This window comes from Triticum urartu, chromosome 2A (assembly GCF_056163025.1).
Source record: "Triticum urartu cultivar PI428250 chromosome 2A, HENAU_Tu73, whole genome shotgun sequence".
NCBI classification, from domain to species: domain Eukaryota; kingdom Viridiplantae; phylum Streptophyta; class Magnoliopsida; order Poales; family Poaceae; genus Triticum; species Triticum urartu.
Window position 1 is genome coordinate 725,820,875 of NC_141874.1, and position 71,793 is coordinate 725,892,667.

The 71,793-nt window shown below is 46.0% G+C and overlaps 4 protein-coding genes and 1 pseudogene across 4 annotated transcripts; 1 reads left to right on the top strand and 4 right to left on the bottom strand.

Moving 5' to 3' along the window:
• The first annotated feature begins 5,345 nt into the window (after positions 1 to 5,345).
• Positions 5,346 to 6,997, top strand: LOC147987216 (uncharacterized). Its single transcript, XM_087540274.1, has 6 exons — positions 5,346 to 5,414; positions 5,506 to 5,709; positions 5,802 to 5,975; positions 6,060 to 6,419; positions 6,504 to 6,713; positions 6,803 to 6,997. Exons 2-6 carry the CDS (start codon positions 5,587 to 5,589, stop codon positions 6,995 to 6,997), a joined length of 1,062 nt encoding a protein of 353 aa, XP_087396400.1. The 5' UTR covers positions 5,346 to 5,414; positions 5,506 to 5,586.
• Positions 6,998 to 14,275: 7,278 nt separating this feature from the next.
• Positions 14,276 to 15,397, bottom strand: LOC147987217 (uncharacterized). Its single transcript, XM_087540275.1, has one exon. The coding sequence runs from the start codon at positions 15,395 to 15,397 to the stop codon at positions 14,276 to 14,278; it is 1,122 nt and encodes a 373-aa protein (XP_087396401.1).
• Positions 15,398 to 19,415: 4,018 nt separating this feature from the next.
• LOC147987218 (uncharacterized) lies at positions 19,416 to 20,549 on the bottom strand (annotated as a pseudogene).
• Positions 20,550 to 23,407: 2,858 nt separating this feature from the next.
• On the bottom strand, positions 23,408 to 24,540 carry LOC147987219 (2-oxoglutarate-dependent dioxygenase 19-like). Its single transcript, XM_087540276.1, has one exon. The coding sequence runs from the start codon at positions 24,471 to 24,473 to the stop codon at positions 23,502 to 23,504; it is 972 nt and encodes a 323-aa protein (XP_087396402.1). The 5' UTR covers positions 24,474 to 24,540; the 3' UTR covers positions 23,408 to 23,501.
• A 2,014-nt stretch (positions 24,541 to 26,554) lies between these two features.
• LOC147987220 (uncharacterized) lies at positions 26,555 to 27,760 on the bottom strand. The gene is made up of 4 exons (XM_087540277.1): positions 27,623 to 27,760; positions 27,236 to 27,530; positions 26,939 to 27,153; positions 26,555 to 26,836 (listed from the first exon to the last, which is right to left on the bottom strand). The coding sequence occupies exons 1-4, from the start codon at positions 27,758 to 27,760 to the stop codon at positions 26,555 to 26,557; spliced, it is 930 nt and encodes a 309-aa protein (XP_087396403.1).
• Positions 27,761 to 71,793: the final 44,033 nt, after the last annotated feature.

Consider the following 71,793-nt stretch of genomic DNA (forward strand, 5'->3'; position numbering starts at 1 on the left):
TACTAACTTGGTGATGGTGACTAGAGAATTCTGTCAATCACTATCTTATCTGGAAGATTAACTCCCACTTGATTCAAGCGATTGTTGTACTCAGACAATCTGGGCACATGCTCACTAGTTGAGCGATTCTCCTCCATCTTTTAGCTATAGAACTTGTTGGAGACTTCATATCTCTCAACTCGGGTATTTTCTTGAAATATTAACTTCAATTCCTGGAACATCTCATATGGTCCATGACGTTCAAAACGTCTTTGAAGTCCCGATTCTAAGCCGTTAAGCATGGTGCACTAAACTATCAAGTAGTCATCATATTGAGCTAGCCAAACGTTCATAACGTCTGCATCTGCTCCTGCAATAGGTCTGTCACCTAGCGGTGCATCAAGGACATAATTCTTCTGTGCAGCAATGAGGATAAACCTCAGATCACGGATCCAATCCGCATCTTTGCTACTAACATCTTTCAACACAATTTTCTCTCGGAACATATCAAAAATAAACACAGGGAAGCAACAACGCGAGCTATTGATCTACAACATGATTTGCAAAATACTACCAGGACTAAGTTCATGATAAATTTAAGTTCAATTTAATCATATTACTTAAGAACTCCCACTTAGATAGACATCCCTCTAATCCTCTAAGTGATTACGTGATCCAAATCAACTAAACCATAACCGATCATCACGTGAGATGGAGTAGTTTTCAATGGTGAACATCGTTATGTTGATCATATCTACTATATGATTCACGCTCGACCTTTCGGTCTCCGTGTTCCGAGGCCATATCTGCATATGCTAGGCTCGTCAAGTATAACCCGAGTATTCTGCGTGTGCAAAACTGGCTTGCACCCGTTGTAGATGGACGTAGAGCTTATCACACCCGATCATCACGTGGTGTCTGGGCACGACGAACTTTGGCAACGGTGCATACTCAGGGAGAACACTTCTTGATAATTAGTGAGAGATCATCTTATAATGCTACCGTCAATCAAAGCAAGATAAGATGCATAAAAAAGATAAACATCACATGCATTCAAAATATGTGACATGATATGGCCATCATCATCTTGCTTCCTTGATCTCCATCTCCAAAGTACTGTCATGATCTATATCGTCACCGGCATGACACCATGATCTCCATCATCTTGATCTATATCAATGTGTCGTCACGTGGTCGTCTCGCCAACAATTGCTCTTGCAACTATTGCTATCGCATAGTGATAAAGTAAAGAAATTATTTGGCGCTTGCATCTTATGCAATAAAGAGACAACCATAAGGCTTTTGCCAGTTGCCGATAACTTTAACAAAACATGATCATCTCATACAACAACTTATATCTCATCACGTTTTTACCATATCACATCACAACATGCCCTGCAAAAACAAGTTAGACGTCCTCTACTTTGTTGTTGCAAGTTTTACGTGGCTGCTACGGGCTTAAGCAAGAACCAATCTCACCTACGTATCAAAACCACAACGATAGTTTGTCAAATAGACTCCGTTTTAACCTTCGCAAGGACCGGGCGTAGCCACACTCGGTTCAACTAAAGTTGGAGAAACTGTCACCCGCAAGCCACCTATGTGCAAAGCACGTCGGGAGAACCGGTCTCGCGTAAGCGTACGCGTAATGTCGGTCCGGGCCGCTTCATCCAACAATACCGCCGAACCAAAGTATGACATGCTGGTAGGCAGTATGACTTATATCGCCCACAACTCACTTGTGTTCTACTCGTGCATATAACATCAAACCATAAAACCTAGGCTCTGATACCACTGTTGGGGAACGTAGTAATTTCAAAAATTTCCTACGCACACGCAAGATCATGGTGATGCATAGCAACGAGAGGGGAGAGTGTTGTCTACGTACCCACGCAGACCGACTGCGGAAGCGTTGACGCAACGTAGAGGAAGTCGTCGTACGTCTTCCCGATCCGACCGATCAAGCACCGAAACTATGGCACCTCCGAGTTCGAGCACACGTTCAGCTCGATGACGATCCCCGGACTCTGATCCAGCAAAGTGTCGGGGAAGAGTTCCGTCAGCACGACGGCGTGGTGACGATCTTGATGTACTACTGCTGCAGGGCTTCGCCTAAGCACCGCTACAATATTATCGAGGACTATGGTGGCTGGGGGCGCCACACACGGCTAAGGAATAGATCACGTGGATCAACTTGTGTGTTTCTGGGGTGCCTCTGCCTCAGTATATAAAGGAGCCAAGGGGGAGGGGGCCGCCGGCCAGGAGGAGGGCACAGGAGGAGTCCTACTCCTACCGGGAGTAGGACTCCCCCCCAATCCTAGTTGGACAAGGAATCCCCGAGGGGGAAAGAGAGAGAGGGGGGCCGGCCACCTCTCCTAGTCCTAATAGGACTAGGGGAGGGGGGGAGGCGCGTAGCCCACCATGGGCAGCCCCTTTCACCTTTCCACTAAAGCCCAATAAGGCCCATATGGCTTCCGGGGGGTTCCGGTAACCTCCCGGTACTCCGGTAAAATCCCGATTTCACCCGGAACACTTCTGATATCCAAACATAGGCTTCCAATATATCAATCTTTACGTCTCGACCATTTCGAGACTCCTCGTCATGTCCGTGATCACATCCGGGACTCCGAACAACCTTCGGTACATCAAAATGCATAAACTCATAATATAACTGTCATCGTAACCTTAAGCGTGCGGACCCTACGGGTTCGAGAACAATGTAGACATGACCGAGACACGTCTCCAGTCAATAACCAATAGCGGGACCTGGATGCCCATATTGGCTCCTACATATTCTACGAAGATCTTTATCGGTCAGACCGCATAACAACATACGTTGTTCCCTTTGTCATCGGTATGTTACTTGCCCGAGATTCGATCGTCGGTATCCAATAACTAGTTCAATCTCGTTACTGGCAAGTCTCTTTACTCGTTCTGTAATATATCATCTCGCAACTAACTCATTAGTTGCAATGATTGCAAGGCTTATGTGATGTGCATTACCGAGAGGTCCCAGAGATACCTCTCCGACAATCGGAGTGACAAAACCTAATCCCGAAATACGCCAACCCAACATGTACCTTTGGAGACACTTGTAGTACTCCTTTATAATCACCCAGTTACGCTGTGACATTTGGTAGTACCCAAAGTGTTCCTCCGGTAAACGGGAGTTGCATAATCTCATAGTTATAGGAACATGTATAAGTCACGAAGAAAGCAATAGCAACATACTAAACGATCGGGTGCTAAGCTAATGGAATGGGTCATGTCAATCAGATCATTCAACTAATGATGTGACCTCGTTAATCAAATAACAACTTATTGTTCATGGTTAGGAAACATAACCATCTTTGATTAACGAGCTAGTCAAGTAGAGGCATAGTAGTGACACTTTGTTTGTCTATGTATTCACACATGTATTATGTTTCCGGTTAATACAATTCTAGAATGAATAATAAACATTTATCATGATTATAAGGAAATAAATAATAACTTTATTATTGCCTCTAGGGCATATTTCCTTCACCTCCCGACCCGCGCCGCCGTCCTGCCCGCCCCGCGCCTCCCCGCCGTCCTCCCCGCTCCCGTGCCGCCACGATGTCCTCCCCGCCCCGCGCCTCCCCGCCGTCCTCCCCGCCCCGTGCCACCCCGACGTCCTCCTCGCCCCGCGCCACCCCGTCCGCACCCGCCCCGACATCCTCCCCGCCCTGGGCCTCCCCGCCCCACGCCGCCCCGTCCGCACCCGCCCTGTGTTGCAGCCGTCCGCGCCCGCACCGGCCCGCAAGGGCTTGATTCCGGCCGCGGGTCCGGCGCCCCCTTCCCGGCCGGTTGGAGCAATCGGCCCTCCCTGTGCTGTAGCTCATCATCGCCCCCCAACCGCCGCCGCCCCTCTCCTCCGACCCGACCAGCCGACCCTCTACGTGAGTTTTTTCTTCTTATTTTTTAGTGTTTTGGTACTATTTTTAGGTGGATGAATGCATATATGATGGAATGCATGTCATATTTGTTAGATGTAGTTAGTTTGCAAAATATTGATCAATGGATGTTATTAGCAATATGAGTTTTTTTTAAGTTGAAGTGTGAATGTTTTTATGTGATGTGTGATTATATACTTTTTGCACGGTGGTATTTTCATCATGATGGTGTTGCTACAAATCAATGATGAAATATTTATTAACACTTAATGGTCTTGCTAAAGAATACTTATTTGAGAAAAATGGTGATGTTCATAACTTGTTCATATGGATTTTTCTTAGATGATGATGATTGTTAGATGAGGAGAGATAATGATGATTTTTTATGCTTCGATGATTTTGAGATGATGATGATGACCGATGATAGATGATGTTAGATGATGATGTGGATGATATATGATGATGTTTTTTTATGCTTCGATGATTTTTGAGATGATGATGATGATTGTGATGTTCTAAATTTTTTGTCGCGATGGATTTTGCAGGCTTTGTGGTGTCGCATTTCATTGGAGTGACCGTTGTACGACGCGTTGGTCCCCCTGAGCATCCCTCTGCTGTTCGACTACTTCCTCTATAGTTGAGGGTGAAACATGGGCAAGGGGAAGGCCGACGGCATGGGTTTCCTACGCAAGGTCGTCGGCCTGCCTAGTCGGAGTGGTCGAGCACGTAATCCTCCCCCTCGGCTACTTGACGATGACTCCTCACAGGGAGGTCGAGGGAGAGGTTCCCCTAGAGGAGGAGGGGGCGGGGGGAGAGCCTCTAGAGGGCGAGGTGGTGGGGGGAGAGCCACTATAGGGGGTCGCGGCCAGAAAGAGCGCACCCTCACCGACTTAGGGGTGTTGTCTTCGAGGCCCTCCTCTAGTGAGGTACCCTCCTCTAGTGAGGTACCCTCTGGCGAGGAGGACGACGACGAGGAGGAGGAGGAGGTTTGGGATGGGACCAAGGAGGAGGTGGAGGAGGAGGCAGGCGAGGAGGAGGAGGACGAGGAGGAGGTTGGGGAGGGGGAGGCAGGCGAGGAGGAGGGTGGTGGCGGGGATGATGGTGGTGACGGGAAGGGGGTTGACAACAAGGGGTGGCTGCATGGTAACGCAAAGCTACCAAAGCAGGTTCCTGCTACTGAGGAGGAGAAGTGGCTCATTGAGCCCACGGCGAAAGAGTAAGTGCCACTTTATAATAATTTCATTATTTTGCTTGTCACATGCTTATTCCGGTTGTTATTTATTTTGCTTGTCACATGCTAATAGTTCATTCTTTTGCAGCAACTGGATATATTCTAAAGGGGTCCGTATTCCCAACAGCCTCATCACCGTCTTGCTGAAGTTATACTGGCCGGGGTTGTACTGTCCGGATCCAGTCAGGCAGCCGGACCGTCAGGTTTTGGCCACGAGCTGGGACCACTGGGAAGCGGCCCTCCACGCGTACCATGAGACCCATGCCAAGGACGTGATCACTACTTTCTGGGTGAGTTTTCTTCAGAAGCACAAGTCCAATCTAGTTTCATGAATGATTTAACTCATGGCTTCTTCCATTCTTGTTTCATGCATGATTGTAGAAATTCTATCGAGTTCTTCCGGAGCACAGGGCCAGAGCGGACCAGATCATCCTGCGCCAATGCAAGAAGAAGGCCTGCCAGATGCAGTACGAGGTGCGCTATGTGGCCATCTCGACATACTACCACGACATTCTTGGTGTGAAGATGACCAAGGAAGAAGCGCGGAGGATGGGCATTACCTTGGAGAGGGACGAGTTCTTGGCGGTAAGTATAAAAGATTTTTCATTATGCTTTCATTACCTTGTGGTACATTTCACCGTTTCGTGTTGACATGCCATTATGCTTTTATTATGTAGGTGTGTCCAAATTGGTGTTATGGAAAAGACGAGTCCTGGGCGGCATTGGTGGATCTTTGGTGTGATGAGGCTGGAGCTTGGGCGGCTATGAGAATAAAAAACAAGGCTAACCAAGGGAAGGAGGGAGTACATGCTCAGGGAAACCGAAACCACTATCTCCACAAGGCAGTTAATGTATGGCTAACCCCATTAAACATTCTTCTTCTTCTATTTACCATCACTTTCTTATGTATAACTAACCTCTGTTTGGTGGTGCAGGAGGAGAAACTGAAGCGGCCGCTCTCACACATGCAGGCATGGGAGATCGCCCATACGCAGAAGGACCCCAAGCCTGGCGAGCCCAAGTACTACGGCAAGAAGACCGTGGGGAGGAAGAAGGCCTACTCCGCAGCGTATCTGAAGTTACATCCTGACACACCTGACCCCATTGCGGCGGATCTGGACGAGAGGGCGGTGGTGAGCATGGGGCCCAAGGAGCACGGTCGGGAGGCGGTTCTCGATCCTGTGATCACTCCGACTATCTCCTACACACAGCTCCGTCGGATCGACCCGAGCTTGAGCCAGCGCACGAGCCAACCAGTGACCAGTGCACAGTCCCTCTTTCAGGAGCAACAATCTGTAAGTATTTTCCCTCTTATCTTCATTGCTCACTTTATTTTCCGCATTTAGTAGTTTAATGAGTTCCATCATGTCATACCATAGGCCTACCTGGAGTACACACGCCAGGAGACCATGGCGTCGCATGAGAGGCTTTATGAACACCAAGTGCAGAGGGATCGCCTGATGCAGCAGGCTTTTCAAGAAATGGCGGCCGACAGGTGTCCTCAGTTGCAGCCAGCACAATGTCCTCCAGCACAACCAGTGCTGCTGACATTTGAGGAGTTTGTGGCACAGAACGTTGGCCCCTCGCCGGTTAGTTCATCCCCAATCTATTCACCCAAAGCATGTCATGCCTTTCAACATAGTCATATAACCCGTTAATATGTCTTTTTAACATCCAGGGAACAGGTGGATCTACCGTTGGCGGTGGTCTTCGCAGCACTCCCGAGACATGGAGCCCGACCACTCCGATCCACGGAGGCGGAGGCAGAGGTGGAGGCGGTCTTGGCGGTAGCGCTGCCGCTAGCAGTGACGACCTGGGCTTCGGCGGTCTTGGCGGTGACGACCTCCGCGGTGCTCGACGTCCTGGCGCTTAAGCCTTGTGTGTGGTGATGATCCTTGAGATGACTTGTGTGTGGTGATGATCCTTTAGATGACTTGTGTGCTTCTCTATATGCTTATGCTTATGTTTATGTTGATTGTGATGATGCTTATGCATATATTGTTGTGATGGTGCCGGATGATATCCTGTTGTGTTCTGTATGTATATTTCCATCATATATATCTGCTGATATGTGTTGTATATTTGAATTGAATTGATCTGAAAACAAACAGAAAAAAGAAAAAAAATCAAATGCAAACTATGCCGACGGCTAGGCCATCGGCATATGGCTAGCGTGAGCTCCAAGTAGCTGACACGTGGCGTCTATGCCGACGGCCTAGCCGTCGGCACCGTTTTTAAACTAAGCGGCCGTCGGCACAGTTTTTAAACAAAGCCGACGGCTAGGCCGTCGACATAGATGCCACGTGTTAGCTACTGGGAGCTCTGGAGCAGCGTCTGGTCGCCACGTGGCACACCTAAGTCGACAGCTAGGCCGTCGGTGTACCCCTATCTCACGAGCAGCGTCTGGTCGCCACGTGGCACACCTAAGCCAACAGCTAGGTCGTCGGCGTAGTTCGAAACTAAGCCGACGGCTAGGACGTCGACATCGGTGTGCCACGTGGCGACCAGGCATTGGGCAAACTTGACGGCGGCCGCCGTTAGGCGTGAACGCTGCCAACAGGCAGGGCCATCGGCATAGATGTACGGCCCCGTCAGGAAAGCTACTATGCTGATGGCTTTTCTATGCCGACGGCCTCCCGGGCTATGCCGACGTATATGTTGCCGACGGCCCTATGCCGACGGGGGCCGTCGGCATAGGTCTGTCCCGACGGGATTCAGTGCTATGCCGATGGCCCTGGCTGTCGCCATAGGGGGCGATTCTGGTAGTGAAAGAAGCTCTTGATGTGCTCAAACTGCCAAGAAGTGTGGCGGCTGTACTACCATGGCATGGTTGGAGGCCGCCGGATGTAATCATCATCAAGATCAACATCGATGGTGCCATCGATTTTGCAGGTAACTGTAGTGGCGCGTGATACGTCCATTTTGCATCATGCTTTTATATTGATATTCATTGCATTATGGGATGTTATTACACGTTATGTCACAATACTTATGGCTATTCTCTCTTATTTTAAAAGGTTTACATAAGGAGGGAGAATGCCGGCAGCTGGAATTCTAGACTGGAAAAGGAGCAAATATTAGAGACCTATTCTGCACAACTCCAAAAGTCCTAAAACTCCATGAAACATCTAGTTAAAAATAATAAAAAATCCTTGCCAAAGATGAAGACCAGGGGGCCCACACCCTGTCCACGAGGGTGGGGGGCGTGCCCCTACCTCATGGGCCCCCTGTTGGCTCTCCGATGCCCATCTTCTGCTATATGAGGTCTTTAAATGAGGAAAAAAATCATAAGCAACCTTTCGGGACGAAACTCCGCTGCCACGAGGCGGAACCAATCTAGGGCTCCGGCAGAGCTGTTCTGCCGGGGACACTTCCCTCCGGGAGGGGGAAATCATCACCATCGTCATCACCAACGCTCCTCTCATCGGGAGAGGGCAATCTCCATCAACATCTTCACCAGCACCATCTCATCTCAAAACCCTAGTTCATCTCTTGTATCCAATTCTTGTCTCCAAGTCTGGGATTGGTACTAGTAGGTTGCTAGTAGTGTTGATTACTCCTTGTAGTTGATGCTAGTTGGTTTATTTGGTGGAAGATCATATGTTCAGATCCTTTATGCATATTATTACCCCTCTGATTATGATCATGAATAGCTTTGTGAGTAGTTACGTTTGTTCCCCAGGACACGGGAGAAGTCTTGCTATTAGTAGTCATGTGAATTTGGTATTCGTTCGATATTTTGATGAGATGTATGTTGTCTAGGAGCGACGCTTTGTTTCTCCCCTTCGTCACGTGTAACACGTTTACTGTCTTGACTTCTGGTGGGAATTTCTTCTGTTCCCCAGTGCTTTGTTTGCGAGGCTCGTCCTCGTCTTCACTTGGTGTATCCAGCCCCTTGTGTTCAGCGTTGAGTTTGCCGGACTGCTTGAAGACCCAACATTCTCTATGGGTATGATTTGCAGGTTTATCGGGGGGTGCTGTGGATTTGACATATTTTGTCCAGAATCTTGTTTAGGCTGGACAGTTCGTCCCTGTTGCCTTTGGGGGGCGGCTTTTGCTGACTTGGCCGAGAGCTTCTGAATCCGGCGTTTACCGCCGTGCTCTTCGGGCTGTCTTCTTTATTCCGGCGCTTGTTTTTGCTGCGTCGTGGCTTCCCGTTTCCGTCCCTAACTTCGGATGTACTTGGGTTGCTAGTGCTACATTGGGCTAACCAGCTGTCCTCGCTCGCGCAAAAGCGGGTCATGAGGCTTGTTAATGCAGCCATTGTTCTCGGTTTTTCTTGGACGAGGTGTCTGGAGAGCCATTCGTCTTGAACGCTGTGTTTGAAAGCTGCTAAGGCTTCGGCGTCCGGACGGTCGACTATTTGGTTCTTTTTAGTAAGAAACCTGTTCCAAAGCTTTCGGGCTGACTCTCCGGGCTGTTGAGTTATATGACTTAAATCGTCTGCATCCGGTGGTCGGACATACGTCCCTTGAAAATTTGCCCGAAAAGCGTCCTCGAGCTCTTCCCAACTTCCAATGGTGTTTTCGGGGAGGCTTTTAAGCAAGTGCCGGGCTGGCCCTTTGAGCTTGAGGGGTAAGTATTTGATGGCATGGAGATCGTCTCCTCGAGCCATGTGGATATGGAGGATGTAGTCCTTAATCCAGACCCATGTGGATGTGGATATGGAGGATCTACTCCTTGATCGCTTCTGCTTTTTTAGACTCCACGCAGTGGCGACAAGCCTTTGATGGAGATTATATTGCTCCAGGTGTTTGTCCGGTGTGATATCATCCGGACTGTTATCTTCGCCGGAGACGGGTTGTTCGGTTTGATTCTCCGTGTTGCCGTGGTCGGACGGTGGTTTAATGCCGTGTTCATCGTCCGCTGGCTCACCCTGCTCTATCGCTGGGTCTATATGATCATTGTTTCTGCCGAGGCGGGATTTGGAGCGGCGCTTACGCCGCCGCCTTGACTGCTTCTCGAGGGAACGATCATTCGCTGCGTCCTTCTGTGCCTCGTCGTCGTTTTCTTTGGGTGTGTCCACCATGTATACATTATATGATGAAGTGGGCGTCCAGTGCCCTATGGGCAGTGGCTCATGTTCGTCTCCTACATCGTCGTCCATACCGTCGATGTCTTCGGAGTCGAAGTTGAGCATGTCGGTCAATTCGTCGACAGTGGCTACTAAGTGGGTGGTGGGTGGGCGGCGATTTTCTTCGTCATCCGCATCCCAATCCTGCCGGACATAGTTCGGCCAGGACTCTCTTGACAAGGAGAGAGAGCTTAATGAGTTCAGTATGTCGCCGAAGGGCGAGTACTGAAAGATATCCGCGGAGGTAAACTCCATGATCGGCGCCGAGATGGATTCGGTAAGCACGGGCATAGGCGGTTCGGAGTCCGTGGCCGGGGAAGGATCCGGCAGTTTGTCAACACGGCTCTCGTGAAGGGTAAGGTCGATACTCGGCTCGATCGCCGCTAAGAATGTGGCCTCCATGGCGGGGTCTATCCACCTGTCCATGGATGGCGCAATTGGCTCCGAATTGAGGGTCGGAGCGGTCGCCGATGCGGTCTTCCGAACATTTCCGATGGTAGAGCTAAATCATGCCCACCGTGACCGTGCGGCGCACTCGGCAAGGGCTCGAATCCGACGAAGATCAAGTCTCCGCGGATGTCGGCCGTGTAATTTAAACTTCCAAACCTGACCTGGTGGCCAGGGGCGTAACTCTCAATCTGCTCCAGATGGCCAAGCGAGTTGGCCCACATTGCGAAGCCGCCGAATACAAAGATCTGTCCGGGGAGAAAAGTCTCACCCTGGACTACATCGCTATCGATGATCGAAGGAGCCATCATACCTAACGATGACGACACAGAGGAACTCTCAATGAAAGCACCAATGTCGGTGTCAAAACCGGCGGATCTCGGGTAGGGGGTCCCAAACTGTGCGTCTAGGCGGATGGTAACAGGAGACAAGGGACACGATGTTTTTACCCAGGTTCAGGCCCTCTCGATGGAGGTAAAACCCTACTCCTGCTTGATTGATCTTGATGATATGAGTTTTACAAGAGTTGATCTACCACGAGATCGGAGAGGCTAAACCCTAGAAGCTAGCCTATGGTATGATTGTTGTTCTTGGTCCTACGGACTAAACCCTCCAGTTTATATAGACACAGGAGGGGGCTAGGGTTACACAGAGTCGGTTACAAGGAAGGAGATCTACATATCCGTATTGCCAAGCTTGCCTTCCACGCCAAGGAGAGTCCCATCCGGACACGGGACGAAATCTTCAATTTTGTATCTTCATAGTCCAACAGTCCGGCCAAATGATATAGTCCGGCTGTCCGGATACCCCCCAATCCATGACTCTCTCAGGTACGACTCTGGAATACTCGCCACAATTCACGTTCAATTGTGGCTCCGCTGTTACTTGAAATTGGAGAGCTAGTTAGTGACTTTACTTTATTTGATGTTCAACATGTAAATTGGTCAGCAAATATTCCAGCACACCTATGTGCAAAGCGTGCTTGTGCACTAAGTGTGACTGATAGTTGGCTGGATGATACTCCTAGCTTCCTAGTGACCAGCTTACTTGCTGATTGTCCTAGAAACGCGTTTGTTTGAATAAAGCTCTTTGAATTGTCTGCAAAAAAATAACGACCAGATCAAGGGAGAGAGAGAATGGCGTTTTGGCTCCCGAGAGTGCGCACAACCGCATGAATAGTAAATTCAAAAATATAGTAAATATTTTAAAAAATTCTGAATTTTTGTGCAGATGTTCGCGTTATTGTCGCAAGCATCCTTGAAAATTTTCAAGCGAAACAGAGCAACAATGTTTCGCCGGTGAAAAAACAAATTTAGGGTGACATTTTGAGGTAAAATTTGGTGTTTTCTTCCTTTCTTTTTTGCATAGGCCAAAATGTTTAATCTTTTTGCCTACAAATTTGTATATAGCATTTGGATGTGACAAAGAACAGATAAAATATTTGTTGGAATTCTTTAGACATTTCAAAAAATATTTTCGCGTGCAGGAGCGCACACACGTTGTGCGCTCCTAAGAGCACCAACGGATTTCCGAGAGAGCACATTCTTTACAAGATTATGTGCCTTGTAGTTCAACCCTCCAGCCTCCCAAGAGTAAATCTTATTGAATTGAAGAAACTTGCTCCAGGGTAGCCGGATCAGTGCAACTGCACGCGAGGGTAACAAATGCTGCTACATGTGTGTTCCGCTGTTGGTGGTCAATCTCTCTCTCTCTCTCTCTCTCTCTCTCTCTCTCTCTCTCTCTCTCTCTCTCTCTCTATCCTCTCTCTCTGTACATGAAGGACTTCATGACTCAGGAGAATGTTATTGTGCAACCGCTCCGTAACTCCGTTTATTGAATGAATGGAGATATTTTCTAAGCATATGGGAAACGGTATCCCATATAGTTGGGATGATTTGTATGGTCCTAGAATTGTCTGATGAGGCTGCATATCAAATTTCATCCAAAATGGAGTCCGGCTGCTTCCCAAACCTTTAATTATGCGAGGCGTAGTAGCCGGTCTAATTAATAAACATTTGCGAATAAAACTTGTTGTTGGGCCAGAACCACCTGGTGCACAACCTATAGCCCACTGCTTGCTCTCTCGTAATAGTGATTGGATAGCCCCAAGTATAAGGGTGAAGTAACCTAGCTATATAACTATGTCCCTTAGTCGAGAACCAGGGTTTATTGAAATGAGTTATTCGAACAAAGTCATGTGTACGCGTACACAAAACACAATTCAAACTTGCCCCTAACACTTCAAGAAGGTTGCCTACCTTCTTGTCCTGCTAGTTACAATATTAAATTGCACTATATTGTAGGAACTGATAGATAGATAAAAAATAAAGAATGAGTAAATCGCAATATCACCCCGCCCCCATGAACCCCTCCTATAGGATACAAAACCACCTATCATGAGCCGGCACCCCCCCCCCCCCCCCCCTCCACGCGGTCAATTCCAATATGTGGAATCCATAAAATGCTTTGAAATATCTATGAATCAAATGAATTACTTCATAATATCTATAACATTTAATAAATGTTTTGGCATGAACTTTGCTAAAAATAGAACATATTGCATGGCGGAAATTTGACGAAGCGAAAATGAACGTGTCAAAAAAAGTCTCTACTCATGTATATTCCTGAAAAGGCATAGATTTCAGGAAATTCATCACGAGCAACAAATTGTATAAAATTTTGTATACAATCCATAGAATTTACTTAAAAATATTTATGAAATTTAACGAATTAGATAAAATATCTGTAAAAGTTCAATAAAAATTGACATGACCTTTGCTAATTGGATGCATTGAGTGCAAAAAATTTAGTCAAAGGAAAATGAATCTACTTTTCGCCACAATGTTGGCACTCATGTATATTCCCAGACATTGCGTGAAATTCATCGTAAGCAACAAATTGCTGCCTCAGCTCGCGGGCCAAAAAATCATACACACAACATGTAGTACGAGGGCTCGATGGCCGGTTCGACATCAGATATCAAGCACCACACATATCATCTTAATACCATATCATGATCAAAATCAACTTTAATACATGACTATAATAAATGATAGTAACCTAATTTCACATTAAAACACAAAGAAAAAGGGAGGGACAATATATATCTACATGGAGCAAACCAGGGGTTGCCAGAGGAGAGTGCAGTGGTCGGCGGAGCAGGCATTGGGCGGCAAAATGAGAAGGGCGGCAAGTGTCGGGGGTAGTTGCGGGTTCGCGCTGGTGGTCCATAGAGGGCGGAGCTTGGGCCGGCTGGGGTCGGGGCATTCGCCCTCTAGGGGCAGCGGTGGACGGCCATAGCGCGGAGGCGACGAAGTACAACCGGAACCACATATGGTTGCGGCGGAGTATGGCCAGATCCACTACGAGCGGCGACGGAGCTTATGCGCGCGTATTCGGGGGTCGCGTTGTCGATTTAGTGTTTTTCACCCCCCAAGTCCCACACGAAATGAGCACAAGTTACATCCATGTTGCTGTGAACTACTGTAGTACCCAAAAACTAACATACCCGAAGTTGTAATTAACTACTAAATACAAATGGAATGGAAAGGGGACGACACAGAGTTCCAATCCTCTAGGAAATACTGTTTTATTTGCTTCCCTTTCACTTTCACTAGTGGAGTTATACCCTTACAAGACACGCTGGATGTCATCCCAGATGCAATTGTAGAATTTGGACCTATGGTTGACCATAACAAGTCCAGACTTCTTGTGACGCACTACCTCCACACCAGACATCACAACACCCATGTCAATCGTGTCGCCAGTGCATTCATCGAAACCAAACTCAAAGACTTTGGTGATGCAAAACCTCCCAGCTCCCAAGTAGACGAAGCTGCAATCTAGCATCGCCCAGTCCTCGGGCAGATCAAGGTGTGGCCAAGTGTACACCAAAGGTGGACCCCTTTCCGAGAGAAGACGGGAGGATATATCCATTGCACAAAAGTGGTGTTTATCGGTGTCAATGCCAAACAAGAGTTTGTCGAGCTCTGGTACATGCACGGCACGAGTATAGAATGGCAGTTTCCAGGGGCCGGCCTTAAACCACCTGTGACTGGCCGTGTTGAAGCAGTAGGTGGCGACGCTTTTTTGTCCAGAGGAGATGACAAGGATGGAGTCACCTTCAATGTCAAGCAGCGCACGGCAAACGACAGGGCACTCGTCAACATAGGCAGGTGGTGGCGGCAGCGGGTGCCAATGCCACCCTTTCAACCTCCCGCCATTGGAAGGGTCGCTGTACATGAGTGCCTCGAAGTTGCAGGGATTGCAGCTGATAGGGTACCTTCCCATGACGTAGAAGACATGGGCACGCTCGGGGTCGTCGGCTTCGGCATCAGTAGCGGAGAAGCCGATGGGCCTGCTCCCCTTGGGACTGTTGAGGCATGGAATCAGCTGGAGGGAGCCGGCGTCCATGTCGCATAGGACTGTGCGCCCCTCGGCGTCCACGCAGAGGATCTTGCTAGCGCCGCCGCTGCCTTGTTCGTGGAAGGGCAGGAAATCCATCCTTTCCTCGTCTGAGATGGATCGTTCGAGTCTGAGCCTGGGCGGAGGAATCCGCGAGATGGTCTCCATCCATGGTGGCACCACGCCTGATGGGCAGTCCGTGAGATTGACCTTGGATTTTGCTGCTGCCCGTGCTTCGGCCGTGGATGGGTAGAAGAGTTGTTCCTCGGGATTGATGCGACTCACCGTATACAAGCTCCCACCGCGATACCTCTGCATCACAACGTTCATCAACTGCCGCGCCTTCATCGCTCACCACTCCTTACCAACAAAGAGAGATCAGGAATTAGATGATGAATGATGCCCCAGAGACCAAACACTTCCACGAAAACAAATAAGATCGACAAGGGCAAGAGAAAGAAATAAGGAGAAATTAATACCTGCGGCAGAGATGTCCAAGTGTCTTCCCCACCAAGTCCACCGAATCGAAGGTGGCGGTCGCAGCGGGGACGACGGCGGCGGCGGCTGGGATCGGATGGAACAGAGATCAGGTGACACGCTGCAACTTGCCCCCCTTTATCTGACGTCCATTCAAGATCTAACAGAGGGGATCGGCCCAAAGGGAAGACAGCCCACACCGTAGTCAGTTTTCAGCAGAGACGTCTGCACCTGCAGTTTTAAGCACGGGCAACTATAGCTATGCACTATCATTAAAAATAAATAAAAGCTATGCACTAAGCACTCTTCATATTTAGATTCTCAAAAATAAATAAGAAAAAGAATAACTGAACCTATTATGCAGGAACATAGTATTAAAGAAGCAAAACTGAATAATTCAACATCACTTGTCATTAAAATTCAGAAACATTTAGCGTAGAAGCTCTTTAGCACTAAGCATAAAGATTCAGAATAGTGGGACAATTGTAGTTGCACTAACCATTTAAACGGCACTAACGATTACAAAGCACTGACAAATTATGCAATTTGATGGCCTTAAAATCGGAGAGCTTGCTACTGAGTTTATAACAGAACCGAGCGGTGCGACAGATAATTGGAAAGGAATCTGCTGCACGGATGACTCTCCTTCCTCTATCTCGACATTGCCGGCCCTCCACAGTGGTCTTGCCTTTAGTCTACTGCTGGAGCTAGTGTTGCTTCATGTGTTAGGCTGGAGCCTGGAGGCCTAGGATGTCTGTGTTGTATAAAACATGTCGGATGAGTTCTCATGTTTAATTAACTCTGTTTTCTGCGCGTGATGTTAAAATATAGAATGGTGATGTTGTTTTATATCCGTTTCAGTGTATATGCATAAGTTTGTTGTTTCTATGAATTTCAATAGGAGGGCTTGTTACCTAATTGAAGAAATTGATTGCGGTGCTCTGAGCATTCGAGGCAGTTAGTAATAAGAAACTACCTGCGATGTTCTGAGCAATAGAGGCGGTTAGAAAGGAGAAACCACCTACGGCGCTGCAAAGCCCGATTCCGTACTAGTGGCACGTGCAAGGACTAGGGGCAAGGAGAGGGTAGAACAGTGGGTGCAGGCAATATTTTGAGTAGAGCATCCAATTCCATTGTTTGAACAGAGGAGTAAATCTGAAGTTTCGCTCCAAATTTCTGCTGGGTAAGAAAGGTTGCCAACTAGATAGTAGATAGGGAACATAATCATGTGCTGTTTTGAGATTTTTTTCAAAGATTTTTTATAGGTCAAACTAGGAGCGAGTGTGTGATTGATGTTTGATCATTATTTTGAACATGGCCATGTAGTGAAACTCATGTGGGATGTTCAAAATGATGAAATATTTCTTGGGTAAATTACTGAGATTTGTGAAAAATAAATATTTAACCATTTCTACAAAACAAATTGTATTTCGAAATTATAATCTTGAAGGGGCTAGTGATCTTATATATAATAGACTCCGGAAATTATTTTTAATGAATAAATGTTTTGAAAAAATAAATATTTTTAGTCAAACCACATTCTTAGGTTTTTTGGAAAATAAAAAGGTTTATTTGCTTTTTGGCCAAAATAAATTGTAATAAAATTTTTGGCCTCTAACCACATGACATGATCCTGGGAGAGATTTTGGGCATAGGATTGCAAGAGTATAGTTGGAGAAATTGCATATCAACAAGTTTGTCCAATTCTTTTTGCAGTTCGTTACACAATTTACGTACGGCAGTTGCCTCCTCCCCTCAAAAAGACTAGGGTTTCTCTGCCTCATGTCGGCGGCGCTGCCGGTCCGCATCGTCTTCGGTGGCCTTAGGGCCATGGTGTGGCATAGTGGATCCCGGCCCTTGCCGGCGGGAGGGCTTCGTTTTTTATATGTTCCTTTGAGTTTTGTTAGGGTTTGTGTCCTGCTCAGGAAGACAAGACGGTGGCGGCTCCCTGAAGATGGAATCAGGTTCTCCCGCCTAGCCCCCGTCCCGGTGGTGCTTCTATCATCGTCAGTGAGTGTGTGGAGGTGTGTCTCCGGCGGATTTGTCCTTGGTAGATTTTCTTGGATCTGGTCGTAGTTCGTCTACATTTGCGTGTCTTTGGGTTGACCTTCTGATCTACGCTAGTCTTCAATAGCGGTGGTTTCTATTCTAGTGTGTTGGTCATATGGGGCCTTAGCACAACAACTTTCCGACTATCTACTACAAGAAGTGTTGCCCGCCTCCGGCGAGGGAGGGGTGATGACGGCGGCGTGGCTTCGGCTCGCTTCAATGCTTGTAGTCGTCACTAGGTAATCTACGGATATAGATGTAATTTTTATTATTTTTCTGGTATTCGTTGTACTGTCATGATTGAAGATGAGTACATCAGAAGTTTTCTCGTAATTTTTTTTTGCATATCAACAAAGGAAATGCTTATGAATGTGCCATCTTCAACCTCCATGCGAGGCCCTTATCCCCTTGCCCATTGCTGGTAAGGTTTGTGTCGAAGACAATGACCTCGTCGGTTACGTGTGATATGACTCAAATCATAGTTTCAAGTGGGCTACGCCTCATAGCAGTGGACCTCCCTAAATGCTATAGCTAAAACGCTTGGTCATGTGTTATGACCATAGTCCCTTAGCGCAGAACCTCTCTAAACGCTATAGGGCGCTATTTAAAACAATGTAATCATTTGCAATCCTCTTGTATGGTTTAGAGTTGTATCTACGATATGACTCAATTGCATTTCTCTTGTATAGTTTGAAGTCATATATGCAAACAAGGAAGGGCGATCTTGTAATTTTTTTGTTCTTCCTAGTTCCTCTATGCAGTGATGCATTAATTTTGATATGCATTTTCTGATTTGGGCCATTTTTATTTCTCATAGTACTATGTTACTAATTTGCATATGAAATTCTGTGGAATGATATTTTCATGTTGCTACTATAACATAACTTTTCCAAGAATTTCCGAACATTAGGTGCACCAGATGGTTGGGTGCACATGATACTTTTCCCCGGTGCGACCTACCGTGCCTACCAGTCCGGCGATGATGCGACCTACCCTGCCTACCGATTGCGACGACGCTTCCGATTGGGCCATTTTTTATTGTCAGCGTAAGTAGAAGGGATCATGTTGTCAGCGAAGGGTACATCCATGTTGATCTGGCTGCCGCAAAGTAGAAGGGATCATGTTTTCAGCGAACGCATTTTCTCCCCTAAACATTAGATCGAGTTGTTTGGTTCAGGTTTGTGGAGATTGAAAGGGGTTGAGTGGAATGAAATCTGCAAGTCAAAACCCCGCTAAATCCCCTCCCATCACTTGCAATCCTCTTGTATGGTTTAGAGTCCTATATGCGATATGACTTAATTGTGTTTCTCCTGTATGGTTTGGAGTCATATATGCAAAAAGGAAGGGCAATGTTGTATTTTTTTTCTTCCTAGGTCCTCTATGCAACGATGTATTAATTTTGATGTGAATTTTATGGTTTGAGCCATTTTTATTTCTCATACTACTTATATGTAACTAATTTGCATATGGAATTTGTGGAACGATATGTTCGTGTTTCTACTATAACATATATATTTTTCCAAGAATTTTCCAAATGGTTGGATGCACATGATATTTTTCCCCGATGCGACCTACCCTGCCTACCTATTCCGGCCGCGATTCTGATTGGGCTACTTTTGATTGAGCGTAAGTTACGTCCACATTGGTCTGGCTGCCGCAAAATAGAAGGGAGCATGCATGTTGTCAGCGAACGTATTTTCTCCCCTAAACATTAGGGTTGTTTAGTTCAGGTTTGTGGAGATTGAAAGGTGTTGAGTTGAATGAAATCCGCAAGTCCTCCCATGATCCCATCCCATTACCATGGGGAGAGGATTAACCGTACATGGCCTTAATTGGTGACTTAAAGAACACACTGGATGCCGGCATAGCTGATAAAGGACTTGTGCTTGATCATTTTGAGTTGAGATGATCCTCTGTGCCTCTGTGGACTACCTCCACACCGGTGAGCACAGCCGTTGTGTTGCTGGGATTACCCTGAGCGTCTTGCTCCCCGGTGTCAAATTTTTTGAAGATGCAAAACCTGCCGGCTCCAAGGTATAGCAGGCTACCCCTTTTCTGCACCCATCCATGAGGCGTGTCGAGGACCTGCCAGTCATGCAGCAACTTGGGAGCCCTGCCAAGGTTGGAGAGGTCCAGCGCGCACAAGCTGTTGGCGCTGTTGCCGGCCATGCCGAACCAGAGGTTGCAAAGCTCAGGGACATGCTCAGCCCGTCCATGGAACGGCAGGGTCCAGCGGCCAACCTTTTCCCAGGTGCAGCTAACCGTATCGAAGCAGTAGGTGCCGATGGAGCTTGGCCCAGCGGAGGATATGCAGATGGTCTCGCCATCACCAAGCAACATGTAGGACTGGATGGCTGTGCGGTTATAGGCTTGGTTGTTGACGTAGGGCGGCCGAGGGAGCCGGTGCCACTCCCAGCTATTCTTGCCGTAGATGAGGGCTTCGAAGATGAAAGCATTGCGAGCAGCGGGAAACCTGTCCATGACGTACAAGGCTTGATGGGAGGTGTCCGGACGAATGATAGACAAGGAGCGCTATCCCCCTTGGGTTCGTTAAGGCAGGGAACGGGCTGGATGGAACCGCGGACGGCGTTGCAGAGGACGGTGTTGCCCGCCGAGTCCATGGAGAGGATCTTGCCATCGCCGCCTCGTCCGTAGAAGGGCAAAAAATCGAGCCTTGGGCCGTCTAAGCGGTATGCTTCCAATCTGAGCCTGGGCGGAGGCATCCGCGAGATGTTCTCCGTCCATGGTGGCGCCACGGCTGATGATGGCAGCGTCGTATTCCCCTCCTTGGGTTGCGCTGCTGCTGCTGCCGCCTTTTTGCTTCCGCCGTGGACCGGTAGAAGAGTTGCTCCCCGGCCTTGATGCGGCTTACCGTGTACAAGCTGCCACTGCCAGACCTCTGCATCACCACGTTCAAGAACTGTCGCGCCTTCATTTTAATTCTCCCAACTCCTACAAAACAGAGAACACGAATTAGATTATCGTAGTATTTGATCTTCTCCTGGCGTTACAGAAGATACTTCCACAATACCTGCAACAGAACTTATTCCGTCGCACTAATTGAAGCTGGCGTTGTTGGATGAGCGGCGGCGGCGGCGTCGAGGAGATCGGGATGGGGAGTGCGATCTAGGTCTAGCCGTCATGCCCTTTCTTCTCTTCTTGTTTTTTATTTTTTTATCTTTTTGAGACACTTTTTTCCCCGCAAAAAAAAGAGAGAGACTTTTTTTATGGGATGATTGTTTTAAGGGGACTAGTAAATACGCACGTGCAACGCACGTTAATATTTAGGCAATATATTAATTGCATGTGGATATTAGGTATGAAATTATTTGTATGTTAATTATATGATTAGTGCAATATTTGGTATGATATTAATTGCATATTAAACACGTTGAACGCTCACCATTGGAGCAATCTAGGTCGTTGGATTGACTTAGTTTGAGGGTCGAGATCAATTGGATCTGCTCCTTTGGGTCTTTTTATATTGGTATAGATATAGATGATGAGATAATTTTTTTTGTAGGTGCATGAGGTGAATGGATAACCCACGCGTCGGCTGGGCCATATTACCATAGGCCCACAAAGTTTTGTCCCCGGTCTCTATCTACGAGTCGGGAGTCTTAGGTTTTTGTGACTTTTTTTTAACTTTTTTTCATCGTAAAGCACAGATGCGCCGGATGCTGAAAAGTAGAGTTGTGTTTTTGTTTCGGCATGAAGCACATATGTGTCTTTCATAGTTGTGCTTCCCGAAAAGAGGAAAACGCAATTGTACTTCCGTATGAAGCACATTTGTATTTCTCGCGAGGTAAAAAACATTGTTCCACTTCGCGGAAAGTGGAAAAGCAGTAGTACTTTTGTATGAAGGACATTTGTACTTCTTGAAAGAAAAGAAACATGGTTGCGCTTTCCAAAAGGTGAAAAAAAAACACAGTTCTACTTCTTGAAAACTCAAAAACATAGTTGTGCTTCCTGAAAAGTGAAAAGCTCAGCTATGCTCTGGTTTCCCTTTTTTCAGTTTTCCATTTGTTTTTTGATTTTTTTCTAGTTTTTTAATTTCATGTTTTTGACGGAAAAATTGTTCAAACCTGTTAATGATGAAAACAGTTTGTGATTTGGATGGATGGTTCAAGAAAGAAAATGTTTGAGAAAAATAAATCTACAGAAAAGACACAAAACTCGTAGGTTGTGACAACTGTCGCACATGCAGTGCGTCAGTTACCACCACGAGAGGAGTAAGAGCAACATTTGCAACGGGTACCCTCTAACTAGTGAGCTCGCATTTAGCGCATGTAGTGACACTTCCTTGGTTATTGGTACACTAGTGGTTGGGGCCTATCATTGCGGGCCGCTTCAGGGGAAGTTATTTGTCTGTTTTCCTATTTTAAAGAAAAAAACCTCATCTTCATCTCAAATTAAAATAAAAAAATTCTCGCCTCACGTGTGTTTCCCATGTTTCGTGCCATGAGGACCGGATATAGTCTTCACAGACGTTATCCATTGAGGATATATTATATGCCATCGGAATGGTAGTACCCGATGTTGTAGTTGTGCCCATTGATGGCGTAGTTGTACGCGGAAGACTCCCCATCACAAGTCTCTTTAACAAAGAACATCGCTTGAGTACATTGATATCATTGTTAGAACCAGGTGTGGCAAAGTAAGCATGCTAACTCCACAAATCCTTCGATGTCACTGCTTGAAGTATAATGGCAACCTCTTTGGTGTGACCTTTGTAGTGTGCACGCAAACCTTTCGGATAATTCTTCCATTGCCGGTGCATGCAATCAACTGAAGTGTATGTGTCCTTCACACTTGGTTCTCTCAGATACTCTAGTCCAAACACCTTCACCGTGGTGCGTGCAAATTGCAAGTGTTCAAGCATGTGGTCGCGGTCTTACTACAAGCAAGCATCCGAGAGCAACCGTGGAGGAGCTACTATGGCGGTTATGCGGACGGGGCAAAAAGGAGGAGAGAAAAAGGATGGATCAGGCAAGGTTGGGGATGTCTTCAAGAGATTTGGCACGGCCCGAGCCGTCAGTCCGACGTGGCCGACGTGTCCAAGCATCTATATATCCACCCTACATGTAGATTAGGTCTTGAAGGTGTCAGTCTGCCGGACATCTGGGTTGAATTTGCCCGGTCCAGTTAGATGGAAAATAAGTGACCGGTCATTCACCAGAAGATATATAGAGAGTACAAGCTAGGGGTCGGTTGTAGATACTCTAAAGCTTTGGATTACAATCCGATGGTTACCACATTCGACTGAAGGCAAAAATAACTTCAGGCTACTGTTCACTGTTGGTTTTGATCTGATGGCTTAACAGGCCAGTTAGATCTATTAGTCTAACAGAAAAAAAGAAAAAGATAATGTTAAAGAAAAAGGCCCCACGCACCAACGTATGTGGGCTTTTTATCCCAACTAAGACGCCCTGATCGGGGGCGCCCAAACCAACTGATGGTTTAGGTCCCCTATCGCCAGCGCTACATAAAAGGGGGTACGGGAGAGGGTTGGCAGCCTGCGCAATCATAATTTTCGTACGGTTTCACTCCCCTCCCGATATTCTCTCACCCCATCCGGTCGGGGGGAGCGCTGCAGCGACGGGAAGACCTACTCCAGCCGCCTCTGCTGTCCCCGGGCAGTGCCGGTGGCGTCCTGAGGGCATCAGGACGTTGAGGAGGACTGCTACCTTGACTACATCACCCCTGCATCACGCCTGCATCGAGCAGGCGATCATGTCCACTGCCATGACATGTAAAGATTTCCTAAACCTTCTCTGTTCATGCTTTTTAGGTGATCTAGATGTAATCAGTTCCTGCTAATGGTATCCCAGAGATGCATAATTAATCCAACATTCACACCACAGACGAGCTGAAATTTGAGAACATAATAAAAGGCGCAGTACAGAGTACCCATGGACCATGGAAGCTAGATCTCGTAATAGGTGATGTGGACGACGTCCTCGGGCCTGGACGGCGGGTGGGTCTTGTTCCTCATCCGCAGCTGCATGTACTCGTTGTATCGGAACCCCCTGTAGCGCGGCGGCTCGCCGACGTCGCCCGCGAACTCCGGCAGCGGCTCGACCCACTTGTCGCCGTGGAGGTTGAGGAAGAAGACGATGGAGTGGCGGTGCGCCTCCGGCCTCCTCACCACCCTGTGCGTGGCGCTCTTGAACTTCTTGTTGCTCAGCACCTGCAGAACGTCGCCCACATTGACGACGATGCTGCCCTCCACGGGCTCCGCGGGGACCCAGCGGCCGTCGACGCCGCGCACCTCCAGGCCCCCGACGTCGTCCTGTAGTACGAAGGTGATGCAGTTGGCGTCCTCGTGCGCGCTGCTGCCGTTGTTCTCGTCGGTTGTCGCCGGGAAGTAGCGCAGCGCCGTGAGGAAGTCGAAGCCACGGTCGGAGTTGTACTCGGCGAGGAAGCCCGGCGGCAGGCCCATGCACTCGTTCAGGATGTCCTGCATGAGCAGCCCTAGGTCGGTGAGCTTGGCGAAGCACTCCTCCAACGCACCCCTGAGTCCGGCCGGTTCGGCGGGGTACTTGTTGAGCAAGAGCTTGGGGTTGAAGAGGAGCAGGTACTCGTTCTTGTCGGCGGAGTGTGCCGGCTGCCGCGCGTACCCCACCGGGAGCGGAGCGTTGGAGGAGGCCTCGGCGGGCCGCACCTTGGCCTTCTCCTCGTCCGGGAGCGCGAAGAACGCTGCCGATAGCTCCAAAGCGCGTGCCATGAGCTCGCGCGGCACGCCGTGGTTCACCGCGCGGAAGAACCCGGTCGCTTGGCCCGCCTGGCGCACGGCCTCGATGGCCCGGGCGCGCGCGCTGTTGTCGTGGGCACCGTCCCCGGCGAAGAACGGCGCCAGGTCCACCACCGGGAGAGCGCCGCCGTTGCTGGCCGCCATGTGCCTGGTGCTCGATGGGTCCGTAGCTTCTTCGGCCAAGCCTAGTGGTGTGTCTTGCGTTCTTGAAGTAAAGCAGGGGATGGATGGTTACATGCAGTCGTTAGAATATAACGTCTGTACTTATAGCAGATGCTTATGTGTAGAATATCTCATGTAATTGATGTAAAACAGATATGATATGATTCGGTGGTTAATACCTTCCATGTATAGCAAGACTATGAATCAATGCATATCCACCAAAGCAATCTCTCTCATGTTATGTTCAACCCATGCACACAAACTATCTGGACTGTCAAGCAACCTCCATGCTTGCTTCGCAAGCAGCGCCTGGTTAAAGGCTCTTATGTCTCTGAATCCCATGCCACACCCATATCCTTGGGTAAGACTATTTTCTCCCAATGAGCCAAGCCATTTTCCGCTTGCCATTCTCCACTCCCCACCAATATTGCCTCATCATCCGGGTTAAATCATCACAAACAGAAGCCAACAAACGAAACACACTCATCACACATATGGGGATTGCTTGCGCCACAGTTTTAATCAAAATTTCTTTATTACCAGAGGATACATATTGTTCACTCCAATCGACAAGTCTCTTCCTCAATCTTTTCTGTAGGGTTTCAAATTGTCCTTTATGTGCTCTTCCCTCATGCACCGGAAGCCCCAGATATTTTGGTTCAAATACTTGTTGCATAACCTCCAAGGTACTCTTGACCTCATGCGCCACTTCATCAATGCATTTGTCCGAGAAAAGGATGGAACACTTATATGGGTTAATAAGTTTTTTTTTACGGTGGAAAAAGAGTTATATATTAATCAAGCAGCAGGTACATCTGCCTTACAAATGTTCAGTACATCTCCAGGTCCAGATTTAAGCCAAACGGCAGTACGTCTTTCTCTCCTGCCAAAGTTAGCCATGTAGTGGCTTACATTATTTTGCTCACGTCTAATGTGCTTGATTAAGAACTCCCTTCGAGATTCAAGACTAGTCTTGATTTCTTCTATCAGCATAGCATTCGCTGATCTGTCTAAACTCCTGTCTTGGACGAGTTGTGTGGCCTCCAGGCTGTCCATCTCGACTACAATTGGCAACGTTGTCCATTGGAGCGCAAGCTGGATCCCCTCCCTGCATGCTTCAAGTTCTGCTTCGAGCGGCAGACGTACAGGACCGCAGCTCTCTGCAAGAAGAGTATATGATCGCTCTTGCAGAATCCCATAAGACCATACCGGCACCTGCCGTCTCATTGTACATGCAGAATGAGCCGTCAATGCTCAATGCCGTCCATCCCGCCGGCGGCAGCGCCCACCGGAGTCCTGGCTCTTTGGGCTGAACCACAGTTGATGACGAGCCTCTAGAATGCTCCCCGCCAATCACCATTTTGCCTTTAACGTGATAAGTTGAGCAGTCGTTGATGAGTATGTGTTCAACAAGCCTTTAACAATGCTTGCCTGTTGGCCAGATGCTTCAAATAGCAACATACACTAGTAGAAAACCGGCCTTTTGTCCCGGTTCATAAGGGCCTTTAGTCCCGGTTCCCGAACCGGGACTAAAGGGTCGTTACTAATACCCTCACCCTTTAGTCTCGGTTCAAACCAGAACCGGGACAGATGGGGCTCCACGTGGCCGCTGCCGGCAGCCCAGGCAGGGGGGCCTTTGGTCCTGGTTGGTGGCACCAACCGGGACCAAAAGGCTTCCACGCGTCAGCAACTGGCTGGAGCTGAGGTTTTTCTTTTCTTTATTAAAAAGAGTGGCTGTTTTAGGGGTTTAGGGGGCTATTTTTAGGTTGTTATTAGCTAGCTAATAGAGAGAAGTGTCCTCTCTTATATCTTCATCCTTGGTTTACCAACACTACTGCTATGTTTATTTCACCCGCAGATATATAATAACTCATGCATGCTCGCATCATACATCATCATATATAATAACAAGTCCTACTAAAATCAAGCATCATCATACAACTTCTACTCGTTATTAATAATAAGTCATACGATCATCATCCTCATAGTCATCGAACCCAACAACCCTACATAATTGTTCTTAGCACACATGATCATCAGTATCAGGTAGGACCTAAACACACTTAAGGTAAAATAGCATAAAACAATATAGACCCTGACTCTCCATTATGAAGAATGGAGATCATCTTGTCTCCAATTCTTGCGCCTCGCTTCCTTTTGCTTCCAAGAAGCTCCTTACGACTGTCCATACATTTTTTCCATTCTTTGATTGTCATGTCTCCACTTCTTCTAGAAATCCGGTATGGACAGTTGAGATTCGTAGGATGACCTGGATATATGTTCAAAACACGAAGGCTGCCGCTATTCTGATACATCAAATGAGGCACACAATCCTCTGGGATTCTCTGTTGAAAAACATAGTAATAACTTCGTAGTTAGCAATGATGTACTAGTTTTAGAAGTATGCAAAAAGATGCACGGATGTCGTAATAGTAAAAAAATCTTACCAGGGTATCTCCATGGTAGTTACCGTAGTTCAACACGTGCACTAGTGGCACGTATTGACCATAATGTTGAGGAGTTCGATTGTAGATATTGTAATTCTCAAGATCATTACAAAATCCAACCAGATGAGTTTTCTTCTTGTAAGTTAACTCAGAGCCATCGGTGTAGTAAGTTCTATCTACCATCTTCTGCACATTCTTTGATACTTCAAAATAAGCTGTCAATGGAAATAAGCTGTCAACTATTTTGAAATGAACAATATAAATTAGTTAATAATTAACTATGTTTGAGAAACTCACATAGCGGTAGAACTGGAGGAGTATCAACAAGGACCCAAATGTCCATATTGTCTTGCTCGATTTCAGGATCACCAAGATCCATGGTGACAAGCATACCCTCATCAAAACCATACAATTTGCAAAATGCTTCCCAATTTTTGCAACCAAAATGGGTTACGCTCTCAGCATTATACAACTTTACTTCAAAATCCACATCATGATGGGTCCTTAGGTGAATTTTCTTCGTTTCAAAATTTTCATGGTCTTCAAAATCCATCCTCTCCAAGACATAGGGTCTTGCATGGCATGGGATAAACTATACTCGAATTGTAAAAAATGAAAATTACACATTGAAATAGTTGAAGTCATGCTTAATTATGAAAAAAAACACTTGTCGTCGTTGCGTACCATTTCAACTTCGAAGGTCTCCTCGAGCTTAATGCTGAAGCGCCGACCATCATCCAGGTGAGGCCTGTCGCACTGACCTCGATCGTCGTGGCACCAGTCGCACTCCCCTAGGAGACTTCCGTCGTCCGATGATGACATTTCCTATACGTTCATAATTCAAAGACTAAATTAGATCATTATTATTCAACTAATCATATGCATATGCCTTGCATAGTGCTCTCCAATTTGAGCATTCAATAAGAAAAATCAAATCGCAAAATAAAGTAGTATTCAAATTAGGATTCCTTCAATTATAAGAAAAACTACATCATCTCCATGTGTCCGTACATCGAATATTATCACTAATACACGTCGAATACTATATATCATACATATCGCCAGTACAGCTAGAACCGTAGCGCCCGACGGGTATCGGCGCGGGCGGTGGACACCCAAAGGGAAGGAACCATCACAGGATCATAGCTCCAGTGAGATCCCTGAAGAACCTGCCAGGTATTCTCGAACCTGCCCTCCAACGCAACCATGTAGCGACGGACGTGCTCGTCCTCCTCGCTGACACGGTGACGTACCACCTCCGCGGTGTCCGGAAGCCTCGGCACCGTCACTAGCCCACGCGACCGCCACCAAACAAGGATTGGGTCAACGACGGGCTGGCTCCTCACCAAGCTACGCCCCCCGGAAGGTAGCGCCTCCCAGTACCACCCCGGCGGAGCCCAGTCCCGGACATGGCCCATCTGGTCAAGCAGGTGTCGTCCTCCGCCGACTCGACGACGAGGATGCGGGATAGGCATCGTCCACGTCGATGCGGGAATAATTGCTTTAACTAAAAAAATAAACTAGTTCTATTAATTTTCTTGCTAAAAATAAACTACTTCTATATATAGTAAATAAACTAGTTTTCTTAAATCAACCAGTTCAACTACTACTAATATAAGCACTTAATTACTATAAATAAAATAAACTAGTACTAACTAAAAATAAACTACTTGTATATATAGTAAAATAAAGTAGTACTTATTAAATCAACTAATTCAACTACTAATTAAACTAGTTCAAAGCACTAACCTAGAATGTACTATCCTAAAATGCACTAACAGTAGAACTAATAACCTCAAATGCATTAAATCAACTAACATTAAATGTAACCTTAAATATACATAAATTGACAAAAAAAATTCTATGAACAAAAAAAACCATACATCAATTCATACATATCAATGGATCACATAAAAATATATGAAAAAAACATCCATATATACATAAACATACATCTGCATATATACATATACATACAACATCCATATATACAATGAATTACAAAAAAATATATGAAAAAACAGGCCGGGGCGGCGGCGGTGGCGGCAGCGCGCGGCAAAGCAGAGCAGGCCGGGGCGGTGGCGGCGGCGCGCGGCAAGCAGAGAAGGCAGGGGCGGCGGCGTGGGGGAAGGGAGGGGCCGGGGCTCATTGGGCGGCAACGACGAGGCGCGACAGAGGGCGGCGATCGACGACAAGGTCGGGCCAGAGGGCGGCCACGTCGGGGTGGCGCGGGGCGGCGGCGGCGTCGGGGCGGCGCGGGACGGCGTCAGAGGGGCGCGGGACAGCGCGCGGCGGCGACGGCGACGGCAAGGCGCAGAGGGGCAGCCTGGCGGCGTCGTCGGGGCGGGATCGAAGAACTGAACCAAAATTTTCACAAGTGCTGTATATATAGACTGAGTATTGGTCCTGGTTGGTGGCACCAACCGAGGCCAAAGGCCCCCTTTAGTCCCGGTTGGTGCCACCAACCGGGACCAAAGGCCACCGCTTCCCGCCCTTTGGGCAGGCGGCCTTTGGTCTCGGTTGGTGGCACCAACCGGGACTAAAGGGGGCCTTTGGTCTCGGTTGGTGCCACCAACCGGGACCAAAGGCCTTGTGCTGCTGCGGCGTCGAAAGTTTAGTCCCACCTCGCTTGTTGAGAGGGGTGCGCAGTGGTTTATAAGCCCCACTGCCGCACCCCTCTCGAGCTCCTCTCCATTGCAGGCTTACGGGCCTAATTGTCACTGTTATGCCTTTGGGCCTACTGGGCCTCCTGCGGGCCTGAATCCTTGCCCATGGATGGGTTTCTAGTCGTATTCAGGCCGTGGGGGCCCAGTAGGTGGCATTTTTTTTTTCTTTTTTTCTATTTATTTTTTCGTTTCTACTTAGAACTACATACTTATAGTTTTTTAGTGATTTCTTTTTTCTTTTCGGTCACAAAAATTATAAACTTTCTGTTAGTGCCATTAGCTTTAAAATTTGAATAGTTTAAATTTGAATTTTTTAAAATTTGTGTGAATCACTAGTTTATGAATCACTAGTTTACTAAATTTGTGTGAAAACACATTGTAGAATAGTTAAAATTGATTTTTGAGTCAATCTTTTTCCTGCTATTTAATAGTAGGTGGCACTTTTTTTGTTTTGTAGTGATTTCTTTTTTATTTTAGGTCACAAAATTTGTTTATGAATAGTTAAAATTTGAATTTTTTAAAATTTGTGTGAATCACTAGTTTATGAATCACTAGTTTACTAAATTTGTGTGAAAACACTTTGTAGAATAGTTAAAATTGATTTTTGAGTCAATCTTTTTCCTGCTATTTAATAGTAGGTGGCACTTTTTTTGTTTTGTAGTGATTTCTTTTTTATTTTAGGATTTATAAAATCAAAAACTCAAAAATACCTTGCTGCAATTTATTTATCTTTACCTTATTTTACATGTTTACTTATCTTTTATACCTATCTCTAACACATCTCAAATTATAAACTTTTTGTTAATGCCATTAGTTTTCAAATTTGAAAACACTTTGTGTATTATATTTACTATGTACAATCTTTCTCCACAGAGATACCAAAAATTATAAACTTTCTGTTAGTGCCATTAGTTTTCAAATTAGAATAGGTAAAATTTGAATTCTTTGAAATTTGTGTGAATCTCAAATTTGTGATTAACTTTACTAAAAAAATGAACATAGATGAGCCTATAGTGAAAATTCAACCTAAATTCATAATCAATTTCTATGAATTTTAGAGAAATTCATTATGAATTTAGGTCAAATTTCCTGTATAGGGGCATCTATTTTCATTTTGAGAGGAGCTCAACAAGGCAGAGAGGGACGGGCTTATAAACCAGTGTGGGCGCCCTTCGGTTGGCGAGGTGGGACTAAACTGTGAATCGCAACGAGGATCGACCATTTAGTCCAGGTTGGTGGCACGAATTGGGACTAAAGGGGAGCCTTTGGTCCCGGTTCAGGCCACCAACCGGGACCAATGGTGGTGGGCCAGGAGCCAGGCCCATTGGTCCCGGTTCGTCCCGCCAACCGGGACCAAAAGGTCCAGACGAACCGGGACCAATGGCCCACGTGGCCCGGGCGGCCCCCTGGGCTCACGAACCGGGACCAATGCCCCCATTGGTCCCGGTTCTGGTCTGAACCGGGAATAATGGGCTGCCCCGGCCTGGACCGTTGCCCCCTTTTCTACTAGTGATAGTATCATCCACAAATAACAGATGAGATATAACTGGTGCACCACGGCAAATTAACACCCTTTTTTTCCTTTCCGTGAAGTGTAGATATGCTCTGTGGAAGCAAATTTGTGGTTTCACAAGAGGCAAATCTGTACTTCTAGTCGTGCCATGCCGGCCCGGCCTTTTAAAGTCGCATGTCAGCTCAATCCTTCACGTCCGGCTCTTTTATAAAAGGGCGGACACAGGCCGTGCCGTGCCGGCCCATATGCCTTGCCCCGATTGAAATCCAGAAGTAAAGACGAGTCCGTCGCGCAGATTGTCTTCGGCATTGCAAGGCGGGTTCCTCCTCCAAATTCTTCAAGAAGATTTTAAACACCAAGGATAGTGTCCGGCTCTGCAAAAAAGCTTCCACATATTTCCATAGAGAGAATAATATTAACACAAATCTAATCTGCTGACGTATCCCGCAGCGTGACATCACACTACGGCCAAGTCTTTTACTCGAATCGTTTTTACTTTTCCGCCTCAGCACGTTTTGCAAGGCGGTTTCCTTGGCACGTCTTGTCGAAGCAGAGATCGTGTCCCCTTTATTTACGGGATTCTCATCAATACGGATGTGGGTAACCCAACCGTGCCTGTTTAGCACATTTTCTCGATTAAAGGCGAGTCCCAAACGGTTACGGGGAGGGCTCTTGGTATTCAACCTCTGATAAAGAGACCAAGGCCTTACTCCTTTTCTTCAATCTCAAACGAGTTCGCCCGTCGCCTCGAGTTCCAACACCCTAGGCTTCAGATTCCAGGCGCTTCGGACCTTCGACCATGTCCGGTTCCGACCTTCAAGGCCGATGGATGCCCTCCTCCTTCACGGAGGAGGACACGCTAAAGTTGAGGGAGGCTAAGTTCCTGACCGGCGAAATTTTGCATAGGTTTCCTGCTCAAGGGCAGGCCATTCCCAGTCCCCAGCCTGGTGAGAGCGTGGTGTTCATGTCTCACTTCCTTCGGGGGTTAGGCTTCCCAATGGATCCCTTCGTGAGGGGGCTGATGTTCTATTATGGGCTGGAATTTCATGACTTAGCTCCGGAGTCCATCCTCCATATTTCCTCATTCATCGTTGTGTGCGAAGTGTTCCTCCGTGTTACCCCTCACTTCGTATTATGGCTCAAGACTTTTGAAGTGGAGCCGAAGATGATCGAGGGACGGCACGTAGAGTGCGGAGGCGCTGTCATAAGTAAGAATGCTGATGCTCCATGGCCCGAGGGCTCTTTTCAAGAGGAGCTCGGCTTGTGGCAACGAGAGTGGTTCTATATCACCGCTCCCAGGGGCACCAAGTGGGTGGCGCCTCCTGCCTTTCGCTCGGGTCCTCCACCACGGCTAGCGTCATGGGTCAACAAAGGATTAGATTGCGGGTTATCCAAAGACGTGCCCTTGTTGCAGGGCCGCATTAGGGATCTCTTAGAAAGAGACCTCAACCTGGTCAAGGTGATGTAGGTTATGCTGATTCGCCGAATATTGCCTGGCAAACGTCGCTCCCTTCGCCTGTGGGAGTTTAATCCGGAGGGACCGCGAGCTCTCCAGCATTTCATGGGCGCAACGCCCGCGGAGATGTATAAAATGTTCTTCGGATCACAAGCAATGTGTCCGGATTTGACCGAGGACGCAGGTCTAAGCTGCAATCGCCCGGATACTCAAGTAAGTAACCTTGTGCCCGGACTCGCTATTCGTATAATTATCATAAACTTGCCCCTAAAAGAGCTGTCCTTTTAAACAAGAGTGGATAGCGAAAGCAAAGCTGATCAGGTGTCCGGCTCCCCTTCCTGAAACCAGGCCGGATCCTGTGCTTGTCAGGATGTTGAAGATAATGCCTTTGGAGGGAGGTGAGGGGGAGGACAAGGAAACTATGGCCTCCTCGAAGGAGGCTATTCCGAAGGGAGGAACCGACAATTCCTCTCCTAAGGGGAAGAAGAGGGCCGCCTCTGACGACCCGGATCTTCTTCCGGAGATGATGGAGAGCGGGACGCCTTCCCCTGCCGTACCGCCTAGCAAGGCGGGCGACCCTGAGGTGTCGTCGCGGAGGGTTTCTCCGAATCCGGCAGGGGCAAAAGATAGTTATGTGGCCCCCCAAGGTTCTCCGTGTCCGGCCTTCGAAAGCGGCCATAGGACAAGTCCGGCACCGTCTGGTGCTCGGCAGGAGGAGCTAAAGATTCTGCTGGGGCGAGCTTCTATCTCAGAGGAGCACCGTGCATTGATGGGCGCGGTGATTGAAAGGATTTCATCCGCGCAGAGCGGATTGCACGAGGCCGTCAGGAGTTTATTGACAGGTTTTGAGGTACGTAAAATAATGTACACTTTTACAGTTGCGCATAAGTAAGATGCGCCTGTGTAGATAGTAGCTCCTGAGACTCTGTGCGTTGTCAAAAATGACGGCGCGCAGAGGATCATAATCCCAGGACTAAAATGTCGCCTTTGTTATATAGGTGGCGAAGTGTTCGGAATCCAGCCGGACTGATGAATTTGCCGAGCTAAAGCGGCAACTTGACGTGGCAGATGCCGACATCGTGATTGTGAACAAGCGGCTTGATGAAGCACAAGGTATGTGAGTCCTCGGGCAGCACCTGATAAGAGGAGCTTTATGCCAGTATCTTACAATGTGTATGCTTGACGCAGATGGTGCAGCCGCCATGGAGAAACTCCGGGCGGAACTTGCCCGAGTCAAGGAACAAGCCAGAAAGAGTGATGCGGCTGCCGAGAAAGCCCTTAAAGAGCTGAGAGCCGAACAGGCTGCTCACTGCCGAAGCAAGAAGGAGATGGCCGAGATGGCCGTGAAGTTAAAGAGCGCTGCTGACCGTTGCAAGCTTCTTGAGAAAGAAGACCGGGAGAGATAGACGGACTTAGAAAAGGCCGTTGCTGATGCCAAGGACGCCCGCTCTGCGATGAGAGCTGCGAAGGAGGAGCTGCGTGAGGCCGGACAAATTGCTGCTGGAAAGCCCTTTATGCTGCGGAGGAAGTTTTGCCATCTGAAGTTTGCTCCATTGGACCGGATGTGGAGTGTGGAGGACACCTATCTGGATTTGGCCGCGAGTGCTGCTGATGGGACCGAACAGTTCCGAGATCAAAAAGATCACGAAGTGGAAAGGCTTTTCTGGTCGCAGTTCCACAATCCAGAGCGTCCACTGGCAGTGGACGATCATCTGGCTCAATGGGCCGAACTGAATAGGTTGTCCGGACTCGCCATGAAGTACATCATGGGTCATCTGTGGCCGGGGAGATCGGAGCCGAAGAGTTATTTCAGCTTGGTGCAGCAATTCCTTGACGCGGTGCCGCGTATCAGTGTGATGAAGAGGTGAGCATGCATAGAGGGCGCACGGATGGCTCTTGCCCGTGTCAAGACATACTGGGCAGAGATGGAGACCACCGTTGTTGCGTCCCGAGATTCGGACAAAAGCCGAGTGCCCTCCGAGCACTATTTTCAGGAAGTCCTTGAAGGCGCTCGTGTAATAGAGACGCAGTGCTCGAAGGATGCTACATTCTGATAGCATATGTAATTATAAAGAAATATTTTGATAAATTGTAGTAGCCTTTTATACTTGTGCCTTCAAGTATTTAGAACACCTCCTGTGCGGCCTTTTAAGATATATATATATATACAAAATCTGAAAGATGGCAGTCGTTGGCTTCAGCCCCATGCACATAGTGCGGGGGTGCTCGCAGAAGACGCATTTTCACACTTAATCCAACGTCTTGGTCCTACAAAGGAGGTGATAGCGCAGCGGGCTAGGCAACCGGACTATAATGCTTGAACACTTTCACTTAGCCATAGGAGCTTGACAATGGGACTATTTAGGTAGCCCCTGGTGGCGACTGCGCTCGCCCGAATTCGGGGCGCGTATGTGCCTGGCCCGGAAACGGCCCTTCGTTAATGCGGAGGAATCCTATAGATTCAGGATAGTCATCGAGTGGCTGACCAGTCTCACGCTACATCATGACAGTCAGTTTTCGGCTTTCTCTACTGAGGTGCTCGCCCGGCCTAACCGGGGCACAATCGCAGTAGTTCTCCTGGTGCTACCTTAGCCGATAGAGCGGAACGTAAGGTAGCCGAACACAGGAGCCGGGCAACCCAACATTTGACCAAAGACATGATTCGGAGCTGATGCATATAATGCCAAAACTCGCGACGCCGAACACTCCGTAAGGTATTCGGTCTTTATGAGTGCAGGCGAAACAACACCCTTTATTGAAAAGCCCCTATTGTCCAGGTACGCGCAGGAATTCTGACATGGCCACATGCCAAGACGCCAGCCTCCTCCTTGTTTATATCAGAGAAAACTAGGGGATATATAGCAACAAGAGATAGTAAAAAAGGTTTACGCAGGGTCTTAATCTAAAAAGAATCCTTAGAACGGGTCCCTACTGCACGTCTGCGCCTGTGTCTCCGTTGTGCCGTATCCTGGACGGGCGCAGCACGACGTTCATCTGAAAAAGAGAGGAACTGAGTTGAAAAAGGGTCGTGCCAAACAAAAGTTTAAAATAAACAAACTATAAAGTAAAATATGTAAAATTGAGCTTTATTGTCTCTTAGTTTACAGGTGCGGAGCCCCTAGAACAGGGGTGTGTGGCTGTTAAGCCTGCGTTAATGATAATTTTGTACCGAACTCATCTATCCGCGTTCGTGGTCTTTAATGACCTGTTCAGATGTTTTTGGCTGGTGAGGCCATTTTATTGTGGGGCTGTCAAAGCGGCCGCACAGTCCTCCGCTTGGGGGAGGCGCATTTCAATGTTTCCCCTTCAAAGAGATGATGCCTCGTGGACCGGGCATCTTAAGCGTAAGAGATGCGTAATGCGGTATTGCGTTAAAGCGAGCGAAAGCTTCACGTCCCAGTAGTGCTTGATAGCGACTTGAGAATGGGACGATGTGGAAAGTTAGCTTTTCACGGCGGAAGTTATCGGTAGAGCCGAATATGATTTTGAGCCGGAGAAAACCCATGCAATGGGTGTCCGGACCAGGCGCTACCCCTTGAAAGGAGGTTTTGCTGTGGCGAATTCTGGCTGGGTCTATCCCCATGTGACGATTGTGTCCTGGTATATCAGGTTTAGGCCACTGCCACCGTCCATAAGGACATTTGAAAACTGGAGTCCGCCAATTATTGGATCAAGTACTAAGGCAGTCCAGCCTGCGCTCCTGATACTTCTAGAATAATCCAGATGATCGAAGATGATTGGTTTTGATAACCAGTGGCGGGACCCCTTTGGGATAGGCCGTGTGGCGCGTACCTTTATGGGCGCTGCACGTTTTGTTATGTGAAGTAAGTTTACTGTTTTTACTTCTTGTGGGAAATTCTTTTGTTTCCTCGTGCTCTGCTTTTGGGGTTCGTCCTCGTCTTCGCTTGGTGTGTCGAGCCCATTGTGTTCGGCATTGAGTCTGCCGGATTGTTTGAAGACCCAACAATCTCTGTGGGTCGCATGCCGGTTTAAGCGTGGCGCCGCTTGCCGCTTTATGCTGGCCATGGGGTCATCTATCCGACCGTGTGGCTTTCTTATTTTTTGAATGCGAGGGCTCTAAGGCCTCTTCGTCGAATTCAGGCAGTAGCTTTCTCTTCGGATAGCTTTTAGTGCGGCGACTGTCGCCGTATTTATCTGCGGTATTGATTACTTTGCTCCATCTGATTCTGAGTGCATCTTCCGTAGTTTTTAGCTTCCGCTTCTGCTTTTTTAGGCTGCGTGCGGTTGCAATGAGCCTCTTGTGGAGGTTCTTCTGCTCCATGGGCTTGTCTGTCGTGAGGTCGTCCGGAATGCCATTTTCGCCGGGGGAGGAATGTTCGGTTTCTCTATCCGGGTTGTCCTGTTCGGATGGTTGCTCTAAGGCATGCTCGTTGTCTACCGGCTCATCCTGCTCTATGGCTGGGTCTTTATCGAGGCGGGGCTTGGGTCGGCGTTTACGCCGACGCTTTGATTGTTTTTCGAGAGATCGACCCCTCTTTCCATCCCCGTTTTCCTCGTTATCGCTTCCTTTAGGGGTATCCACCATGTATACATCATGAGATGAGGTGGCTGTCCAGTGCCCTATAGGCGTTGGTTCATCTGCGTCTCCTGCATCGTCGTCCATGCCGTCGATGTCTTCGGAGTCGAAGTTGAGCACGTCGTTTAAATTATCGACGGTGGCTACCAAATGGGTGGTGGGTGGGCTTTGAATTTCTTCATCGTCCGTATCCCATCCTTGCTGACCGTAGTCCGGCCAGGGCTCTCATGATAAAGAGAGAGACTTTAGAGAATTCAAGATGTCGCCGAAGGGCGAGCGCTGAAAGATGTTCGCGGCGGTGAACTCCGTTATCGGCGCCCAATCGGATTCGATCAGCAGGGGCGCGGGAGGCTTGGAGTTCGGAGAGGAATCCGGCTCCTCGGAGTCACGGGCCGTGTGGAGCGCGGGGCTGGCGTTCGGCTCGATCGCCTTTGAGATTGCAGCCCCCGAGGCGGCATCCAACCGCTCATCCTCGATCGGCGCAATAGGCTCCGAATCAAAGGTCGGGACCGGTGCATGTGCGGCCTCCAGGGCACTGTTCGGCGGCAGAGCTAGATCGTTCCCATCGAGACAGTGCGGCGCGCTCGGCTGTGGCTCGAATCCGTCGAAGATCAAGGCCCCGCGGATGTCAGCCGTGTAGTTTAAGCTTCCAAACCTGACCTGATGGCCAGGGGCGTAGCTTTCGATCTGCTCCAAGTGGCCAAGCGAATTAGCCCGCAGTGCGAAGCCGCCGAAGACGAAGATCTGTCCGGGGAGAAAAGTCTCGCCCTGGACTTCATCGTTATAGATGATCGGAGGAGCCATCGAGCCCGAAAGTGACGACACAGAGGAACTCTCAATGAAAGCACCAATGTCGGTGTCAAAACCGGCGGATCTTGGGTAGGGGGTCCCGAACTGTGCGTCTAGGCCGGATGGTAACAGGAGACAAGGGACGCGAAGTTTTACCCAGGTTCGGGCCCTCTTGATGGAGGTAAAACCCTACGTCATGCTTGATTAATATTGATGATATGGGTAGTACAAGAGTAGATCTACCACGAGATCAAGGAGGCTAAACCCTAGAAGCTAGCCTATGGTATGATTGTTGTATGATGAAGTTGTTGTCCTACGGACTAAAACCCTCCGGTTTATATAGACACCGGAGAGGGCTAGGGTTACACAACGTCGGTTACAATGGTAGGAGATCTTGAATATCCGCATCGCCAAGCTTGCCTTCCACGCCAAGGAAAGTCCCATCCGGACACGGGACGAAGTCTTCAATCTTGTATCTTCATAGTCCTGGAGTCCGGCTGAAGGTATAGTACGGCTACCCGAACACCCCCTAATCCAGGACTCCCTCACTCTTGCTCAAGGTTGAGCTTTTCAAAGCGTAATTTCTCATGTGTCCTTAAAAGTTCTTGATGATCTCCTAAGATAGTTTCATGAGCTAACTTAAGAGTGTCTAGTTCTTTAGTTAGAGCCTCAATCTTCTCCTTATCATTGTCTTCCGTTTTATCTTGATTAGCATGATTAATTGACGTTTCATCATAGTATTCATCACTAGAGTTGTCAACAAGTAAATCATCATCACCTAACAAGTCATCTTCATCACTATTGAAATCAACATACTCGGGGTGTGATACCTTTGGGCCTTTAGCCATGAAGCATGTTCCAACTCCTTCATTTGGTGAGTCAAATATGTCGTAGGAGTTGGTTGACACAAGTGCTAGACCGGCAACACCTTCATCTTGAGTATATTCGGAATTGGAGTGATAACTTCTCTCAGAGTGGTTGTCGGAGTCGGAGCCGGATACCCATTCACCAACATGAGCTTGATGTCTTCATTTTGTGTAGCTCCATGATGACTTGTCCTTTCTTTCCGAATCCTTGCTTCTCCGTGAGTATCTTCGTTCATAACGATCATCTCTACTCCTTCTTTCTCTAGATGGTGATTCCTCTCTTCTGCTTCTTCTTTTGGGAGAGTCTTCTCTTCTCTTGTAGGGAGCCGTACACTCATTGGAATAGTGTCCGGGTCTTCCACAATTGTAGCAGTTTCGCTCTCGACTAGAAGATCTTTTGTCATTGTAGGACCTTGACTTGGAGCTTATATCTTTGCTTCTACTCTTGTAGAACTTGTTGAAGTTCTTCACCATTAAGCTCAATTCTTCATTGAAGATTTGCTTCTCACTTGATGATGTGGGGGCTTCACATGAGGCTTTGTAAGCACCCCTTGATTTGTTGTGAAGTTCCTCTTTATCCTTGAGTGACATCTCATGAGCAACAATTCTTCCAATGACTTCCGTTGGCTTTAGATCTTTGTAATTGGGCATCATTTGGATCAATGTGCACACGGTATCATATTTTCCATCCAAGGCTCTTAGGATCTTCTTGATGATGAATCTATCGGTCATCTCTTCACTCCCTAAGCCGGCAATCTCATTTGTGATGAGAGCAAGCCTAGAGTACATTTCAGCGACACCTTCACCATCCTTCATTTTGAACTTGTCAAGTTGACTTTGAAGCACATCCAATTTGGATTCCTTGACGGAGTCGGTACCTTCGTGCATATCAATCAAAGTATCCCAAATTTCCTTTGCATTCTCAAGATGGCTGATTTTGTTGAATTCTTTGGGGCACAATCCGTTGAAGAGAATATCACAAGCTTGAGCATTGTATTGCAGCATCTTCAACTCTTCCGCAGTAGCTTCACGGTTTGGTTCTTTCCCATCAAAGAAGTCACCTTGCAAACCAACACACACAACAGCCCAAACGGCGGGGTTATGTCCAAGAATATGCATTTTCATTTTATGCTTCCAACTAGCAAAATTAGTACCATCAAAGTAAGGACCTCTACGGTGATAATTTCCCTCGCTAGACGCCATACTCTCCTAGGTTGTGAAACCAAGGCTATGACCACCAAAAGCTATGGAAATCAAAGCAAATGGAGACCAAAGCTCTGATACCACTTGTAGGATCGGAAGTATGTCTAGAAGGGGGGTGATTAGACTACTTGACCAAATAAAAATCTATCCTTTTCCCAATTTTAGTTCTTGGCAGACTTTAGCTATCTTAGCAAAAGTCAAGCAATCTTCACACAATTCAAGCAAGCATGCAAAGAGTATATGAGCAGCGGAAAGTAAAGCATGCAACTTGCAAGAATGTAAAGGGAAGGGTTTGGAGGATTCAAACGCAATTGGAGACACGGATGTTTTTGGCGTGGTTCTGATAGGTGGTGCTATCGTACATCCACGTTGATGGAGACTTCAACCCACGGAGGGTAACGGTTGTGCGAGTCCACGGAGGGCTCCACCCATGAAGGGTCCACGAAGAAGCAACCTTGTCTATTCCATCACGGCCGTCGCCCACGAAGGACTTGCCTCACTAGCGGTAGATCTTCACGAAGTAGGCGATCCCCTTGCCCTTACATACTCCTTGGTTCAACTCCACAATCTTGTCGGAGGCTCCCAAGTAACACCTAGCCAATCTAGGAGACACCACTCTCCGAGAAGTAACAAATGGTGTGTTGATGATGAACTCCTTGCTCTTGTGCTTCAAATGATAGTCTCCCCAACACTCAACTCTCTCTCACAGGATTTGGATTTGGTGGAAAGAAGATTTGAGTGGAAAGCAACTTGGGGAAGGCCAGAGATCAATATTCATATGGTAGGAATGGAATATCTTGAGCTCAACACAAGGGTAGGTGGTTCTCTCTCAGAAAATGTGTATTGGAAGTGAAGATCTGTTCTGATGGCTCTCTCCACGAATGAAGAGTGGGTGGAGGGGTATATATAGCCTCCACACAAAATCTAACCGTTACACACAATCTGCCAAACTCGGTGGGACCGAATCGTTAAACTCGGTCGGACCGATTCAGCAAACCTAGTGACCGTTAGGATTTTCGGTGAGACTGAGATGCAACTCGGTAGGACCGATACGGTTAGGGTTAGGGCATAACGTAATCTCGGTGTGACCGATTACACGAACTCGGTGAGATCGATTTGGTAATAAGCTAACCAGAGAGTTGGTCAGGTAAACTCGGTGGGACCAATTTGCTCTTTTCGGTGAGACCAAAATGTTACGAAAGGGAAACAGTGAGTTTACATTGGAATCTCGGTGGGACCGATCGCTCACTTCGGTTGGACCGAAGCTTTACGAAGGGAAAAAGAGAAATTACAATCCCATCTCGGTGAGACCGAGATCCCTATCAGTGAGACTGATTTGCTAGGGTTTGTGGCAGTGGCTATGACATGTGAAACTCGGTGGCTCCGGATAGAAAGAATCTGTGGGGCCAAGTTTGACTTTAGGTTTGGGTCATATGTGGATATGGAAAGGTAGTTGAGGATTTTGGAGCATATCACTAAGCACATGAAGCAAGAGGCTCATTAAGCAACACCTCATCCCTCCTTAATAGTATTGGCTTTTCCTATGGACTCAATGTGATCTTGGATCACTAAAATATAAAATGTAGAGTCCTGTTCTTGAAGCTTGAGCCAATCCTTTGTCCTTATAATTTTGAGGGATCCACTTTCCTCATCCATGCCATGCCATCCATTGAGCTTTTCCTGAAATATTCATCTTGGAATAATATTAGCTCAATGAGCTATATGTTGTTGGGAATTACCAAAACCACCCAGGGATAGTTGCACTTTCAATCCTGGATCATGAGAGGCCAAAAAGGAACATGATTTGTTTCAAATAGAGAGGTATGTTGTAGCTGTCTGATTCTAATGGCAATTGAGCTGTGACGACGAAACATGTTCTATGTGTTGATCTGTGATGAAACTAGTAAAGTATAAAGTATAAAGTTAAACGGAAAGTTGAGATCAAGGGGGAGACTGTTAGGTTGATCTCTCTCCCATTTGAGCCCAACGGGTCGAACGGGCCCTTGCATCGTGCCCTGATCAGGGGCGCCCAACCAAATGATGGTTGGTGGGCCCTTGTCACCGGCACTATATAAAGAACACTACTAGAAGCAACTAATACGCCAAGTGCCATGGACAGTCGACAAAGGGACCAAACCTGCCAGTAAAGGATTTGCAGAGTGTTGTACTCGGCAAAGGCCACCCGGCGTACACCTCTCAGGCAAACAGGAATTTGCCGAGAGCCAAAACACGGGCACTCGGCAAAGACTTTGCCGAGAGCCAAATGGTACCACCCGGCAATATAAAGTGACTCTCACATCGGCTGGTTCTGTCATCTCTTTGCCGAGAGTGGCTCTCGGCAAATATCCGTTCCCAAGCAACTTTTTACTGCTTTCCCCCGGATCCCTGCCGCAAAAATATATATACAACACACAAACATGCATGTCAAGTCTCAATGTCTAACAACAAACTCACAAAACCATTACATAAAATAGTTCAGACGAACTTCTTTTGAGATCACAAGGTAGCTCTTTAGTACAAATGCCTACTTACTAAACAATAAAGTGGTCAATGAATTTCTACATGCGATCACAAGATAAAAGCAACACCACAATTATCACAAACTAAAGAGTTGTTATGCGGTTTGACCGATAAAGATCTTCGTAGAATATGTGGGAGCCAATATGAACATCCAGGTTCCGCTATTGGTTATTGACCAGAGACGTGTCTCGGTCATGTCTACATAGTTCTCGAACCCGTAGGATCCGCACGCTTAACGTTCGGTGACGATCGGTATTATGAGTTTATGTGTTTTGATGTACCAAAGGTAGTTCGGACTTCCGGATATGATCACGGACATGACGAGGAGTCTCGAAATGGTCGAGACATGGAGATCGATATATTGGATGACTATGTTTGGACATCGGAATGGTTCCGGGTGAGTTCGGGCATTTACCGGAGTACCGGGAGGTTACCAGAACCCCCCAGGATGTATATGGGCCTTATTGGGCCATAGTGGGTGACGGTGTCCTGGACTAGGGGGTACTCAACACGTCATCTCCCGATCTGTTAGATTGGGCCGAGGGCCCCCGTGGCCGTATACTCATGGGCCAGTCCGGACGGCTGCCGCATACAAGGAAGATTCCACAAGACTTGGTGATCAAGACAAGGACTCCTCCCCCACTGGCGTATTCGGCTAGGACTCTTGTAATCCTAGGCCTCTGGTGCATTATATAAACCGAGGCCAGGCTAGTCGATAGATGATATACAATATACAACAATCATACCATAGGCTAGCTTCTAGGGTTTAGCCTCCTTGATCTCGTGGTAGATCTACTCTTGTACTACCCATATCATCAATATTAATCAAGCAGGAGTAGGGTATCACCACCATCGAGAGGGCCCGAACCTAGGTGAAAACATCGTGTCCCTTGTCTCCTGTTACCATCCGGCCTTGACGCACAGTTCGGGACCCCCTACCCGAGATCCGCCGGTTTTGACACCGACATTGGTGCTTTCATTGAGAGTTCCGCTGTGTGTTCGGCAAAAGGTCGATGGCTCGCCTGCAGATCAACTGCGACTTCGACATCTTCGTCACCAGCTCGACTGGTCACCTTGGTTCGACCAAGGACTGCGCCCTATCTCCGATCGTCATGTTCGGATGAGGGCCTTCATCAACGTCAACTCCGATCTCTATCAAGATCATGGAGGAATCATCCAGGGATCCCGGGGGCTCAACGTCAACATTGCCCTCGGGCGACTGTGCTGTTTTTCTTGACAGCGAACTTGTATCCGCCGTCACTGCCTCCTCAAGTGTCGTTTTAACAATTGCTTTGGTGGGATTGTGCGGAATTGGGTCTACAACAATCCTGGAAAGTTTCGTCGAGTTCCGATGGAGGAATCTCTGGCAATCCGCAATATACCGGAGCCCTATCAAATCTGGACGGGAATCTGGACGAGTTTAGGGCGTGGCGTCCAGCTTCTAGCTCGGACGTCCTTTGGAAGATACAACCGTGGATCGGCTGGGGAATTCCTATATCTACCAGCCCTCCAAATTTCAGCTCGATCCGACTGTCCAAACTCCGGGAACCTTCCGATTAGTGCTTCACTTTTCGGATCTGTTTTCTGCACGAAAACGAATCCGACCCGAGTTCGTCTTTTTATGAACGGGATTTCGGATATCCTTTTTGAAGGAAGTTTTGTATGGGGTATTGTGTTTTTCTCCCAAACACATCCCACTAAAATCTTTTGAACATGATCTTCGACATCATGCTGGTGTCAAACCAGTCCGGCAATATTGCTCCACGGCTGCCAACCTGCGCTAGACACGTCGTCACTTTGTTGAGCCGAGCTCAACTTCTTCGGATCATCATCTCGGCAAGCCGAACAACAGTTCGGCATCGCAAAGAATAAATCATCACCAACATCGCCGCCCCACGGGTTACACGGAGCGGGCACACCAGCATCGCCGCACGGTCACTTCATCAAGCCGGCATTGACCACGTCACGACCTGCATCGGCAGGGCCGCACTATTACTCCTCCGAGCCGGTGTCCATCACGTCGACCTACTTCGACATCTCGGCGGGACCGGGGGCTTCATCATCTCTTCATCAACCTACTCCGGTAACTGGTGTGCGGATCGAGTCCCAATTTTGGGAATCACCTTCCTTCGGATTGCTACAACGAATAAACCAGGTGCTATTAATCCTAGTATTTTTTGCTTGTTTGGGTTTATTTTTCCCAAAGAATTATTACTCTGGTTTGTCCATCATCTGTACAAAGGTCGATCAAATGATGGCCGCATTAACGATGGCCGCATGGTGGTTCGGTTACATTCTGTACATAGTCCGGCGCACACCGCATCCAGAACTCGAACCGACCCGTGAATTCAGGCTTTGTCACACCTTTACCGCATCACGCCGACGCCCTGCATCGACTTTGACTTCGGCGCCAGACCATATTTCTTTTATTACTCACCTTGCATAAATTATTTATTATGCAACGATTTTTTTAATTATCATTATTACTATTATGTCCGTTTTGCACTATTTTTTGTGCCTACGAAAATGATCCGGGGACTTCGGCGTCACTCTGCCGGTCTACATTGCCCGTGCTACGTCACCACTTCGGCGTGTTGAGCTCTCCGCTCCGCCACCTCGGGACCGGCTTGGGGGATGGAACCTTGCCCCAAATCAAGCTCAGACCACGTCATCAATACCGAACACATTAACCAGCTAAGTCGCTTTCATGCTCAAAGCTTTAATTTCTAACTTGTGTTCGGTTCGACCAAGCATTATACTTTTTTGGAAAAAAGTAGCTTGTAAAAAATTTCCTTGTCCAAACTTTGTTTGTGACGCATAAATTCAAATACTCCGTTTACTTGGGGGCTTCCTTTATGAAGCTTTTCCTGTTGCATATGATTATACTTGTACGGCTTTGTTCCTTGTTCGTGTATTACGCCACAATATGCACCATATTGACTTAAGCGATTTGCAAGCTGGGTTGCCTCGCTCCTGTGTTTACCCCTACGTTCCCGATTGTTCGGCTAGGGAGTAAAGGGAGCACCTCTGTGATTTTCACGATCGGGTCACCCGAGCCAGACCTCAGACTGGGTGAAGCCGAAAGCTAGCGCTCTTATAGTTTTCAATGATGGTCGGCACACAACGGAACTCATGAGTACAAAAAATCTATTGCACAAGTCTCATAATAACAATGAGCACCGAAGAAAGGTATCGGTGGGGGTACTATTTTCTTCGAAGATGCTTCTTACACTTCACGGTAATATAGCATAAGTTCCCTGAGCGCGCTTTGTCTGTTACAGCCTTATGGCCTGATTGCCTGGTTATTGGCAACACCGTCGATATTCTCGACCGATGGAGTACATAACACTTTTCGGTCCTTGACCGAAGAGGGAGCAGCCGACGGTCGGTTAAGACGCGTTTAAAGTTCGGTTGAACATAGATATGATATAAGTACTTCGGTACATGCAATCATTCTTTTACCCAAGTCACTTGGGGGCTCTTCAATTTATATGAGCCGTTTTATGATAAGTGTTCTTCTTCTTAGTCGTTGCAAAGTTTTATTATTATTATTATTATCTATCACTCCTTTTTTCGACACGAGCGTGTGGTCAATAGCCGGATTGCCTTGCTTCTCTCTAAAGTCGCTCGTGCGCAGTTTGCTAAACTAGCCTCGGAGAAGCACTCCGCCTTCGGGATAAGGAGGTTGAAGCCGTAGGCTGACCCGCTTGAAGTCTTGAGATAGGATGTGTCATGTTAAAGCACGACAGAAGCACTTTTTTTTTCTAAAGTCCAATTTTCGCATTCGAAACCGAACACTTGATCTAGTTCAGACATTAAACTTTTGAATAAGTTTTTTGGCTTTTCGAGCCTATGGCACTTTTAAACTACTTGTGTGTTTTCAACATTAGTCTCGTAGTGCAACGCCGGACACCTTTAGGGATTCGGCAAAAACATTCTCGTATATTGCTATATATGCATTGGTTTCGAATTGTGTCTTCGGTCAATAGTTGGGTTGCCCGGCTCCTGTGCTTGCCTCCTACGTTCCGCTTTGTTCGGCTAGGTGCGCAAAGGGAGAACCACTGCGATTGTGCTTCCAGCTCACATGGTCAAGCACCTCAGTGGAGAAAGCCGAAAACTGACCGTCACAATAGGCGTAAACTGGTCAGCGATCCGATGACTATATTAAATGATGGGCCATTCATAACATTGGCCGAAGTGTTTACGGCTTGACCTCAGATGTCGCCGAACACTAACCGGGAGCTCATAGCTAGCTTCCCCAGTTTAAAGCTCCTACGACTAAGCGAAAGTTATAAAGCCCGCATATCTGATTGCCTCGTTTCTGCTAACACAACCGCCTCCGGGCACCGAGACGTCGGCTCAGGGTTGTTTTGTTAGTGGGGAAACACCCTGCGTAGTATCTACCAAGGGGTAGAAGCCGACGATGGGCCACTTTCAACTGATAAACGGTCACAATGGAGTCAAATAATGATGTAAAGTACTTGGATACATAGAATCATTACACATAATCTGTGATTTTCTTCTGGATATCGATCCTTAATTTGGCCACCCGTGCCCACATTAAGGCTCGGGGGCTACTGGGCTTTGTGTTCGATATTTATAAATATTAAAGGGGCACATCGATCCCCTGATCTGGTGTTGCCACCCGACCATTGTCTCGGGGGCTACTGCATTGCCTATTTCAATGCAGAAAATTCCAACCGCCAAGTGTTCGGCTTGACCGAACTATGGGCAAACATGTCTTCGGATAACAATAGGTACCATTTGGACCTATCCGGCGTCAAGCTAAATAAATTACGGCAACTTTTCAAGACCCTCTTTCAAGGGCCCGTTCGCCGATCACTATTATCTCTAATATATTACACTGCGTTTTTACTCCTATGTATGCTGCCGAGCTAGGAATTGATCCTCAGGCCGATTTCGCGCATCGACCTGAGTCTCAGGGGCTACTGGGAACAGCATTTTTATGCTTTCCTTCAGGTGCATCTCGGGTTTTAGACTGATACACACCTTGAGGGCTACTGGATATACATCGGCAGAGAATAAACTGCACCAGTTAAAAATATTCGCAAAAATCAGCCCGCTGTCGGGTGGTGCACCACCTCGGAAGCAGTCCGGCATAAAGCTCGGGCGCCAGTGGCTGGCTCCATAGAGGGTAATCCCGGCATTAAGCTCGGCTAAACTCCTTCAACTTTTTTGGACCAAGATGATCTATGACATCTTGGATATAGTCCGGCGTTGGAGCTTGGACACAGTCCGGCGTTGGAGCTCGGATACATTTCGGCGTTGGAGCTCGAAAGCAGTCCGGCATCGGTGCTCGGCTGCTAAAGATACCTTGAATGCAATCCGGCGTTAGAGCTCGGACGCAAGAGGACGCTGCCTCCCGGGAACAACTTCAAACCCGAGGTGTGGCATAAAAATAACAAGGCATTGATAAAGGCCGGAAACTTAAAGGGGCTCCTCGGATACCCGACGTGTAAACTCGTCGAATGCATTTCGGTGATCCTCAAGATCAAAGATGAGAAGATTTGTTGAACCAGTTTTCACGACCGGTGACCGAAGATGAAGAACAGTTCGGAAGAATCGAGGAGCGTCCCTAACTTGAAGACCGGTTCAGGGGGCTACTGACGGTGTCCTGGACTAGGGGGTACTCAACACGTCATCTCCCGATCTGCTAGATTGGGCCGAGGACCCCCGTGGCCGTATACTCATGGGCCAGTCCGGACGACTGCCGCATACAAGGAATATTCCACAAGACTTGGTGATCAAGACAAGGACTCCTCCCCCACCGGCGTATTCGGCTAGGACTCTTGTAATCCTAGGCCTCTGGTGCATTATATAAACCGAGGCCAGGCTAGTCGATAGATAATATCCAAAAACTTCTTTTCGTTCTATGAACTTTAAGGTGTATGAAGTCTCATAGTTAACTCTTGCAGTGGAACGATAGAGACTCCATTTCACTTAGGTTGATTTAATTTAGACCGGAGGCAGACCTAAGTCAAGGTAATCCTCCTTTGAAACACTTTGGTATTGCTCCTAGATAGATCATAATACAAAAAATCAATCAGAGCACAGGGAGCCATCTCATTATCTTTCCGTAAAGAAAAACTATGGTGGACTAACTGATCTTTAAATCAGTTTATGAAAGAGCCCAATGCAAAAAAATGGAGGAAGGGTTAAGGATTTACCCGGTGTGAGATATCGCATTATTCGAGGAACCCTAGATGCTGTCGCAGTAAAGAATCGTCAACAAGGGCGTTCTATATATACAACAATCATACCATAGGCTAGCTTCTAGGGTTTAGCCTCCTTGATCTCGTGGTAGATCTACTCTTGTACTACCCATATCATCAATATTAATCAAGCAGGAGTAGGGTATCACCTCCATCGAGAGGGCCCGAACATGGGTAAAAACATCGTGTCCCTTGTCTCCTGTTACCATCCGTCCTTGACGCACAGTTCGGGACCCCCTACCCGAGATCCGCCGGTTTTGACACTGACAGTGGGAGAGAGAAGAAGGGAGCCTAGGAGGGGGTGCGCCCCCCTAAGCCCAGTCCGAATTGGGTGGGGGCCCGGCCCCCCCTTTCCTTCCTCCTTCCTTCCCCTTCCTTCCTCTCCTAGTCCAACTAGGGAAAGGGGGGCAATCCTACTCCCGGTGGCAGTAGGACTCCTCCAAGGCGCGCCATAGAGGGCCGGCCCTCCCCCCTCCACTCCTTTATATACGGGGGAGGGGGTCACCCCATAGACACACAAGTTGACATTGTCTTAGCCGTGTGCGGTGCCCCCTGATACGTCTCCAACGTATCTATAATTTTTGATTGCTCCATGCTATATTATCTACTGTTTTGGACTATATTGGGCTTTATTTTCCACTTTTATATTATTTTTGGGACTAACCTATTATCCGGAGGCCCGGCCCAGAATTGCTATTTTTTTTGCCTATTTCAGTGTTTCGAAGAAATGGAATATCAAACGAAATCCAAACGGAATGAAACCTTCAGAAACGTGCTTTTCTCACCGAACATGATCCAGGAGACTTGGACCCTCCGCCAAGGCATCAGAGAGGCGGTCACGAGGGTGGTGGGCACGCCCCCTGCCTCGTGGGCCCCTCGGAGCTCCACCGACATACTTCTTCCTCCTATATATACCTACGTACCCCCAAACGAACAGAGACGGAGCCAAAAACCTAATTCCACCGCCGCAACTTTCTGTATCCACGAGATCCCATCTTGGGGCCTATTCCGGAGCTCCGCCGGAGAGGGCCATCATCACGGAGGGCTTCTACATCATCATAGCCTCTCCGATGAAGTGTGAGTAGTTTACCTCAGACCTTCAGGTCCATAGTTATTAGCTAGATGGCTTCTTCTCTCTTTTTGGATCTCAATACAAAGTTCTCCCCCTCTCTTGTGGAGATCTATTCGATGTAATCTTCTTTTTGCGGTGTGTTTGTTGAGACCGATGAATTGTGGGTTTATGATCAAGTCTATCTATGAATAATATTTGAATCTTCTCTGAATTCTTTTATGTGTGATTGGTTATCTTTGCAAGTCCCTTCGAATTATCTGTTTGGTTTGGCCAACTAGATTGGTAGTTCTTGCCATGGGAGAAGTGCTTAGCTTTGGGTTCGATCTTGCGGTGTCCTTTCCCAATGACAGAAGGGGCAGCAAGGCACGTATTGCATCGTTGCCATCAAGGATAACAAGATGGGGTTTATTTCATATAGCATGAATTTATCTCTCTACATCATGTCATCTTGCTTAAGGTGATACTCTCTTTTTAACTTAATACTCTAGATGCATGCTGGATAGCGGTCGATGAGTGGAGTAATAGTAGTAGATGCAGAATCGTTTCGGTCTACTTGTCTTGGATGTGATTCCTATATACATGATCATACCTGGATATTCTCATAACTATGCTCAATTCTGTCAATTGCTCAACAGTAATTTGTTCACCCACTGTAGAATACTTATGCTCTTGAGAGAAGCCACTAGTGAAACCTATGGCCCCCGGGTCTATTCTCATCATATCAATCTCCATCACTTTAATCTTTCTTTTCTTTTTTACTTTGCTTTTTACTTTTCACTTTACATCTCTATATCAAAAATACCAAAAATATTATCTATCATCTCTATCAGAACTCACTCTCGTAAGTGACCGTGAAGGGATTGACAACCCCTAATCGCGTTGGTTGCGAGGAGCTATCGTTTTGTGTAGGTACGAGGGACTTGAGCGTGGCCTCCTACTGCATTGATACCTTGGTTCTCAAAAACTGAGGGAAATACTTACGCTACTCTGCTGCATCATCCTCTCCTCTTTGGGGAAAACCAACGCAAGCTCAAGAGGTAGCAAGAAGAATTTCTGGCACCGTTGCCATGGAGTCTACGCAAAAAGTCAACATACCAAGTACCCATCACAATCCCTATCTCCCGCATTACATTAGTTGCCATTTGCCTCTCGTTTTCCTCTCCCCCACTTCACCCTTGCCGTTTTATTCGCCCTCTCCTTCTCCTTCTCTCTTTTCGTTTGCCTTTTTCTTGCTTGCCTTTTGTTTGCTTGTGTGTTGGATTGCTTGTTTGTCGCTATGTCTGAAGTTGGGGAAGTTATCGCTGATATGGGCGATAACAATAACATGGAAAATTCGGATGCTCCTGCTGAAGAAACCCCTACCTACCATACAAAAAGATCGAATCGGTAGTGGTAATATTATTGGAAAAGGAGTTATTCAAGATTTCTTTACTTGTGCCGGTGCTTTGCCCTCTATGGGCGGTTCTATTCTCCATAGAACTAGTAGTCTCGTGGACGCTATTGCCATGCTTATCATTGAACTTGAAAGGCAATTTATGCATATGCACCCATCTATACAAAGAATTTTCCTAGAATTTTCTAATATTGAGCATTCTTCTGTTAAGCGTGCCGCTACTATCTTTTTGGCTCATGAATTCAGATTTATAATAAAAGAAGCCAAAGAAATCTTTGCGCACTATAGGGTGGATGCTGGTCGTCCTCCCATAGAATCTATCCTCTTTGATCAAGAAGAAATTATGCGTTTTCAATCTCTTGACTAAGTTGCTTTCAATGAAAACCTTAGAAAAAAGGTGCCAATCAATATTTTAATTGATAGAATTTCTGAACTTAATGACGATTTGGCTATTCGAAATAATGAGCTAGGATGCTCTCTTGAGTTTAGGCTCACAAGGTTCTGTCAAAAGAATGCTTATAATGATGAATTGGTTGTGCAATACGAAGGGCCGAAAGAGGAACCTATACCTCCTAAAATTGATCTTGGGGACATCTGTCCTATTAAATTTAGCCCTTTTGATTACTTTTGCTTGCCTCAAAGAAAACTTGCTGCCGAACGTAGAGAATATGAAATGAGTTTCACCGATCTATCTTACTACTACGGCACAACCTAGATCTATCCTCGCTTTTATGCCTAGGTAGGGGCGTTAAACGATAGCGCTTGTTGGGAGGCAACCCAATTTTATTTTTAGTTTTTTGTGTTAGGGAATAAATAACCCATCTACCTTCTGTTTGGATGTGGTTTTGTGTTTTAATTAGTGTTTGTGCCAAGTTAGACCTATTGGATCTTCTTGGATGATAGTTATTTGATCTTGCGGTAATTTCCAGAAACTTTGCGTTCAGTGCCTGAATTATTAAAAATCATAAGAACGTGATAAAATACTGATTCCAATTGCTTCTGATCAATAAAAAATTGTCTAGGTCTTACAATTTTGGTAGATTTTTTGGAGTTCCAGAAGTTTGTGTTAGTTACAGATTACTACAGACTGTTCTGTTTTTGACAGATTCTGTTTTTCGTGTGTTGTTTGCTTATTTTGATGAATCTATGGATAGTAAAATAGTTTATAATCCATAGAGAAGTTGGAATACAGTAGTTTTAACACCAATATAAATAAAGAATGAATTCATTACAGTACCTTGAAGTGGTCTTTTGTTTTCTTTCTCTAACGGAGCTCACGAGATTTCTATTGAGTTTTGTGTTGTGAAGTTTTCAAGTTTTGGGTGAATTCTTTTGATGGATTATGGAACAAGGAGTCGCAAGAGCCTAAGCTTGGGGATGCCCATGGCACCCCCAAGATAATCCAAGGACACCAAAAATTCAAAGCTTGGGGATGCCCTGGAAGGCATCCCCTCTTTCGTCTACTTCCATCGGTAATTTACTTGGAGCTATATTTTTATTCACCAACATGATATGTGTTTTGCTTGGAGCGTCTTGTATTATTTGTGTCTTTGTTTTTTTGTGTGCCACAATCATCCTTGCTGTACACACCTTTTGATAGAGCCAATTATGAATTAGAATTTGATAGAATACTCTATGTGCTTCACTTATATCTTTTGAGCTATGTAGTTTTGCTCTATGTGCTTCACTTATATCCTTTGAGCGCTATAATTTTGCTCTATGTGCTTCACTTAGATCTTTTAGAGAACGGTGGTGGATTTGTTTTAAAGAAACTATTGATCTCTCATGCTTCACTTAAATTATTTTGAGAGTCTTAATAGCATGGTAAATTGCTTAAAAATAATATGCTTGGTATTCAAGATTTGTGAAACTTTCTTTTGAGTGCGTTGAATACTAAGAAAAGATTGAAGCATGATAATTGTTTTGCGATATGGAGGTGATAATATTAGAGTCATGCTAGTTGAGTAGTTGTGAATTCGAGAAATTCTTGTGTTAAAGTTTGTGATTCCCGTAGCATGCACGTATGGTGAACCATTATGTGATGAAGTCGGAGCATAATTTATTTATTTATTGTCTTCCTTATGAGTGGCGGTCGGGGACGAGCGATGGTATTTTCCTACCAATCTATCCCCCTAGGAGCATGCGCGTAATACTTTGCTTTGATAACTTCTAGATTTTTGCAATAAGTATATGAGTTCTTTATGACTAATGTTGAGTCCATGGATTATATGCACTTTTTCCCATCCTTCCACCATTGCTAGCCTCTCTAATACCGTGCACCTTTCGCCGGTATCATACACCCACCATATAGCTTCCTCAAAACAGCCAACATACCTACCTATCATGGCATTTCCATAGCCATTCCAAGATATATTCCCATGCAATTTTCCACTGTTCCGTTTATTATGACACGCTCCATCATTATCATATTGCTAGCATGATCATGTAGTTGACATTGTATTTGTGGCAAAGTCACCGTTCATAATTCTTTCATACATGTCACTCTTGATTCATTGCATATCCCAGTACACCGCCGGAGGCATTCATATAGAGTCATATTTTGTTCTAAGTATCGAGTTGTAATTGTTGAGTTGTAAGAAAAATAAAAGTGTGATGATCGTCATTGTTAGAGCATTGTCCCAAGTGAGGAAAGAATGATGGAGACTATGATTCCCCCATAAGTCGGGATGAGACTCCGGACGAAAAATAAAAAAAAGACAAAAAGAGGCCATAAAAAAAGAAAAGGCCCAAATAAAAAATGAGAGAAAAAGAGAGAAGGGACAATATTACTATCCTTTTACCACACTTGTGCTTCAAAGTAGCACCATGATCGTCATGATAGAGAGTCTCTCGTTTTGTCACTTCATATACTAGTGGGAATTTTTCATTATATAACTTGGCTTGTATATTCCAATGATGGGCTTCCTCAAAATTGCCCTAGGTCTTCGTGAGCAAGCGAGTTGGATGCACACCCACTTAGTTTCTTTTGTTGAGCTTTCATATACTTATAGCTCTAGTGCATCCATTGCATGGAAATCCCTACTCACTCACATTGATATCTATTGATGGGCATGTCCATAGCCCGTTGATACGCCTAGTTGATGTGAGACTACCTTCCCCTCTTTTTGTCTTCTCCACAACCACCATTCTATTCCACACATAGTGCTATCTCCATGGCTCACGCTCATGTATTGCGTGAAGATTGAAAAAGTTTTGAAAAAGTTAAGAGTATGAAACAATTGCTTGGCTTGTCATCGGGGTTATGCATGATTTAAATACTTTGTGTGGTGAAGATAGAGCATAGCCAGACTATATGATTTTGTAGGGATAACTTTCATTGGCCATGTTATTTTGAGAAGACATAATTGCTTTGTTAGTATGCTTGAAGTATTATTTTTTTTATGTCAATATGAACTTTTGTCTTGAATCTTTCGAATCTGAATATTCATACCACAATTAAGAAGATTTGCATTGAAATTATGCCAAGTAGCACTCCGCATCAAAAATTCTCTTTTTATCATTTACCTACTCGAGGACGAGCAGGAATTAAGCTTGGGGATGCCTGATACGTCTCCAACGTATCTATAATTTTTGATTGCTCCATGCTATATTATCTACTATTTTGGACTATATTGGGCTTTATTTTCCACTTTTATATTATTTTTGGGACTAACCTATTGACCGGAGGCCCAACCCAGAATTGTTGTTTTGCCTATTTCAGTGTTTTGAAGAAACGGAATATCAAACGGAGTCCAAATGGAATGAAACCTTCGGAAACGTGATTTTCTCACCGAACGTGATCCAGGAGACTTGGACCCTACGCCAAGGCATCAGAGAGGCGGTCACGAGGGTGGGGGCGCCCCCCTAAGGCGCGCCCCCTGCCTCGTGGGCCCCTCGGAGCTCCACCGACGTACTTCTTCCTCCTATATATACCTACGTACCCCCAAACGAACAGAGACGGAGGCAAAAACCTAATTCCACCACTGCATCTTGGGGCCTATTCCGGAGCTCCGCCGGAGAGGGCCGTCATAACGGAGGGCTTCTACATCATCATAGCCTCTCCGATGAAGTTTGAGTAGTTTACCTCAGACCTTCGGGTCCATAGTTATTAGCTAGATGGCTTCTTCTCTCTGTTTGGATCCTAATACAAAGTTCTCCCCCTCTCTTGTGGAGATCTATTCGATGTAATCTTCTTTTTGCGGTGTGTTTGTTGAGACCGATGAATTGTGGGTTTATGATCAAGTCTATCTATGAATAATATTTGAATCTTCTCTGAATTCTTTTATGTGTGATTGGTTATCTTTGCAAGTCTCTTCGAATTATCCATTTGGTTTGGCCAACTAGATTGGTAGTTCTTGCCATGGGAGAAGTGCTTAGCTTTGGGTTCGATCTTGCGGTGTCCTTTCCCAGTGATAGAAGGGGCAGCAAGGCACGTATTGCATCGTTGCCATCGAGGATAACAAGATGGGGTTTATTTCGTATTGCATGAATTTATCTCTCTACATCATGTCATCTTGCTTAAGGCGTTACTCTGTTTTTAACTTAATACTCTAGATGCATGCTGGATAGCGGTCGATGAGTGGAGTAATATTGGTAGATGCAGAATCGTTTCGGTCTACTTGTCTCGGACGTGATGCCTATATACATGATCATACCTGGATATTCTCATAACTATGCTCAATTCTGTCAATTGCTCAACAGTAATTTGTTCACCCATCGTAGAATACTTATGCTCTTGAGAGAAGCCACTAGTGAAACCTATGGCCCCCTGGTCTATTCTCATCATATCAATCTCCATCACTTTAATCTTTCTTTGCTTTTTACTTTGCTTTTTACTTTTCACTTTGCATCTCTATATCAAAAATACCAAAAATATTATCTATCATCTCTATCAGATCTCACTCTCGTAAGTGACCGTGAAGGGATTGACAACCCCTAATCGCGTTGTTTGCGAGGAGCTATCGTTTTGTGTAGGTACGAGGGACTTGAGCATGGCCTCCTACTGGATTGATACCTTGGTTCTCAAAAACTGAGGGAAATACTTACGCTACTCTGCTGCATCATCCTCTCCTCTTCGGGGAAAACCAACGCAAGCTCAAGAGGTAGCACCCTCCTCCACCATAATCCACCTCGGTCATATCGTTGCAGTGCTTAGGCGAAGCCCTGTGCTGATAGCTTCATCATCACCATCATCACGCCATCGTGATGACAAAACTCTCCCTCGACACTCAGCTAGATCAAGAGTTCGTGGGACGTCACCGAGCTGAACGTGTGCAGATCGCGGAGGTGTCATACTTTCGGTACCAGGATCGGTCGAATCGTGAAGACGTACGACTACTGAAGGAAATATGCCCTAGAGGCAATAATAAAGTTATTATTTATTTCCTTATTTCATGATAAATGTTTATTATTCATGCTATAATTGTATTAACCGGAAACATAATACATGTGTGAATACATAGACAAACAGAGTGTCACTAGTATGCCTCTACTTGACTAGCTCGTTAATCAAAGATGGTTATGTTTCCTAACCATGCACAAAAGAGTTGTTATTTGATTAACGAGGTCACATCATTAGTTGAATGATCTGATTGACATGACCCATTCCATTAGCTTAGCACCCGATCATTTAGTATGTTGCTATTGCTTTTCTTCATGACTTATACATGTTCCTATGACTATGAGATTATGCTACTCCCGTTTGCCGGAGGAACACTTTGGGTGCTACCAAACGTCACAACGTAACTGGGTGATTATAAAGGAGCATTACAGGTGTCTCCAAAGGTACATGTTGGGTTGGCGTATTTCGAGATTAGGATTTGTCACTCCGATTGTCGGAGAGGTATCTCTGGGCCCTCTCGGTAATGCACATCACATAAGCCTTGCAAGCATTACAATTAATATGTTAGTTGTGAGATGATGTATTACGGAACGAGTAAAGAGACTTGCCGGTAACGAGATTGGACTAGGTATTGGATACCGACGATCGAATCTCGGGCAAGTAACATACCGATGACAAAGGGAACAACGTATGTTGTTATGCGGTCTGACCAATAAAGATCTTCGAAGAATATGTAGGAGCCAATATGGGCATCCAGGTCCCGCTATTGGTTATTGACCGGAGACGTGTCTCGGTCATGTCTACATTGTTCTCGAACCCGTAGGGTCCGCACGCTTAAGGTTACGATGACAGTTATATTATGAGTTTATGCATTTTGATGTACCGAAGGTTGTTCGGAGTCCCGGATGTGATCACGGACATGACGAGGAGTCTCGAAATGGTCGAGACGTAAAGATTGATATATTGGAAGCCTATATTTGGATATCGGAAGTGTTCCGGGTGAAATCAGGATTTTATCGGGTTACCGGGAGGTTACCGGAACCCCCCGGGAGCCATATGGGCCTTCATGGGCCTTAGTGGAATGGTGAAAGGGCTGCCCACAAGGGCTGCGCGCCTCCCCCCTTCCCCTAGTCCTATTAGGACTAGGAGAGGTGGCCGGCCACCCTTCTCCCTCTTTCCCCCTTTGGGGAATCCTATTTGGAATACGATTGGGGGGGAGTCCTACTCCCGGAAGGAATAGGACTCCTCCTGCGCCCTCTCCTCCTGGCCGGCGCCCCCTCCCCCCTTGGCTCCTTTATATACTGAGGTAGAGGCACCCCAAAGACACACAAGTTGATCCACGTGATCTATTCCTTAGCCGTGTGCGGTGCCCCCTGCCACCATATTCCTCGATAATACTGTAGCGGAGTTTAGGCGAAGCCCTGCTGCTGTAGTTCATCAAGATCGTCACCACGCCGTCGTGCTGACGGAACTCTTCCCCGACACTTTGCTAGATCGGAGTCCGGGGATCGTCATCGAGCTGAACGTGTGCTCGAACTCGGAGGTGCCGTAGTTTCGGTGCTTGATCGGTTGGATCGTGAAGACGTACGACTACTTCCTCTACGTCATGTCATCGCTTCCGCAGTCGGTCTGCGTTGGGTACGTAGAGAACACTCTCCCATCTCGTTGCTATGCATCACATGATCTTGCGTGTGCGTAGGAAATTTTTTGAAATTACTACGTTCCCCAACAACTACATCAACCGCGTTGTCATAACGCTTCCGCTTTTGGTCTATGAGGGTACGTAGACAACAGTCTACCCTCTCGTTGCTTTGCATCACCTAGATGGATCTTGCGTGTGCGTAGGATTTTTTTTGAAATTACTGTGTTCCCCAACACGGTGATCAGCGGGTTTTGGCCCTGCTCCTCTCCGACATCGTCGTCCATACCGTCGATGTCTTCGGAGCGTAGTCGAGCATGTCGGTTCGATCCTCGACAGTGGCTATAAAGTGGGTGGTGGGTGGGAAGTAAAGTTCCCTATTTCCAGCCCCTAGTCCGGGCTGGGCATAATTCGGAAGCGATTCCTCTATGATGACGAGGGACCGCATTAAGTCCAGAGCCTCGAGCGTGTTTTGGGCGGGGACCAAAGTTCCCTGGTCGAGCCTGCATAACGCGGGCTGCGAGGGTCCAGGGTTGGTGCTCGAAAAAGAGTCCAGCTATATGATGAGTGTTGGTGACACTATTCCCTCCGGTTCTCCCGTGTTGAGCGCTGCAGCCGCAGAGTGTCCGGCGGGCTCTAGTCTCCCGTCTTCAGACCTGATGACGTGCTCTAGATCTAAGGCCAGAGCGGTGGTTGGATCCACGAACCCTTGGAATATCAAGTCTCCTTGGATATCAGCGACATAATTCAGATTTCCGAATCTGATATGATGACCAGGGGCGTAGCTGTCGATCTACTCCATGTGGCCAACGGAGCTGGCACTCAGTGTGAAGCCTCCGAATACAAAGATCTGGCCGGGGAGAAAAATCTCGTTCCCGGCAGCACTATTGTAGATGATCGATGGAGCCATCGAGCCTTTTGACGAAGGCATAGTGGAACTCTCAATGAAAGCACCAATGTCGGTGTCAAAACTGGCAGATCTCGGGTAGGGGGTCCCCAACTGTGCGTCTAAGGATCGAAGGTAACAGGAGGCAGGGGACACAATGTTTACCCAGGTTCAGGCCCTCTTGATGGAGGTAATACCGTACTTCCTGCTCGATTTACTTTGATGAGTATAGGGGTTATAAGAGTTGATCTACCTCGAGATCATAATGGCTAAACCCTAGATTTCTAACCTATATGATTATGATTGCCTGTACGGACTAAACCCTCCGGTTTATATACACTGGAGGGGGCTAGGACTGCACAGAGTCGGTTTACAGAGAAAGGAATCTTCATATCCGCACACCAGGCTTGCCTTCCACGCCAAGGAGAGTCCCATCCGGACACGGGGAAAAGTCTTCCGTCTTGTATCTTGACGGCCCATCAGTCCGGCCCATGTTGTATAGCCCGGACGCCCGAGGATCCCGTAATCCAGGACTCCCTCAATTGCCCACACCCGTAGGGTGTTCTCCACCTGGACTCCGGCAAGGTAGAGCCTCTCGGGGAAGGTGGGTGGCACACGGTAGGTAGCCCAGGTGAACTGCATCTTGCTTGCTTCGAGTGGATATTGGGATGGCTTGTGGTGAAGATGGGAGATGAAGGAGAGTGAGAGGAAGATGTAGGCTTGGGTGTGCTTAAATAGCCGAGGTGCACCATTTTAACGTTTTGTTTTCCTCTCCCTCATAATGGCATGGGAAATGGGCAATGTGGCATCGAGTCACCCGAGCCAACCCGTGTGTACACGCGCATGCATTGTGGTAGTAATGCCAACGGCCCGCGTAGCACTCTAGCAATTAAAAATGCATCGAGAGATGAGTTCGATGCCATGCATGCAGCGGCTAGCGATGGTCGGGCATCTAGACCCATCTAGAATGGGTAATAGCCATAATGCGGCGAGGGTGGTGGTGGGCATGTGATACGTCTCCAACGTATCTATAATTTTTGATTGCTCCATGCTATATTATCTACTGTTTTGGACAATGTTGGGCTTTACTATGCACTTCTATATTATTTTTGGGACTAACCTATTGACCCAGAGCCCAGTGCCCACTACTAGGGAAAAGGCTAGCAGCAGCGCGGGTTTTAGGCCTATCAGCAGCGCGGGTGCCCGCGCTACCAATAAGGCGCTACAGCTAACTCTTAGTAGTAGCGCTGGCTGTACCCGCGCTACCACTATTGACTATAGCAGCAGCGCTTTTTAGGAACGCGCTGCTATTATTTAGTTGTAGCGATTTCCCCGTCCAGCGCTACTGTTATATCTTTCACCATTTCCTAAACTGCAATTTCCAGATACTAGGTACTACTAGATATCAATTTCATAAAGCATTATAGGTACTAGGTAGTACTCCCTCGGTTCAAAATTACTCGTCGTGGTTTTAGTTCAAATTTGAACTCAAACCACGACGAGTAATTTGGAACTGAGGGAGTACTAGATAACAATTTCATATATACTCAACATGCATCCTCAAGCAGTACAAGGTGACATCGACGACAATCATCATATTTAGTTCTAGATGATATCGACGACGATCATCATATGTAGTTCTACATGATATCGACGACGATCATCATATGTAGTTCTAGATGATATAGCCACACACACATATGTAGTTCTAGATGATATCGACGACGATCATCATCCTCAAGCCTGGGCGGTGGGTGTTCCTGATAGTAATTAGGATGGCCTGTCCAGCACGAAGATTCTTGCCAACGAGGAATCTCTTCCACCCAACCGAGTTCAACTGGGTGCGACCATCTGTGCCCATGCGGTAAGTACATGTGGTGACGGAGCCCCTTGCGGTAAGGCGTAGTCCAACTGAGCCTTCTTCATCAGGATCGATACCACAACTCACAGATAGGTTCTTTGGCAATCTCTGAATAAGAAAAACATATCAATTAATAAATAGCCTCACACATACTCTTGCAAATATATTTCTATTAAGTCTAGATTTCTACACTATCAAAAGACACGGTACTACGCATTTGTACTAATTAATCATGAATTCTACTAATAAGTATATATATGGATTATCTACACTATTAATAGTTCCTTTGATTCTACACTAATAAGCATGTGATCAGACTCTACACTAAAGTATATCATCGACTAGATTCCACAAAGCATATCATTGGACTCTACACTAAGCATATCATCGGATTCACTAAGCATATATGTATAACATACCATTTCATGCCGGTCGACCATGGTACTTGTCAGGCGGGTCACGAATGGCACCCCGACAAAGTCATCACGTGGCGGAATTATGTCCCATAGGTTCCACACCTCCTCCTCGCTCAGCCTCAATCTTTGAGCTATGATGGCTTCATGAAGTGGGTTCTCATCATCTTCATTGAGTGGGTCCTCATTATCTTCATCATCTTCATCATCTTCCACCAGGTTGATATAAATGACAACCAGCTTGGGTCTTTCTGCTCTGAAGGAGAATCTGATCAACTCACCACTAGTAAGACGCATGTGAGCGAGGAAACGGGCCCATCCATCTCCTCCAATCTGCGACATATTGAGTCCTTTCTCGACCTCCATAGTGTACGGCCCCCCGGGAGCCTCAAATGTCACAGTGTCTCCTGTCAGCTTGTTGAATTTCAACCTCACATTGCATGGGACGATCTGTGTAAGAAAAGCAAAATGACACAATGCAGTAATGCCAACACTAAAAATAAAATAGTTGTTACATTTCATCTAATTTCTTACCACCGCATGACGAAAACTCGGATGGAAGTAGATTCCGAACAGCTTGCCAGTTGCAAGGCTGCTGGCGCACCTTGACTTGCACAGTCGACATAGTGGTGCTGGTGGTGGCGCCATTTTCCTAAAGCAATATGAGCAAATGATTAACGATTCACTTCACAGGAAACAAGTGGCAAATTTAACTACATTGGCACCTACATTTTGCCAAAAAATAACTTATTACAAAAAAACTAAATCGAGCATACTCAATCAACTAAATCAACTAGCATACTAAATCCATTAGCATACTAAATCCACTAGCATATTAAATCAACTACATCAAAATGTTCTAAATCAACTAGCCTACTAAATAAACTAAATCAAAATGTTCTAAATCAACTAAACCAACTAGCCTACTAAATCAACTGAATCATATCAACTAAATCAAAATGTTACATATGAAAGCCTAATAAATCAAAATTTATCAGGAAGGAGGGACAAGGAGGGGCAACTCGAGGAGGGAGAAGATAGTAGGACGGAGGAGGAAGGCGGAGCGAGGAGGGGCCGGCCGGTGGCGAGTGGAGGGAGGACAGATCGAGGACGAAGGCGGACCGAGGAGGGGGCGGCCAGCGGCGAGTGGAGGGAGGACGGAGGAGGAGGCCGGTGCCGAGTACAGCCAGGAGGATGAGGCGACAGCGACGCAGATCGGGGGAGGGGCGATGGGGGAGGACCGGCGGCGCGGGGGGTGAGGAGGAGACCGTGATCGAGTGTGTGTGAGTGTGATCTGTGGATGAGGCTAGCTAGTGGGGGGAAGATGCAACGGCATAGCAGTAGCGCGCTATAGGTAAACGCGCTACTGCTAAGCAACCTATCAGAAACGCCTTTCGCCTTGAACGCGCTACTGCTATGTGTCAGTATGTAAAAATGGACATAGACATAAAAAATACATTGATCATCAATGGTATTTTTGTGTACAATCTGATTTGTCAATAGGAATCCTCGCCGGTTCGTTTAAGAACTGGCGAAGACTCCTATTGCGGCCACAGATCCTACACATAGAGTTCAATGAAGACCAAGTGCTTGTCAAAGTTGTAGAAGAAACATATTTAAGGTGGGTAAAACTCTCTTCACGGAGCGAGGTGGGACTAAATTTTTGTAGTGAATTTAGCAGTAGCGATTATTGCCTGAATGCGCTGCTGCTACGTTACGTAGCAGTAGCACTGCTTATTTTAAAGCGATGCTGCTATAACTGGCCTCGCAGCGGTGTCGTGGGAATTTTAGCAGTAGCGCTTCTTGGAGTGCACGCGCTGCTGATAAACTTGTTTTAGCAGCGAGTTTCTATGGCCCGCGCTGCTGCTAGTTAGCAGCAGCGCCTGATTTTAAAGCGCGCTGCTGGTAAGATTCTGTGTATAGGCTTTTCCCTAGTAGTGGCCAGTTCCCGTTTTTTCCCTTGTTTCAGTATTTCGAAGAAAAGGAATATCAAACGGAGTTGAAACGGAATGAAACCTTCCGGAGAAGTTATTTTTGGAAGGAAAGCTACCCGATAGACTTGGAGTGCACGTCAGGAAAGAAACGAGGGAGCCACGAGGTAGGGGGGCACGCCCACCCCCTAGGGCGCGCCCTCCACCCTCGTGGTCCCCTCGTGGCTCCCCTGATGTACTTCTTCCGCCTATATATATCCATATACCCTAAAAACTTCGGGGAACAGAATAGATCGGGAGTTCCGCCACCGCAAGCCTCTGTAGCCACCAAAAACCAATCGGTACCCTGTTCAGGCACCCTGCCGGAGGGGGGGAACCCTCACCGGTGGCCATCTTCATCATCCCGGCGTTCTCCATGACGAGGAGGGAGTAGTTCACCCTCGGGGCTGAGGTTATGTACCAGTAGCTATGTGTTTGATCTCTCTCTCTCTCACTCTCTCGTGTTCTTGATTTGGAACAATCTTGATGTATCGCGGCTTTGCTATTATAGTTGGATCTTATGTTTCTTCTCCCCCTCTTCTCTCTTGTAATGGATTGAGTTTTCCCTTTGAAGTAATCTTATCAGATTGAGTCTTTAATGATTTGAGAACACTTGATGTATGTCTTGCCGTGCGTATCTGTGGTGACAATGGGATATCACGTGATTCACTTGATGTATGTTTTGGTGATCAACTTGCGGGTTCCGCCCATGAACTTATGCATAGGGGTTGGCACACATTTTCGTCATAATTCTCCGGTAGAAACTTTGGGGCACTCTTTGAGGTTCTATGTGTTGGTTGAATAGATGAATTTGAGATTGTGTGATGCATATCGTATAATCATACCCACTGATACTTGAGGTGACATTGGAGTATCTAGGTGACATTAGGGTTTTGGTTGATTTGTGTCTTAAGGTGTTATTCTAGTACGAACTCTAGGGCTGTTTGTGACACTTATAGGAATAGCCCAACGGATTGATTGGAAAGAATAACTTTGAGGTGGTTTCGTACCCTACCATAATCTCTTCGTTTGTTCTCCACTATTAGTGACTTCGGAGTGACTCTTTGTTGCATGTTGAGGGGTAGTTATATAATCCAACTATGTTATTATTGTTGAGAGAACTTGCACTAGTGAAAGTATGAACCCTAGGCCTTGTTTCCTAGCATTGCAATACCGTTTACGCTCACTTTTACCGCCTGCTACCTTGCTGCTTTTACATTTTCAGATTACAAAAACCTATATCTACCATCCATATTGCACTTGTATCACCATCTCTTCGTCGAACTAGTGCACCTATACAATTTACCATTGTATTGGGTGTGTTGGGAACACAAGAGACTCTTTGTTATTTGGTTGCAGGGTTGCTTGAGAGAGACCATCTTCATCCTACGCCTCCCAAGGATTGATAAACCTTAGGTCATCCACTTGAGGGAAATTTGCTACTGTCCTACAAACCTCTGCACTTGGAGGCCCAACAACGTCTACAAGAAGAAGGTTGCGTAGTAGACATCAAGCTCTTTTCTGGCGCCGTTGCCGGGGAGGTGAGTGCTTGAAGGTATATCTTTAGATCTTTCAATCGAATCTTTTTGTTTCTTGTTTTAGCACTAGTTTAGTTTATAAAAGAAAAGTAAAAAATGGAATTGAGTTTGTCTCATACACTTCATCTTTTTAATATCTTTCATGAGTATGATGGAAAGGAAAATTGTGCTCAAGTGCTAGAAGAAGAATGCATTAAGATGTTTGGCACTAAATCTTTGAATGATGAGCATGATTGCAATGTTGTTAGTATGAACTGCTTGAATATCCATAGTACTAATGATGATTGCACTAGTTATGATGAAAATGTCTCCTATAAACATGTCAATTTTTGTGGAGTACATTGGGTTTGCAACTACACATCAAATAGGGAAGATAGATATTGCAAGAGGCATAAGTACTTGGAAACTAAATGGTTGCAAGAAAGGCTAAATGTGAGTGCTGAAAATTTAAAATATCTTTACCGTACTTGTGAACTTTGCAATGAACATGGTCATTTAAATATCAATTGCAAATTGTTTCATGATCGAATCGTGTCCAAAAATTGTGATGACTTGATTTCCCTTGCACATCATAATGAACTTAGTTTGCTTTGGGTTATGAAGAAATGAAATGTCAAACTAAGCATATTCCACAATATAACCTTAAGAAATTCCTCGATATTGATCTAGAAGAGATTTATATGTATTGCACGGTGAATTGCATTGAAAATCCTTATATTGCCAATTACATAAAGAGAAGAAAACAAATAGAAGATGAAGAGAATGCTAACGAAAGGGAAGAGACTTCCCAATATCCTCCTATTATTTCTTATGTTGAATCAGGTAACGAGGAGGAGCCTTCTATTCAACCAATCTCATTAATAAGGAGCTCCAAAAAGAGGATTGAACCCACACATGATATGGTGAAGAAAAAGAAAAGAAAAAGGAAGAGAGGTAAAAATATATCTCTCCCAAATAATGTTGCTCCTATTATTGTTGTGCCTCATGAAAATGAATCAAAATAATTTTGGAAGATGATGCACTTGATGACGATCTCGTTATGCCTATTGCTTGTTGTGATGATTATGATTGGGAAGATAATGATACTTCTTATGATCTTGAAAATGTTTTTGGCACTTGCTTGGAAGAATATGGTAATTGCTATACTATTGGTGCTATCCATACTATTAATGATGACAGTGATTATGCTTATGATATGAAAAGGACCAAGCTTGGGGAAGCTATGTTTGATGAGGATGACATAAAATATATTTGCTGAAATTAATGTTTGTCCCAAGCTTGGGGATGCTATGTTTAATAATGATGATATTTTTAGCCTCCCAAGTTTTGATATGCAAAGTTGTTATGATGATAGCATGCCTCTTACTTATGATGATTATATTGATGAAAGTGGGTTTGTAAGAGTGTCAACTTTAGGAAGTAATGATCCCACTATTTTGGAGGATGTTGAATCTTATAATATTTATGAAAGTGTATTTGGAGAGGTCATGACTTTATTTAGTGATGTATCCACTATTTCGGAAGAGGTTTCAATCGATTATGATGAGAACAAAGTTGCTACTTATGATGATTATTGTGATGAAACTTATGCTATAAAGAGTAGTGATGATTATATTTATAAAACTTGTCATGATTATGATTCCCCTTTTTCTTAACATTACTCTTTTAATGTGGAAACAATTTATAGTATACAAGTCTCTTATGATACTCCCACTATTCCGAATGAGAAGAATTTTGCTTATGTGGAGAGTAGTAAATTTTCTATGCAAGTAGATCATGAAAAGAATGCTTTAGGTGCTGGCTATATTGTTGAATTCATTCATGATGCTACTGAAAAATATTATGAGGGAGGAATATATGCTTGGAGGAATTGCAATAATATCAAGTTTCCTCTCTATGTGCTTAAAGTTTTGAAGTTATTTTTGTTTTGCTTTCCTATGCTAGTTGATTATTGTTCCCATAAGTTGTTTGCTCACAAAATCCCTATGCATAGGAAGTGGGTTAGGCTTAAATGTGCTAGTCATATTCTTCATGATGCTCTCTTTATGTTTCAATTCCTATCTTTTATGTGAGCATCATTGAAATCATCATGCCTAGCTAGGGGCGTTAAACGTTAGCGCTTGTTGGGAGGCAACCCAATTTTATTTTAGTTTCTTACTTCTTGGTTCTGTTTACTAATAAATAATCCATCTAGCTTCTGTTTAGATGTGGTTTTGTGTTTTAATTAGTGTTTGTGCCAAGTAGAACCTTTTGGAAGACTTGGGTGAAGTCTTTATGATCATGCAGAAACTTTAGCGCTCACGAGATTAGCTAAAATTTTACTGGAGAGTGCTATTTAGTTGATTCTTTTTGCAGATGATTACTAGACAAATTCCTCAGGTCCTCCAATTTATTTTATAATTTTGGGAGTTACAGAAGTTTGCGTTAGTTACATTTTACTACAGACTGTTCTGTTTTTGACAGATTCTGTTTTCATTGTGTTGCTCGCTTATTTTGATGAATCTATGGCTAGTAAAATAGTTTATAAACCATAGAGAAGTTGGAATACAGTAGGTTTAACACCAATATAAATAAATAATGAGTTCATTACAGTACCATGAAGTGGTGTTTTATTTTCTTTCGCTAACGGAGCTCACGAGATTTTCTGTTAAGTTTTGTGTTGTGAAGTTTTCAAGTTTTGGGTAAAGATTCGATGGACTATGGAATAAGGAGTGGCAAGAGCCTAAGATTGGGGATGCCCAAGGCACCCCAAGGTAATATTCAAGTATAACCAAGAGCCTAAGCTTGGGGATGCCCCGGAAGGCATCCCCTCTTTCGTCTTCGTTCATCGGTAACTTTACTTGGAGCTATATTTTTATTCACCACATGATATGTGTTTTGCTTGGAGCGTCATTTTATTTTCTTTAGCTTTGCTTGCTGTTTGAATAAAGTACCAAGATCTGAAATTATTAAATGGTAGAGTCTTCATATAGTTGCGTAATTATTCGACTACTCATTAATCTTCACTTATATCTTTTGGAGTAGTTTGTCGTTTGCTCTAGTGCTTCACTTATATCTTTTAGAGCACGGTGGTGGATTTGTTTTATAGAAACTATTATTCTCTCATGCTTCACTTATATTATTTTGAGAGTCTTAAACAGCATGGTAATGTGCTTAATCCTAATATGCTAGGTATTCAAGATTAGTAAAAACTTTCTTATGAGTGTGTTGAATGCTAAGAGAAGTTTGATGCTTGATGATTGTTTTGAGATATGGAGGTAGTGATATTAAAGTTGTGCTAGTTGAGTAGTTGTGAATTTGAGAAATACTTGTGTTTAAGTTTGCAAGTCCCGTAGCATGCACGTATGGTAAACCTTATGTAAAAAATTTGAAACATGAGGTGTTCTTTGATTGTCCTCCTTATGAGTGGCGGTCGGGGACGAGCGATGGTCTTTTCCTACCAATCTACCCCCCTAGGAGCATGCGCGTAGTGCTTGGTTTTTGATGACTTGTAGATTTTTGCAATAAGTATGTGAGTTCTTTACGACTAATGTTGAGTCCATGGATTATACGCACTCTCACCCTTCCATCATTGCTAGCCTCTTCGGTACCATGCATTGCCCTTTCTCACATTGAGAGTTGGTGTAAACTTCGCCGGTGCATCCAAACCCCGTGATATGATACGCTCTTTCACACATAAACCTCCTTATATCTTCCTCAAAACAGCCACCATACCTACCTATTATGGCATTTCCATAGCCATTCCGAGATATATTGCCATGCAACTTTCCACCATCCAGTTTATCATGACACATTTATCATTGTCATATTGCTAGCATGATCATGTAGTTGACATAGTATTTGCGGCGAAGCCACCGTTCATAATTCTTTCATACATGTCACTCTTGGTTCATTGCATATCCCGGTACACCACCGGAGGCATTCATATAGAGTCATACTCGGTTCTAGTATCGAGTTGTAATCATTGAGTTGTAAATGAATAGAAGTGTGATGATCATCATTTAATAGAGCATTGTCCCAAAAAAAGGAGAAAAAAATAGAAAGGCCAAATAAAAAAGGAAGGCCCAAAAAAAGGGGGGCAATGCTACTATCCTTTTTCCACACTTGTGCTTCAAAGTAGCACCATAATCTTCATGATAGAGAGTCTCTTGTTTTGTCACTTTCATTTACTACCTTTTTTCGACACTTGTGCTTCAAAGTAGCACCATAATCTTCATGATAGAGAGTCTCTTGTTTTGTCACTTTCATTTACTAGTGGGAATTTTTCATTATAGAACTTGGCTTGTATATTCCAACAATGGGCCTCCTCAAGTGCCCTAGGTCTTCGTGAGCAAGCAAGTTGGATGCACACCCACTTAGTTTTCTTTGTTGAGATTTCATACATTTATAGCTCTAGTGCATCTGTTGCATGGCAATCCCTACTCCTTGCATTAACATCAATTGATGGGCATCTCCATAGCTCGTTGATTAGCCTCGTTGATGTGAGACTTTCTCCTTTTTTGTCTTCTCCACATAACCCCCATCATCATATTCTATTCCACCCATAGTTCTATGTCCATGGCTCGCGCTCATATATTGCATGAAAGTTTATAGGTTTGAGATTACTAAAGTATGAAACAATTGCTTGGCTTGTCATCGGGGTTGTGCATGATGAGAGTATTCTTGTGTGACGAAAATGGAGCATGACTAAACTATATGATTTTGTAGGGATGAACCTTCTTTGGCCATGTTATTTTGAGAAGACAATATTGCTTAGTTAGTATGCTTGAAGTATTATTATTTATATGTCAATATGAACTTTTATCTTGAATCTTTCGGATCTGAATATTCATACCACAACTAAGAAGAATTACATTGAAATTATGCCAAGTAGCATTCCACATCAAAAATTCTGTTTTTATCATTTACCTACTCGAGGACGAGCAGGAATTAAGCTTGGGGATGCTGATACGTCTCCAACGTATCTATAATTTTTTATTGCTCCATGCTATATTATCTACTGTTTTGGACAATATTGGGCTTTACTATGCACTTTTATATTATTTTTGGGACTAACCTATTGACCCAGATCCCAATGCCAGTTCCTGTTTTTTCCCTTGTTTCAGTATTTTGAAGAAAAGGAATATCAAACGGAGTCGAAACGGAATGAAACCTTCTGGAGAAGTTATTTTTGGAAGGAAAGCTACCCAATAGACTTGGAGTGCACGTCAGGAAAGAAACGAGGGAGCCACGAGGTAGGGGGGCGCCCACCCCCCTAGGGCGCGCCCTCCACCCTCATGGGCCCCTCGTGGCTCCCCTAACGTACTTCTTCCACCTATATATATCCATATACCCTAAAAACTTCGGGGAACAGAATAGATCGGGAGTTCCGCCGCCGCAAGCCTCTGTAGCGACCAAAAACCAATCGGGACCCTGTTCCGGCACCTGCCGGAGGGGGGGGGACCCTCACTGGTGGCCATCTTCATCATCCCGGAGTTCTCCGTGACGAGGAGGGAGTAGTTCACCCTCGGGGCTGAGCGTATGTACCAGTAGCTATGTGTTTGATCTCTCTCTCTCTTGTGTTCTTGATTTGGCACGATCTTGATGTATCGCGAGCTTTGCTATTATAGTTGGATCTTATGTTTCTTGTCCCCCTCTTATCTATTGTAATGGATTAAGTTTTCCCTTTGAAGTAATCTTATCGGATTGAGTCTTTAATGATTTGAGAAAACTTGATGTATGTATTGCCATGCGTATCTGTGGTGACAATGGGATATCACGTGATTCACTTGATGTATGTTTTGGTGATCAACTTGCGGGTTCCGCCCATGAACTTATGCATAGGGGTTGGCACACGTTTTCGTCTTGATTCTCCGGTAGAAACTTTGGGGCACTCTTTGAGGTTCTATGTGTTGGTTGAATAGATGAATTTGAGATTGTGTGATGCATATCGTATAATCATACCCACGGATACTTGAGGTGACATTGGAGTATCTAGGTGACATTAGGGTTTTGGTTGATTTGTGTCTTAAGGTGTTATTCTAGTACGAACTCTAGGGCTGTTTGTGACACTTATAGGAATAGCCCAACGGATTGATTGGAAAGAATAACTTTGAGGTGGTTTCGTACCCTACCATAATCTCTTCATTTGTTCTCCACTATTAATGACTTCGGAGTGACTCTTTGTTGCATGTTGAGGGATAGTTATATAATCCAACTATGTTATTATTGTTGAGAGAACTTGCACTAGTGAAAGTATGAACCCTAGGCCTTGTTTCCTAGCATTGCAATACCGTTTACGCTCACTTTTACCACGTGCTACCTTGCTGCTTTTATATTTTTAGATTACAAAAACCTATATCTACCAACCATATTGCACTTGTATCACCATCTCTTCGCCGAACTAGTGCACCTATACAATTTACCATTGTATTGGGTGTTGGGGAACGTAGTAATTTCAAAAAAAATCCTACGCACACGCAAGATCATGGTGATGCATAGCAACAAGAGGGGAGAGTGTTGTCCATGTACCCTCGTAGATCGAAAGCGGAAGCGTTAGCACAACGCGGTTGACGTAGTCGTACATCTTCACGATCCAACCGATCAAGTACCGAACGCACGGCACCTCCGAGTTCAGCACACGTTCAGCCCGATGACGTCCCTCGAACTCTGATCCAGCCAAGTGTTGAGGGAGAGTTTCGTCAGCACGACGGCGTGGTGACGATGTTGATGTTCTACCGACGCAGGGCTTCGCCTAAGCACCGCTACAGTAGTATCGAGGTGGACTATGGTGGAGGGGGGCACCGCACACGGCTAAAAGATCAAACAGATCAATTGTTGTGTCTCTAGGGTGCCCCCTGCCCCCGTATATAAAGGAGCAAGGGGGGGTGCGGCCGGCCTAGAGAGGGGCGCGCCAGGAGGAGTCCTACTCCTACCGGGAGTAGGACTCCCCGTTTTCCTTGTTGGACTAGGAGAGAGAG

Excerpts from the sequence above, each read along its gene's own strand:
- LOC147987216 (XM_087540274.1), top strand. The coding sequence starts at position 5,587 with ATGCAGTACGAGGTGCGCTATGTGGCCATCTCGACATACTACCACGAC. Across the intron at positions 5,710-5,801 it reads AGAGGGACGAGTTCTTGGCG|GTGTGTCCAAATTGGTGTTA; the intron begins GTAAGTATAAAA and ends TTTATTATGTAG. Across the intron at positions 6,420-6,503 it reads TCTTTCAGGAGCAACAATCT|GCCTACCTGGAGTACACACG; the intron begins GTAAGTATTTTC and ends GTCATACCATAG.
- LOC147987217 (XM_087540275.1), bottom strand. The coding sequence starts at position 15,397 with ATGAAGGCGCGGCAGTTGATGAACGTTGTGATGCAGAGGTATCGCGGT.
- LOC147987219 (XM_087540276.1), bottom strand. The coding sequence starts at position 24,473 with ATGGCGGCCAGCAACGGCGGCGCTCTCCCGGTGGTGGACCTGGCGCCG.
- LOC147987220 (XM_087540277.1), bottom strand. The coding sequence starts at position 27,760 with ATGTCATCATCGGACGACGGAAGTCTCCTAGGGGAGTGCGACTGGTGC. Across the intron at positions 27,154-27,235 it reads TCCTCCAGTTCTACCGCTAT|CTTATTTTGAAGTATCAAAG; the intron begins GTGAGTTTCTCA and ends TTCCATTGACAG. Across the intron at positions 26,837-26,938 it reads ACTACCATGGAGATACCCTG|AGAATCCCAGAGGATTGTGT; the intron begins GTAAGATTTTTT and ends GTTTTTCAACAG.